General features: G+C 44.2%; 5 protein-coding genes and 2 long non-coding RNA genes across 8 annotated transcripts; 3 read left to right on the top strand and 4 right to left on the bottom strand.

Annotated features, from left to right (window-relative positions):
• Positions 1-5,156: 5,156 nt before the first annotated feature.
• LOC309702159 lies at positions 5,157-5,804 on the bottom strand. The gene is made up of 3 exons (XR_014275393.1): positions 5,704-5,804; positions 5,325-5,490; positions 5,157-5,239 (listed from the first exon to the last, which is right to left on the bottom strand). It is a non-coding gene; the product is annotated as an uncharacterized lncRNA (long non-coding RNA).
• A 1,335-nt stretch (positions 5,805-7,139) lies between these two features.
• Positions 7,140-7,775, bottom strand: LOC309703343. Its single transcript, XR_014275865.1, has 3 exons — positions 7,714-7,775; positions 7,549-7,629; positions 7,140-7,221 (listed from the first exon to the last, which is right to left on the bottom strand). It is a non-coding gene; the product is annotated as an uncharacterized lncRNA (long non-coding RNA).
• Positions 7,776-13,937: 6,162 nt separating this feature from the next.
• On the bottom strand, positions 13,938-17,654 carry LOC309702347 (uncharacterized protein). Its single transcript, XM_082527039.1, has 2 exons — positions 16,573-17,654; positions 13,938-14,820 (listed from the first exon to the last, which is right to left on the bottom strand). The coding sequence occupies exons 1-2, from the start codon at positions 16,868-16,870 to the stop codon at positions 14,408-14,410; spliced, it is 711 nt and encodes a 236-aa protein (XP_082383165.1). The 5' UTR covers positions 16,871-17,654; the 3' UTR covers positions 13,938-14,407.
• A 135-nt stretch (positions 17,655-17,789) lies between these two features.
• frem1a (Fras1 related extracellular matrix 1a) lies at positions 17,790-41,843 on the top strand. 2 transcript variants are annotated; one of them, XM_082526601.1, is made up of 37 exons: positions 17,790-17,882; positions 21,520-21,955; positions 22,886-22,980; positions 23,144-23,454; positions 23,893-24,089; positions 24,171-24,494; positions 24,577-24,685; positions 24,904-25,035; positions 26,000-26,344; positions 26,439-26,581; positions 26,995-27,191; positions 27,279-27,369; positions 27,453-27,620; positions 27,708-27,916; positions 28,570-28,663; positions 28,740-28,992; positions 30,529-30,732; positions 30,817-30,999; positions 31,067-31,263; positions 31,344-31,548; positions 31,949-32,093; positions 32,181-32,322; positions 32,739-32,934; positions 34,613-34,877; positions 35,417-35,834; positions 36,081-36,282; positions 36,352-36,496; positions 36,560-36,689; positions 36,928-37,000; positions 37,907-38,056; positions 38,131-38,333; positions 38,447-38,494; positions 38,567-38,728; positions 39,708-39,839; positions 39,944-40,059; positions 40,142-40,227; positions 41,213-41,843. In XM_082526601.1, the coding sequence occupies exons 2-37, from the start codon at positions 21,713-21,715 to the stop codon at positions 41,413-41,415; spliced, it is 6,516 nt and encodes a 2,171-aa protein (XP_082382727.1). In that variant the 5' UTR covers positions 17,790-17,882; positions 21,520-21,712; the 3' UTR covers positions 41,416-41,843. The 2 variants fall into 2 exon arrangements, with proteins under 2 accessions (XP_082382727.1, XP_082382726.1); XM_082526600.1 differs by having other exon boundaries at positions 30,814-30,999.
• Positions 41,844-41,959: 116 nt separating this feature from the next.
• On the top strand, positions 41,960-46,086 carry LOC309702350 (leucine-rich melanocyte differentiation-associated protein). Its single transcript, XM_082527042.1, has 5 exons — positions 41,960-42,053; positions 42,738-42,926; positions 43,408-43,589; positions 43,669-43,746; positions 45,535-46,086. The coding sequence occupies exons 2-5, from the start codon at positions 42,771-42,773 to the stop codon at positions 45,722-45,724; spliced, it is 606 nt and encodes a 201-aa protein (XP_082383168.1). The 5' UTR covers positions 41,960-42,053; positions 42,738-42,770; the 3' UTR covers positions 45,725-46,086.
• A 2,856-nt stretch (positions 46,087-48,942) lies between these two features.
• On the top strand, positions 48,943-53,529 carry paqr9 (progestin and adipoQ receptor family member 9). The gene has a single exon (XM_082511888.1). It carries the CDS (start codon positions 50,116-50,118, stop codon positions 51,259-51,261), a length of 1,146 nt encoding a protein of 381 aa, XP_082368014.1. The 5' UTR covers positions 48,943-50,115; the 3' UTR covers positions 51,262-53,529.
• A 3,966-nt stretch (positions 53,530-57,495) lies between these two features.
• On the bottom strand, positions 57,496-68,745 carry aco1 (aconitase 1, soluble). The gene is made up of 21 exons (XM_082528200.1): positions 68,515-68,745; positions 67,329-67,443; positions 67,071-67,239; positions 66,520-66,657; positions 66,364-66,433; positions 66,110-66,293; positions 64,579-64,718; positions 64,326-64,497; positions 64,132-64,232; positions 63,824-63,940; positions 63,401-63,560; positions 63,193-63,328; positions 62,436-62,520; positions 62,129-62,285; positions 61,682-61,806; positions 61,484-61,588; positions 60,729-60,871; positions 60,440-60,587; positions 59,345-59,467; positions 59,087-59,272; positions 57,496-59,013 (listed from the first exon to the last, which is right to left on the bottom strand). The coding sequence occupies exons 2-21, from the start codon at positions 67,435-67,437 to the stop codon at positions 58,897-58,899; spliced, it is 2,685 nt and encodes an 894-aa protein (XP_082384326.1). The 5' UTR covers positions 67,438-67,443; positions 68,515-68,745; the 3' UTR covers positions 57,496-58,896.
• Positions 68,746-70,083: the final 1,338 nt, after the last annotated feature.

The following is a 70,083-nucleotide window of genomic DNA, read 5'->3' as shown; positions in this document are numbered from 1 at the left end:
GTTTCCACAGGGTAATTCCACTTTAGATCAACAGTATACAACCCCACAGTGATACCATATCAATATCAAGTCATTCTGATTTTGCTTTTCATAGTAATGACCCTTTGAAATTGCGGATATTTGACTTAATCTCCTAACGATTCAAAATGCTCTAAAATGGAAAATTCTTGTTTCCACAGGGTAATTCCACTCCAGATCAACAGTATACAGCCCCACAGTGACACCATATCAATATCAAGTCATTCTGATTTTATTTATTAAAATTTACTGAAGTGGATTTCTTTTCTTTACATATTAATGACACAATCTTTTCTTTGTATTTGTAATGTTATGAAATATAACTATTTTCATAAAAGTAACATAGGTAAATCTGTTTATCTTGGAAAACAAAACCCAGAAAAAGGGAACAGCTCGATACAAGGAGAATAAATTGTAAATTACAAAAGGTGCAGTCATGATAACATTAAATGTGCTTTAAATGTAAATGACAACATCACGGAAATGTGAATGAAATATGTATGAAAACGTTTCACCGTATTATGTTGCTCAAATTATCACTTTGGTGGAGACAACAGAGTACGTCTTCAAATATTTTGACACAAGCATCCAATAAGTCTGTGGTTTAACAGCACAGGAGACAATTCCACGCTTCTTCCTTTGCTTTTTGAAAGTCATTGTTGGTCATGTCAAGGCACTGTTCATGGTACCATCTTTGACAGGCGTCACATTGTATCTATTTAAAGTTAAACAGACAAAGCAAAAAAAGCCCATTTATAGTCAAAGTCTTTTACACATTTTTGAGAAATTCAAATACCCTCCAACTCACCCAGTTCATCATTGAAGGTCCTGATCCAGGTGGCTTGGTCAGCGAACACATGGCACAGTTGCTGTTAGTGTCAAAAACTAAAATACAGGATCAAAACACATTATATAGACATTCGTTTGAAGGCCAATTTATGCATATGTTAAACAGTGTACTTAAAAATTTCTATCGATTAGACCACAGCATAAAGTGCCATTGTGCACTATAATAATACTACTAACAGAATAATACATTTCAATCTACACACACACACACATATACATTCAAATACATATATATATACACACACACATTTTCTCTCTTATTCACCCCCAAACCAACCTGATGCTTGTAGTATCTCCACAGCCATCAATTTTCTTTCCTCTGCCATTTTCTCTTTTGATGTTTTAAATTTCATGACGGGCAAATCTGGAAATACTTTCATCACTGCCCGTGCCATCTACCGAGAAATACTCAAAATTTTAATTGTGAAAAAAAACCCCACAATTCTGCTCAATATAAAATTTCTGATGTTTATAATCTTGCATAAACAGTATGAAAAACAAAGAGCAATAAATAGATTTAAGTCTTTATGAACACCAGGTAACTTCTAACACTCAGTTGTTGAAATGGACATCGTGGATGAATAACTATGTGATATACCTTGTAAACATAGAGAACAAAATGGACAGGGTTAAAAATAACACTCCACTCTACAGTAAGGGCCAGAGGGCCAGTATATTCTTAGATGCTGATGAATAACTGAAATAGGGAACATCTCTAGTTACTAGTTATTAGATATAGTCTGCTTCCAATGTGTGGGCAGCTGACTTCTTTTAACATCTGTTGGGCAATACTCAGTATATTCTATAAAAATGGTGTGGAGAGTCGCAACCTGTGTTATGCTAGTGCCACAGAGACTCAATAAAGTGAGTCCACAGGGTGTCCCATAAGTCTCGTAAGGTGCTGTCAGAGATGTGGATGTTTTCCAAGTTAACCACAATGCTGGACAATACATACCACCTGCATCATGATGTGCTAGCCATTCACCAGAGCGTGCTCAGCGAGAGAATGAGATTACTGATAATGCACCATTATGACACAGGAAATAATTCCAGACGGTGACTTGCTCTCTTTAAAGTATAAGTACTATCTGCAATCGCTGTGCAGCCTTAATATTTGCAAATCCTAAAAAGAGTATGTCCCAAAATCTGCATGACTTAGGGCACCAAAGTATTAACCATATACTTAATTTGTGCAGTATCATGTGAAATTTAGAATTAGATGTATTCATATATATTACAGCTACTGTTATGGATGTGGATATTCTTCTGAACATGGCATGATGGTATGGCAAACAAGTAAGAAATTATATACAAATGTATATTATCATCACTTACCATCACCACCAATACTCCACAGCTGAAGCCATCCTTCTGCACTGGATGGGTCAAGACACCTCCCTTCCATTTAATGTCCACCCATTCTGTTTTTGCGTGGCAGGTTCTCCTCATTTTTAAGTAATCACTGCACATTATTACAAAGCATTATACAATTTGGTATATGTCATATTTCCTAATTTTAAAAAAAACATATTTTACAGAATTAAAGAGAATTTTATTTATTTTTTATTGATTTATTTTTTGGCCTGTCTCTTTTGGCTCTTTTGCCATCAGAATTATTGTCTTAATAATTTGTTCACCTGATAATTTTTATTTAACCGTACTGATTTATTTTGCAAATGAGACCTGGCCAAGAGGATGCCAACAGAGAAACACGCATTGTGGGGCCAGGTACAAAAAGCTTCTACAAAAATGCAGTTGTAGTAAACTAACTTGTAAAGCCTATTTGCATATAACAAAATGTGTTGAAGCCTAAGTACCTGAATTTACGTGCAGCGAGTTTAGAGTCTTCCTCCTCTGATGAACTTGGGGAAGGATCAAGGAGATAAACAGTGTGATTCACTGCATTGATGAACTGTAGCAAAGATAAATCATTAAAACAATATTAATATATCGTCATTAAAAAAATACACAGACTTTAAAGTTATAATATTGTTGCTTACCAGAAACTTCCAGTGTACATTTTTAATGTTAACAAACGTGACAATGGCCTGGTACTGATCGAAGTTTACCTGTCAGAAAACATTTATGTATTTCTTACAGTTTGTGGAATTCTATTAGCATTCAATCAGTAATTCTTTCTAAATGTATTTGGACATAATTATATGGACATTGGACAGTCATCTTACGTTCCGCAAGCTTTGGCGAGAAAGCTGTGTCCGATCACCAAACAGAATCAATCCCGCTGTGTAATGGTTCATAATGTAGATCCCCTTTTGCTCCTTTTTTGCCAGACAATGAAAAAGCCCTTCAATTACCTACGTAAAGAATTTTCATAAACACAAAGCTATGTAATTTATATACTTTAAATTGTGTTAATGATAAATAATTACATGATAATGTCCTTTTAATTTAATTACATTACACAGTCGAATTATTGTGGTTATGAGTGCTTAAATTAATCATTGATATACCTCGCCTGTTAGCCACAGGTGTGGTCGAAGGGTTCGCAGATCACTGTGGCGGATAATTATGGACGTACCATGGTTTGTTGAGGGAAGCACAGAAACCACAACCTCTGTGTCTCTTTTCTTCCACAAAGACAGGACCTCCTCATTCAAGAAAAACACACTTAACATACGATCTTACCAGCTATTGAACATGATTTTGTTATTTCTAACAAAAGTTTATGGACTGTTATTAACAATATGTCTTTGTAAAATTCATTCAAAATGTATCACTCCAAGTCTTGAATGGTAAATGAACTGGTTCTTATAAAGCACTTTTCTACTCTTCTGAGCATTCAAAGCGATTTACACAACTTGTGCATTCACCCAAGCAGATTTTTCTAAGTGTGTTCTAAGTAACATTCACACACAATCGATGGATGCACTGGAGAGCAATTTATGGTTAGTATCTTGGATTTTTGGTATGCAGACTAGGAGAAGCCAGTAATCAAACCAACAAACTTCAAATCAGTAGATGACCTGCTCTACCACCTGAGCTACAGCCACCCTTGAGCATTGGTAACTATATAAACTCAAAGCTGTAATGGCAACACTTGCAAAGTTAATTTTCCCATACTCTAACTATGTTCCCGAATGCTTTTTCCCATTCAGTTTCTACTGAGGAAAAAATATTTATTTATTTAGTTATTCCCAAAATTTACCATGTGATCACTGCATTCATTTTGAATTTTGGTGCCTCCCACTTAAGTTAAGGTTACAACTAGTCAACCAAAATCCTGGATATTCACATCGAATGAGTTGAACATGAATATCAACATGTAACTAAATAAGATTTGACCTTCATACACGTGTCCATGACTGATTACTGTGTCATGGAAAGGATCTTCTATGGAAAAAGAAGGCATAACTATTACTTTGATGAATCCTTTATGTTAGCAGTTGTCAATCCTACCTGTAATTCTGGATTTTCTAAGGTAACATCCTCAACTTTAGCAGTCTGCACAGGGGAACTCGGGGCCATAGAGGAAGCAACCTATATAAATATTGTGTACAAGAAATACAAAAAATGTTATGCAAAATATTGGTCTTTATATATGAACGATAAATTTGCGCAACATTTTATACCATCTTTGAAGATCTCTTGAAAGGAAATGGCTTGCGGAGTACTGTTACATATCTCCCCTTCTTTTTTTGGCGACGTTCCTTCCATTTTTCTTCGTCCACTCTAAATTTCTGAACCAAAAATATGAGTCATTGAACATTGTTTAGGAATTACAAGTGAAATGCTGTGACAACATTTTCCTTAATTTACAATAAACCAAAACACACAAAAATGTCCAGTAAGACACACAGGTGCAAACAAGCTATAACATCACAATGTGGGGCACCTCAATATCCCACCACATCAAGAACACTTTTTTGTAATGTTCCATTTTGAAACGGCAAAGCATTGATGGACATCAGCCAGTCATTTTGCAAACCTTTCTTTGAAGCATTCTTTTTGAGTCTTCGTACTCCTTCAGCAGCGCTGTGTGACTGATTTGATACTGGACAACAAAGTCATCCAGCCTGGTGAGCCTTCCCGAACGTAGACGGATATGTTTCAGATCCCACTGGCTCTTCTCCATTATCCCCTGCGTTTTATTATTCTCAGTGATATTCTGAAAAATCAAATTAAGAAATCATTAATTGTGATTTTTTTTAAAGATACACATTGTTGTGTGCAATGTTGTATGATCTGCAATACAGATGACTCCTCTGGACCCGCTGTTTCTCAATCACACCACACAAATATGTATATATACTAAAAATCAGGTGTCTTACTTGTCTCTTGATCTTTCTTAAGGCATTGTATTTGTTGTGGTACTGCTCATACATTTTCCCAGTGCCATGTCTTCCAAGGTCACCTTTGGATTTTGAAGATTCGAATAATATTGATGTGTGTAATTTCATTTTATAAACTAATTACTTTTTTACTTTAAAATGGCTTACCTAACATTATTGCAGACCATAATCCAGAAAAAGGAAGAAGATATTTGCTGATGTGCTCCATGAGCCCCTTGCTGTAGTAAGGGTTTGCCTCACCATCCATCTCCAATGATGTGTTGGAAATGAGCTTCTTAAAATGTCTCCCAAAGAGGTTGTTTCCCTTGACTCCCTAGCCAACAGACAAAACAGAATAATTATGTGATTTGAACATTGTGTACACTCATCTTTCATATCTATAATCTAAAAACCCAACATTATGTTGTATAAAACATTTAAAATTACTTGTGACTTGTGATTATTATGCTATTCCAAAGTATTTAAAAAGATATATAAGAGGCAAAAGTTTAGCCTTTAGTTTTAATAAAAATTGACTTTGGTTTACCTTCAGGTCCTCATCAGCTTTTGAGTTTCTGTCATTGCCATCAACATCAACATTGGCTTTCTGCATCAACAACTGAAGGTTGTGAAAATGTTTTTCGACATTCTCACCACTACATGGACTCCCAAAAACAACTGCAGCACTTTGCACCATGTCAGTGAGGTCTTTTAATGAAGTTGCAGTAGTGAAGACTCCAAAAGTGTGCATTGCAAGATGGTAGTTCTTTGGTGCACTGCAGTTAAAGAAAAAATTGTCTTTAAGTGTTTCCAAAACAGTAATAATGTTTTCCCAAATTGAAAAATGAAATGCCATGTCACATGTCATAATAAAAAAACAAACAAGTGAATACCGTATTAAAAGGACTACACTTACTACTTTTTACAGATCTCCTTAGCATTCTTCATAACATGACTAAGGCATCTGTGAAGAATTGGAACCTCGAAGTCTTCCTTGTTTCCTTTCCCCGAAGCGATGTTATAATAATGATTCATTGTGTCAGAGAGATTTTTTTTTTGCAAAAGCTAAACAGATAGCTTGCATTAGGACCATAGATCCATCACACATAAGCATTAAAGGTGAACGCATGGCTTTGCGCCCAAAGGCCCTTGCAACATCAGTCAGAAATGCTTCCAAAAAATATTTGACTGAGGCAGTGGTATGGTCACAGGTTAAATATGTAGCCACTGGTAGGGGGGAGGATGTTTTCCGTGGATTTCTTACTATAAGTTCGTAAACATAGAAAGGAGGCGAACCCTTTCTTTTTTTCATGATACTTCCTGTAGCATCCAAATAAACGATGTCCTCCCGACAGCGGCTCTGGAAGATCTCAATACTCCTGGAAGACCATAAAAAAACACCTTTTGGATGTAACATTACTTTCTGCAATACATCCTCTGGGTTGTTCTTCTTGTTTGCCACCATTAACTGGAGACTCATAATCTCATTATGATGAAGACGACTTTTCTTTCTGATTTCCAAGGCTATGTTTCTCAACACTTGAGGAGTTGGAACTTCATCTCTACACCCCGATTGCACAACATCATCATCCATTTTGCTCATTGTTTCCAGATACATGGCTCTAGGTAATTGTTTTTCCAATTCATGGCCAATTTTATCTCTCTTATGAGCTCTTACAGGTCTTCTTCTTAGTTCATAGTGGTTGTGCACACACTCGAAACCTTGAAAATTGACTTTTGCCTTTAGATTGTCTTCATTATCTACAGTGACAGTGACAGTGACTGGACAATCCTCAAAACTGCAGTAACCCAGACACCAGAAGAAAGGGCCCTTTCTTACTGAGTCCAAAGCCTTGACTCTGTGCCTTTTGAAGGCAAAGGAACAATATGGAAACACAGTCCGTATTCCGTCTGAAATCAGATTTGTCCACTGTAGTCCCTTGTATCCTCTTTGGGATCTCTTATTTTTTATATTAGTTCATTCTTTCCTTTTCAGGAAAAAAAAATTTGTTGCAAGTGGGACCCTGATTCTTATGAATCCATCATCAGATGAGTTGCTGTTAGGCTAAAAAAGAGGAAAAAATTATTTTGTGAGAAAACATTTTGTCCATGTTACATAACTACTGTAATATCAGTAAATATACTTGAAATACTTGTGTATTTTAAGTATATTAACAACCAGTGTTTGTAATGTCATAATATATAGCAAAAATTAATGTTGAGAAGTGTCATGAAATATAAATTTCATTCAATGTTACAACATTTGATAAAATTCTTTATTTAATTGTTTATTTTTTTTAAAAAAATATTTTTTATGTAATATAAAGTGGTCATTTAAACAATGATCCTAGTACCAATCATAACTTATGTGAAAGCATTTTTAATGACTTACCTGCTCAGGAGACAGCTGTCCATCCTCCTGCAAGGAGATGTCCGGTGACAGAGAAGCGGCAGCTGATAGTTCTTCTGGTTGCTATTACATGAGTGGAGAGGTGTAACTTTAGTGTAATTACATGGAAGCGTTGAAGAGAATTTATGATAGTACAGACAGACTGACCTGCTCAGGAGACAGCTGTCCATCCTCCTGCAAGGAGATGTCCGGTGACAGAGAAGCGGCAGCTGATAGTTCTTCCTGTTGAAAATGACATTACCCGTAACAATATTAATTTTAGGGATAATTTCAACAGTAACACATTGACTAAAATTTGGTATACCAACATATTTGATATCAAACACATAGAATTTTATTTATGGAACCTGCTCTGGTGGCTTTTGTCCATTATCTGAATCCCCTTCGACTGGTATAGACAAGTTCTGTAGAGAACAGGCATACATTTTTAATAAATTTGATTTTAACTAAATAATATATATATATAATAATATAGAATATATAATATATACAATATATTTTTTTTTAAAAATAAGTGAAAAGAACTAACCTGACGAAATGCATCACAAATTCTGTAGCGGTTATTTTTATTATTCTGAATACCAAGTGTCAGGCAAACTTGACCCCAGGGGCCTTCTTTATGAAGTGCATGGTCCTCCAGTTGCATGCCATGTTTTTTCAGCTGTTCCACAGTTTCAATAATTTCATTGATTGTGATCAGTTTATTTTTGTTCTAAAACAGAAGATATAGCATTTTCAGTTTTATTTTTCATGGAAAATGTATATGAAAGTAAAGAAGAAAAAAACACATACCCCAAATAAGCTGAAGCGGTAGACTCTAAGTGTAAAAAAGAAAACATTACATTGTCATTTATATCATTGATGAATATGAAATCATAACATTTTATAAATAATATGTATGATATTCTCAATGAATTGAGAACAATTTTAAATCAGTGCCACTAATTACAAAACTATCAACTTTGTTTCTATTCAAGTACTATTTGAACATGTTTTTGTGAAATGCAATGCCCCTGAAGAAAATGTGCAGCACTTGATGTTAAAAAATTCCCTCCTGCCTTCTTTTAATTCAATTCACACCCTTCACCCTGGGGACCGTTTAGTGCCACACCCCAAAAAATGCTATAAAAAATTTATATATTCATATATAATGTGAAACGTCAAATGTGAAACAAGGGCGCCACTTGGTGGACAAATAAAAAATTTACAACTCAAGGCCCCTAGTCCCAAACGAAACCTAAAATGAAATCATGACGATCACTTGAACGGTAATTATTTTGCCGTGAAAAATAGCGTTTATAATGGAAGTAAATTGGCACAAAACGGTCCCTAGGAAGGAGGGTGTGGGGATTTTTGCTGCTCAGCCATTTTAGATTGATTTAAGATATTCACCCTGAAATATTAAAATTGACAGTAAAAAACTATCTTTTGGCAAGTTCGGTTATATTCCACTGAACACAGTGGAAATGGCAGCCATTTAAAACATAAAAGTGGCACAAAAAGGTCCCAAGAAGGCAGGGTTTTTTATAAGCCATAGCCTGTTAGCAACAGATGTGCCTGTTATAGAACACGTGTTAATTAATTTCTGCGGTATGCTACAACTTTCCCTGAGTCCTGTGCGCAAATCTTTTTTTGTTTTTGCTCATAGCGAAGCCTGTTATCGAAAAAAACCCCAGTAATAATATGGTGAAATAAATGTAATATTAAGTGTTACACATAAGAAAAAAGACATTTTTACAATCAGAAATAAACTAGCTAATATCTTAGGCTAGGCTACAAGACTTGATCACTCAATTACATGTAATTGGAGATGAACTACTTAGTTAGCAAATTTTAAAAGTTAATATTTAAAGTTTATACGTAAAAAACGAACTCACCCCTTCTCCTTCTTCGGCATTTTTTCTGCACAAGACTGTTATGTTCAAAATGACATGTTTTCACCTCTAGTTTTTGGAATGTCGACAGAGTCAGACACTCAAAGCTCGCATGTCCAGTAGTGTGCGGTATAGGCTCTCCAACAGATTTTGTTTTTTTTCAAGTGGACCATTATGGCTTTGCAATATTGCTCCACTTGATTAAAAATTTAAAATATCTCTATTTAATCAATCATTTTATTGTAAAATTTAAATTTGCAGTAAAAATCAAAGGAATACAGATAATTGGTTGATAGGAAATATTAAGAGTTAGACAAGAGACGTTCAAAAGACGGGAAAAAACAGAGGGGATGTGGGACGGTGACACAAGACAGTAAATTCCATTGGATTACCTACTGGAAGAAAAATGCAGAAAAGAAAACAAGCAAAAATATAACACAGTACACAACAGCAAGTATCACATCCACAACCTAGATAAGTATAAGTAACAGTAGATAATAAATATTGGTGTCAGCACAGCCCCTGCCAACAAACATTACCATCTACATGTATTTAAAATTGAGACGTGGGCACCGGCAACTTAGGAGAGGTTGAATACACAGACCATCCCTTGGACGCCATTCAGCATGCCCAGCACAAGTGATGTTGATGTATAGATTGTGGAATAAAATTGAGGTACAGGTGGTCAGAAGGGGACACAGCAGGAATGTCTCACACCCACCTCAGTGAAACAACTGTACGCCAAAGCCCTGCATGTGTGACGGTGTGATGGAGTGGGGATGAGGAGGGGAGGAAAGTGAAGGCAAAGTACTCTCTCGTGGGGCCAGGTCCCCCGCTTACCCAAGTAGTCACCCCTGGAAGCCACAAAGGCCCATCCGGACGGGGGCCTACATTAGCACCACCACCAAGCCCCACGGAGCCTTGGGTGGTGGGCGCACATCGTAACCCACCACAGAGGAAACTACATCCACCCAAACATTCAATAATCTCTCTGACTGCATAAGACAAAAGACACCACGGCTGAGTTTATTGTCCACCTCTGTACTAATTTTAAAGTTAACTATTGGCTTTTTTTTGTGTGTTTTAAATGTGGTTAATACTTGACAAACAAAGTAAAAAGAAAAAACCAAAAAGAGAATTATAAATTAAAGGGCCTTGGAGATGTCATTCAAACTAACACCATTGCACATCAAAACATACATGTGAGTAACAGAAAGAATAAAAAAAACCCATTTCAGAATAATTATAAGGTGGAATTACCCTTTGGAAACAGGAATTTTCCATTTTACAGCATTTTGAAATCACTGAAAGTTGGGTCAATTATGGACAATTTGAAAAGGCTTTTATTTTTGAAAGCAAAATCAGAATGACTTGATATTGATATGGTATCACTGTGGGGTTGTATACTGTTGATCTAAAGTGGAATTACCCTGTGGAAACAGGAATTTTCCATTTTAGAGCATTTTGAAATCACTGAAAGTTGGGTCAATTATGGACAATTTAAAAAGGCTTTTATTTTGGAAGGCAAAATCAGAATGACTTGATATTGATATTGTATCACCGTGGGGCTGTATACTGTTGATCTAAAGTGAAATTATCCTGTGGAAACAGGATTTTTTCTATTTAGAGCATTTCAAAATCGTTACAAAAGTAAGTCATATATGGGCAATTTCAATGGGCCATTACTTTGGAAAGTAAAATCAGACTGACTTGATATTGACATGGTATCACTGTGGGGCTTTATACTGTAAATACAGAGTGGAATTATCCTGTGGAAACAGGAATTTTCCATTTTAGAGCATTTTGAAATCACTGAAAGTTAGGTCAATTATGGACAATTTGAAAGGGCTTTTATTTTTGAAAGCAAAATCAGAATGACTTGATATTGATATGGTATCACTGCGGGGTTGTATACTGTTGATCTAAAGTGGAATTACCCTGTGGAAACAGGAATTTTCCATTTTAGAGCATTTTGAAATCACTGAAAGTTAGGTCAATTATGGACAATTTGAAAAGGCTTTTATTTTTGAAAGCAAAATCAGAATGACTTGATATTGATATGGTATCACTGCGGGGTTGTATACTGTTGATCTAAAGTGGAATTACCCTGTGGAAACAAGAATTTTTCATTTTAGAGCATTTTGAATCGTTAGGAGATTAAGTCAAATATCGGCAATTTCAAAGGGCCATTACTATGAAAAGCAAAATCAGAATGACTTGATACTGATATGGTATCACTGTGAGGTTGTATACTGTTGATCTAAAGTGGAATTACCCTGTGGAAACAGGAATTTTCCATTTTAGAGCATTTTGAAATCACTGAAAGTTAGGTCAATTATGGACAATTTGAAAGGGCTTTTATTTTTGAAAGCAAAATCAGAATGACTTGATATTGATATGGTATCACTGCGGGGTTGTATACTGTTGATCTAAAGTGGAATTACCCTGTGGAAACAAGAATTTTTCATTTTAGAGCATTTTGAATCGTTAGGAGATTAAGTCAAATATCGGCAATTTCAAAGGGCCATTACTATGAAAAGCAAAATCAGAAAGAATTTATTTGATGTGGTATCACTGTGAAAAAGACTGCGGTTGGAAAGTGTTGATACAAAGTTCAAATAGTATTTGGAAATACGACTTTTGCTTTTAAGAGCATTATGAAGTCACTGAAAGAGTAGTTCAAAAATGAAGATTCACAGGGCTTTTACTTTGAAATCCAAAATAAGATGGCCTTGATAGGGCACAATTAGGGTACAAGGCTGTGTCATGTAGATGTAACATTAGAGTTTGTAAAAAAAAAAAAAAGCCTAAATTATATGTTATTATGTTCTTAACATATCTGTTAATTCACTCGAAGTTGGCTTTTATTTTGAAATCTGGTTTCCACATCCATTCCCGTAATACTTTGAATACACAGGGAACGTAAAACAAACTGGAGGCTGGCTTGACTGCAAGTCTCGAATTGGAGGCTGGCTTGACACAAGTCAGTCGTGTCAGACCCACGGAACCAGATCAAGACCAAAGCTTATGACATTCATGTTTGGAGAGAAACGACACACACATTCATACACAGTAGAAATCTCAATGCTGCAGCTTCTTTCTTTCTCTCCAGGAGCCCACAGCGGCTCATACGCTGCAGCAAAACTATAATCATAGTTAAATGAATGTTTTGCTACAGTCACTGAGTCTGTGGAGGAAACACGGGGCCTCGCTCTGTTCCGCGTGGTCCAGTTAAAACAGCTGGTGAATAAATAAAAACATGTTTCTGGTTGATTTTCAGATTCATGTGAAGTTATTGGATCATCCGATGCTGGCATTGATACACGTGTTCTTTATGCCAGCACATATTGATACATTCAGTTCAATTCAACTTTATTTATATAGCACCAAATCACAACATCAGTCATCTCAAGGTGCTTCATATTGCACAGTAGACCCTACAATAATACATACAGAGAAAAACCCAACAATCATATGACCCCCTATGAACAAGCATTTTGGCGACAGCGGGAAGGAAAAACTTCCTTTAAACAGGAAGAAACCTCCAGCAGAACCAGGCTCAGGGAGGGGCGGGGCCATCTGCTGTGATTGGTTGGTTGCAAAGACATGCTGTGAAAGAGAGACAGAGGTTAATAACAGATATGATTCAATGCAGAGAGGTCTGTTAACACATAGTGTGTGAGAAAGCTGACTGGAAAGGAAAAACTCAATGCATCATGGGAATCCCCCGGCAGCCTACGTCTATTGCAGCATAACTAAGGGAGGATTCAGGGTCACCTGGTCCAGCCCTAACTATATGCTTTAGCAAAAAGGAAAGTTTTAAGCCTAATCTTAAAAGTAGAGATGATGTCTGTCTCCTGAATCCAAACTGGAAGCTGGTTCCACAGAAGAGGGGCCTGAAAACTGAAGGCTCTGCCTCCCATTCTACTTTTAAATACTCTAGGAACAACAAGTAGGCCTGCAGAGCGAGAGCGAAGTGCTCTAATAGGGTGATATGGTACTACAAGGTCATTAAGATTAGATGGGGCCTGATTATTTAAGACCTTGTATGTGAGGAGCAGGATTTTGAATTCTGGATTTAACAGGAAGCCAATGAAGGGAGTTCTGTTTGTCGCTGTGTATTTACCACCTCCATTAATGAAGCTTCCTCACATCAGAGGAGCCACACAGCTCCTCCTACGAGCCGGGACAATGCTGGCACATCTCTCTCTGTTCCCTATGTGTTGTTTCTGTTCCGTTAAAGTGAGTTTCAAATCTCTCCAAGGATCTGTCGTCAGCCTTAAAATGTTTCATTTCCTTTTGTGTATATCCAGGAAGGATGTGTGCACATATTGTTTCCTCACCAACTCATTTTCCCTTTGACTAGTTCCTTTAACATGTTGACTAGTTTTCCATCACGGTAACCACAGTCAGCAGAAACCAAGCACAGCCACAGTCCGTTCTTTATGCTGAGGGTTTATTTCAGTTCAGTTTTCAAGAGAGGTTAAAGGTCAAAGCAACAGTGGATAGAAGTGATGTAATAGGCAGAAGAACATTTAGGAACAGTCGTTTCATGTGAGGCGTGAGCGGCAGAGGATCTGTGCGAGTGTAAAGACAGCTGACATGAAGAAGACAGTAACAGCTTTACACCACAGAGCTCCACCTGCTGACGTAGCAGCTCCGCTGACACAGAACAGAGCCGCCTGCAGACGCTGCTGATGTTTACATCATCCTCTGATGCAGGCGACAGTGTCAGCTCCCTAATACTGACTCAGCACACGAGCTGTTCCCCGGGGAATAATTACATGTGCATTATTAATATTAAGCAGTCTTACAAAAACAAAATGCAAATGTTACCTAAAAATCTTTGAGCACAATTTAACCTCAAAATGTTCCAGAGCTCCCGCCTCAGTGCTGCCGTGCTCCTATGTGACTGTCTGTGACGTGTAAAGTAGCTTTAAAGCCATAGGTGGGCGGCTCCACCTACATTAGACTGATGTTAGCGAGCGAGGGTGTGCCTGGTAGAGCACCAGTAAGGGTTCGCTCAGAGAGCCTCTGTGGAGACAGTACAGACTCTGTGTCAGGGCTTCATGGAGCACCAGACTCCCGCTCTCGTCCGTGTAGCGCAGCTGGAAGCCCAGAGCCTCCACGGGCTTCGCAGTCAGCACAGCAGACACATCGAAGACGTCGTAGCCAGACGGCGGCCGCTGGTCCAGGGCCAGCTGTCTCTCCTCCAGGACGGGACGTTCGTCCAGGCGTCCTCGTGAAGCAATGACACTGTGCAGAGTGACAGACACGCTGAGCGGCTGAGGGTGGAGGGCTTTCCTGAACAGGACCAGCTCTGCACCCATCATGAAGGGGCTCAAGCTGGTGATGTTGAACCAGATCCATCCCTGCGGGCCTGCAAAGCATCAAATACAGAGTGTTAGAAGGACTCACACAGCTCCGCCCGTGTAAAGGCTCAGAATCAATGAAGTCCAATGTATTCTTCAAAGATGATTGTAAATATGCACCAAAGGTTCATTCATTTGAAGAATTAAAAACAAAATAGAAAAATCAGCACTGCATCAGGTGAGTCAGCACTGCATGTCGTCTTTTTTCTCTTGGTGGTGAGAAACTTTACAGCAGCAGCGATGAGCAGATTTCAGTGGAAACATCTGAAGATCGTTCTGTCTGCATGTGAAGACATTTGAAAGCAGAGAAACTAAAGGAAACACTATCAGAGGGAGCACATGACAGTGACGAGAGGGACCATACAGGAAGTCCAAACTCAAGGCCAAACATGCAACGTCAGGGTTTCTCGTGAACAATAAGACGTTTGTTGCTGCAGCAGAAAGAAGATGCAGCGGTTACTTCATGTCACACGTCAGTGATGCAAATTTAAAACACACCTTAAGTGAAATACAGCAAAGTTCAAGCTGTTCTGATAACGCAGGGATGTTGCTGTGAACTACAAAGTGTCAGCTTAGTTTTATTTGTCCTCTAAATAGCATCAAAAACATCGACATCGAAAATCACTGCAGATGATAAAAGATCCGCTCGTCTGCTCGTTACCAGCCAAGGAGCTGATGCGCTTTATTATTGTAGTTTGTTAAAACATTTCTGTTCCTGTTCTGGCCCAGTTGGACTTCAGATCCAGATGTTACCTGTCTATGTGCAGCTGTGTTCAGCTGGAGCACAGCTATAAGCTAATGTTCACGCCTACACTTAAAGTGACCAAAGCTACAAAGCTGTCCTGTAGCCACGCTGATGATGATGAGTTCACATAACTATACTGAGCAGTGGGCTGTACTGTTGTTATTAGTGGAGTGAGGAGGATGAAGAGGAGGGGGAGGATGGTACAGAACAGTTTGCTGGAAAAAGTTATTTTATGCAGGCTTTGTGCGGCCTCCAGCAGCACGCATGGATATGAACAGCATGGCTGCCACTACGCTCCTCTCCACTCATGAAACAGGGATACATGAAGCTCTGTGGTGAGTCTGCACGACAAAGGGGGGATTCAAAAAACAGCTATAGCACCAGTTTGTTGTGCTACAGGTCTGTGGAGCAGCAGTGGGACTTTCCAGTGTCTGTGCTGAATGATGCTACTTCAGCTGATTCGCTGAACTGTCTCTGTGACATTAACAGACTGAAATAATGTGCATGTTTCTCACTTTAGCTGCTTTGGCACAAATGGTGCTTTAACCTGTTGATAACTAAAGATTCCACCTTAAAACTGCAGGATTGGATCTGTGATTATTCTTAAACGCTACAATATCCAACTAATTAAGCTGCTTTTGAAGGCAACATTTTAATGTTGACTTGAGGTTTGCACATGTGAAAGGGACTGACTGCATTTCATTAATATTAATTACAAGGCACTGCAAGCATGACACTGTGATTGGCAGCAGAACCCTTACAGTTCATGTGCTGTCAGATGGCCGTGCAGGACCTTGAAGCCCTGCACGGCCATGTTTGTGGCCACAGTCGCTCTGCAAGTGCTCCAGTGAAACATATGAGCCCTTACATGACACCATGCTCCAGTTCCTCATCCACACACGGGGAACTTGCTGTTTTCTTGCTTTACTGCAGATCACGGTCTTTGATCACATCGTTATTGTCAAAGCAACATGTAAAGGATTACTGTGTTAAAGGAAGACTTTGAAATCCTTACCGCTGACACTCCGAAACCCCTGCACCAGCGTCCCGTCTGATTTCCCCAAATCCTGCACCTCCAGCGAGTCCAGCTTCTGGTAAACCTTCCTCATGTAAGGATGTGGTTTAGCATGGTGGCTTGCTGACACTTTGTTGATATGCAGCATTTCCAGAATAGCTTTGTCGAGCTCCTGCTCATCCTCGGCGTTTCTCTGCTGATCCATCAACAACAAGCCCGTTACAGAGCACAGCAGGAGGAAACCCAGCGCCACATCCGAAACCTCCAAACGTGTTCGTCCAGCCATTCTCACTTTCATTGTTTCCACCTTTATATCAGATATCAGCACTTCTGCTGCGCTGCTGCAGACAGTCCACCCGGCAGCGTAACAGTGTGTGCAGGAACCCCAGGAGCTGTCAGAGCTTAGTGAACCTGAGGAATGCTACTTCCCCTCGAAAATGGAGTTTAATGAAGCACAGTGCTGCACTCTCTGAACAACCAACCACTGGGCCGATGCACTGGAAACCATGGCCATGTGACTCACCCCACATACTCTCCATTAATCAGTCTTGATACATTTATGCAGAAATACATGCAATGAAAGCATCTTTATGAATATGTGGCTGCTTTAGAAGAGAGTTTATTAGTTACAGATCAAACATCAGTCTCTACTCCCCTGATGATGGTAAGAAGGCAGGACTGCATTGTAACAGAAGAGGCCTCCAGCTTGTGGGAGCACACCTGGACTGCTACATGGACCCACATTCCCCTTCAGTGTTTACACCTCACTGCTTAAGTGGCTGAAGTGGTGGTTGTTGGCTGTCGTGGTGTCTTGTTTGACATCCCTTTACAGCATCAAGTTTGGGACGGTGCCTCTAGATTAGCCCAGCCTCTTGAAAGCTGGGCTCAAACTTCAAGCAGATCCTCAGCTTCCCTGGGAAGTGCTGGAGAGGAGGATCCATCAGCTATGTGATCCTTGGAAACAAAACACCAGCTGCTTTTCCTGCTGGAGTTGTGTGGCTTTGCATGTATGATATTATACAACTGGAACATGGTGCTGCCCCCTGCAGGTAAGCAGCAGCTACTATCCAGGTCATGTATTACCCAGAGGCACTTCTTTCCATTAGTGCCCTGTGAAGCCTTTAATCTGTGCTTTCGTTCAGTAATTACAAACTACTACACACTGGCTGTCAGAGTGTTTCCACTCTGGCTGCAAGAGGAGGAAGGCGTCTCTACTTGTCTCTCGGGGGCGGAGTTTGTTACCCAGAAAGGAGCCAGATTCTTTCAATGAGGCAGTTGAAGGGAGAAGGAAGGAAGTGCCAGCTGTTCAGGTAAGAACATGTTTAAGTGGTGATCTTTGTTGGAGGACCTTGTGTTGTTTCCTTGCACGTCTTCTTCATCTCTTTTTGTTCTTGTGTGTTTTTTAGCTTCATACATCTGTCTTCATGTGTGCATGCTATTGTGCTGACATTCACCTTAAATCTGAGGACTGCACTGAGCTTGAATACAGCAGGATACGTGCTCCATATAAAACTTATTAAAACTTGTAATTATTACTAACTGTGCATTTAAGGAGGATGATGAGCTTCAGACAACAAAACATGCTCGTGCTGTGTCCTGCATGATGTTCAGCTGTGCACAGATTCATCACTCTGAGCTCCTCTTTCTTCCTTCACTTATATGCAGTCTCTTGGACATTTTGCTGTACTCTACTCAATGGCAGTGACATGTTAGCAGCCTGTGATTTCAACAGCGTTACCTTTTCCCCCTCGTGGCTTTAAAAAGCGCTGGCTGCTGAAGGTCCCGTCATTATGTCGATGAGACGATGAGACGAAGGAATGGAGCAGTTACACATCAGCGTTGTGTGCTGGGCTTGGAAAAGAAACGAGGGAGGTCCTCATCTTATTTAAGGGAGGGATTATGAAATGCTGTTTGACCTTAAGAATATTTTATGACCTTATCGGAGACGCACCACATGTCAGCTTGTTGTGTGTCCCCCACCAGCATCCCACAGGATCACCACAGCCTGTGGTTCAGGAGTGGACAGCAGACAGAACATGTCTTGCTGATGTATTGTGTAAGGACTGTAACACAAGAGCCAAAACAGGAAGAGGATCAACCCAAAGTGCTGCAGGCAGCGTAACATTTGGACCTTTCCCAGGACTCCTGCCTCCACACTGATGCACATCAGGCACAGAGACATCCAGCTCTGTGAGAGTTCGACACACAGACATCAGCATCATGCAGTGCCATGTAGTCCTGGACAGTTATCTGACCTGCCATGCTTTGTTTGTCCGCTCCATCTCATCCACAACACTGATGCTGAGTGATGAGCTCTGGCTGTCCAAAGGTGTTGGATAAGGTCCGTGTCCAGACTCTGTCCAGGCTGGTTCTGTAGTTTCATTATAGAGACTCTGTGCATCCACACAGAGCAAACTGCTGTCATCACGCTCCATTAGCTACTGTACCCTAACACACAGTATCTGTCTGCAGGTACAGATGTGTGCTGCATATTTACAGCTGTGTACTTGACATGCAAACACATCTTGTAGCGGCTGTCGTCGTTTTGAAAAACATTTGGAGCACAGCAGCATTTTTCCACTCCAGCACCTTTGACCTGAGCTGTGTCTGAGGAAGTCTGATCGCACGACTGCAGCCAACAAATACATCTTTTAAAAATAAACAAAAGTTCTGAACAACAGCTGTTATATACTCTGCAAAGCATTGTTCAAACTAAATGAAAACTGGGAGCTCAAAGCATGTCAGTCAGTTTGTGAAGCTCATCAATAGTTATTGTGTGCACCAGATTATAAATCGTTATGAGAGGAATTCATTACATCAGTGTGGTGAATAAAACCACAGAGAGAAGATCTCTGACCGACAGCCAGGAATGACAGAGGGGCGCACTGCATCTCTAATAACAATCAATTTAACTTTATTTACACAGCGCCAAGTCACAACACAGTCGCCTCAAGGTGCTTTATATTGTAAGGTAATAATACATACAGAGAAAAGCCAACAATCATGTGACCCCCTGTGAGCAAGACCTTTGGCGACAGTGGGAAGGAAAAACTCCCTTTGAACAGGAAGAAACCTCCAGCAGGCTCAGGAGGATACTTGGGTTTCACTGAAGTTTCAGAATAAAGGACCATCATTTACTCAACTGCTCTGTGTTGTTATACATCTGATCAGCATCATTGGAAATCTATGCTGACTGTACATGGAGCATATTTACACAGGAGGACAGAAAGCACACACTGTAACTTCACACGCTTTTGCAAAACAAATGTTTCATTTTTACCTGGACCAGCGCACTTTGGGGAGCTTTTCCTCTTAAATGCGTAGTACTACATCGAGAGGTTGAGGATGAACAATCAGAAAAGCTTTCTTGAGACACACTAAAGCTCTGACCAGTGGAAATCCAGTTTTCCCACACAGCTCCCACACATGCGGGACAAGCTGCAGCATGTTCTCTGCACAGAGGGTGATTATAAGGTGCTTCGTGTGTGAGGTCTGGGACAGCTGTCCTACCTGAGGAACACGCTGAAAGAATGTGGAGGGTTGAGATCAGCTTTCAGATACTGAACAGCTCTGATCTGCATCCTCAGCCTGATCGACAGTCAGACAGGACTAAGCTGTTTTGATTACTGTGGAAAAGTAACGGCTCCAGAAATGAGACGGTCTGTGTAAGCTGAAGTGGGCAGCATGTGAAAACGTTTAAAGCATCCTGTAGGAATTTATTTAGCAGTTGGGTTAATGAAGCCTTTCCCACTGGAGCTGTCCTAAAGAAGTTTGGCAGGAGCAGGCGTATGTGTCCCAAACATGTCTGGAGCTGTCTCGTTGCTGTTCCCTCACTTATAATTACCAAAACCACAAACAGCTTTGTGTCGCTGGTTTCAGAAAGCGCCGGTGTGTTTACTCCAGCTTCATGCTCTTTGTTTCTGGTGCCACTGATGGAGCTACAAAGGAGTGACAGAGATAACATTCATACTGAAACATGTCCAAGGTGAAAGCTTCTATTACACCTGTTTCATTTGGAGCTGCTTGTTTGGTTTGACATGTTCATTTAGACCCAATAGTGTAAGTTTATATCAGCATCATGTTTCCAATCGTTTTCATTTGTAGAGCACATAATTACTCAGTGCAACACACTGGGTGGGTGGGGGGTCTTTCTCGCAGTCTTATTCAGGATGTGTGACCAGCAGCTTGGGGGAAATGATTATTTCAACCCTTTATAAATTAGAAAGAAATGAACAATCACTCATTTGCATCTTTAGTTTTAATGGAGAGAACATCACCCACAAATCCAAAAACACGTCATATAAAAGTTCCAATGATTTGCAGGCTGTGATTGGCTCCATTACAGATACTCCTGATGTCCACCCAGCAGCTGGAGAAAGCACATCTGTCCACAGAATGATGGTGTTTTCCCCCCCAGCCTCTCCACCACCATGGACCTGACCAAAGACTGGTCAAAGGATGTCAGGGTTGTAGATCTTGTTGGAAAGGTGACAACTGTTGGTGCAGTCATTCAGAAACAGAAGAAATGTAAATGAACCATTAATCACTCTGGTCTGGAGCTCCTGGGAACATCTGGCCTCATGGGGTGTGGATGATCATCAGAAAGATCCTCACTGAAAGAGCTTGATGCTCTGGAGGCGTCTGGGACCAGAGTCCCCAGGAACAGCACTGATAACACATAAAGGCAAACGTTTCCATCATCAGTGGCTGATGCCTGGTTTGGGAATCAAACTGTCTTGAAGCAACTCGCTGGAGACTCTGCAAATATTTTGGTGACTAGCTAGCCATTATATGCTCACAGCATCATGAGTGTCATCATATCCTGTTCACTTTATTTCCCATTACCATCCCACCTACACTCTGATGGTGCCACAGAGGTCAGGGGTCATACTGACACTCTTCATGTATGAAATGCTTTGAACTGAAATCTTTTCACTTCCTTTGCAGTTCCTGACTCATCCTCCCGCCTGGCACAAGCTCAAAGCCAGGAAGCTGAATCAGCATGCAGCCAGAGTAAAGTCCAGCAGGGATCCTTTCATTGGCTGAAGAGTTGAACTGAAGCGTTTTCCTGAAGGTGATCGTGCTCTTGTTTGCTGCAGGCCTGAAGGATCCTCGAGACGTTGGCTTGTGACTGACAGCAATGGGTTCAGCTGTTCGACTCCTGGCCTGGATGTGCCTTCCTCTGCTTTTGGTTGAAATAACCTGTGCATTGCATGGTTCCCTTGTAAAAGTCAACAAGGGGTTAAAAGTGAAACGAGGCCAATCGGCCTACCTTCATGTGGAGGACTTGCAGTTCCACATTCCCCATCAGAAGGATTCGTGCAAGTTGGAGGTGGTAGTGAATGAGCCCATAACTCAGCGAGTAGGAAAACTGGTGCCTCAGGTAATAAAAGCAAAGCTGTTATTGGACGTCATGTTTCACACTAAACTTCTTATTGACCACTGAACACCCAGTTGTAGTATTTCACGTCAAAAGTGGATTTGATCCATTAGTATTTCTTTTAATTGTATAAAACAGTAATTATGACATGATGAGTGACGGAGCAGCTACTTAAAGCACATCGTGCGCTGTCCGTGTTGTGTGCTGCTCAATAACATTCAATATTTAGTATTTACTGTTACTTACACCTGTGCAGGTTGTTGCTCTCATCTCTGTGTTGTTCTCTTTGTTCTTCTTTTAACAGGTGATCCAACAGGTTTTCTCAGTGTTCTCTTACTGTCCCCTCTGTTTCTCTTCCTCCCTTTCTCTGTGATTGTCCAATTTGTAATAATTTAAAATAAAGTAAATAAATGAACAATAATAATATAGCATTGCCATATTGTTCCTATTGAAAAAATAAATCTTTCCTGGTTGCCAAAGTATAGAAGAGAAAAAACTGAATGGACAGTGTTTTGATGTTATTCAGGTGTTGTTCAGACTACCAGAGGCTGATCTCTGTTGATCTCAGACAAGTTTCACCTCCAACCGCTCAGTGTGGTTTTCTTACACTGCAAATGTCCAGTTATAGGTCAGGTCTTAGAAAACCCACGTTTCTATTTATTTTCTGTTTAATTAGAGATATATACTCTTTTGCCTTTGTTGAATAGTGTAAAGTTAGACAGGACACTGTGGGGAAGTAGAGGGGGAAGACCCACAGCAGTGATCTGCAGCTCAGACATGTGACAGCTAAAGCAGCACCCAGGAAACATTTCTGAAAAGAGCCAAAAATGCTGCAAATAAACTTACTGTGAAAAACTTGAGCTGTATGATGAAACATGTTTGTTCAGTGACGATGGCTTTGACTCGTTGTGCTTGGTGGTTTTCACCTCACAGGTGTTTGATTGTGATTATCTGGCTGATGAAGTAAAGTACGTCCACAACGGCTGCCCATTGTTGACAGAAGACACTGTCAAGCTTCGCCTGTACAGGTAAACATCTGCTGAAGTCCTTCATGCAGGCTTTTAAAGAGACTGTATATTTCACACATGAAGAAAAACATTTCTGAATCATTTCCTTTTTACAAGACTCTTTACTGGGACACAGTTTGTTATTTATCTGTGAAGGTCAATGTCTGTTTTTCTTTGACATCAGATTCACAGAGACAGAGACATACATGGAGGTATTTGCCATCCATGTAGAAATTATGGAACCTGAGTGCACCATCATTAGGTTGGGGCCAAAATCCCTGGAGGTTCCCGAGTTCTACAGCCTCTCGAATGCTGTGGATGGAAATGTGGTCTCCTTCCACTATGAAAGCAGGTCAAGCTTGGATTGTAGCATCCATCTGAATAGTCACGACACCCATCTGCCAACCCACGGTCAGCTGGTCACAGGGGAACCAGAGAAAGCCACAAGGAGAGGGGATGAGCCGGAGACTTTCATCCATTTGCGTCAGCAGCTGGGTAATCCATGACACTGGTTGAATATTAGATCCTAAAATCAAAATAAAATAACAAGGAAAAGTCATTTTTATGCTTCACTGAGAGCAGCTAGCAGTGCACGAGGCATTTCATGGACGCCCGGCCTTCATGTTCTTGTGAATACATCTAAAACATGAAGTGAACATTGACCTGGACTCCAGGATGACCTGATCAGATGTTGGTGTGACTGAAGCTCACAGAATGTCGAACACACTGAATTATGTAAATGCAAAGTCATCTTCACTGTGATGTCAAATCAGTTTTAGATATACCAATTTGGAGCACCGTCACGCAATAACAATATTTTCATTATATTTACCTTTGGCATGGCAGTTACTTGAGGTGTCACACTGAATATAACCAAAATCCAGATGGTGATGTTATGGTTTGGTCATGGTTACGTGCCGTGTCATCATGTAGACAACAAAGCCAGAGCAACGTGTCGATCTGAAGACTGCCTGAAGGGTCTGAAGCTGGTGAAGCTCACCAAAGTTTCCTGTGAGGACTTCCTGGTGATGGGGCTGAGGTATCAACATACAGACCCTCCATCTCCACATGTGGATTACATTGCAGTCAGACTGGATCTGAAGGACACCAGGAGTGGCAGCATATATCAGGTAATTATACACTTTATATGTACTTTAAGTTTCCATGAATTACACATTTGATACAAAATTCTTCTCCTGGTGTGTTTTAAGTCTGAACAGGCCTGGATCCCAGTGCAGATCACTGGTGCAATGCCCAACCAGCCTCCTACACCAGCCTACATGTCCACGTTTGTTCTGGAAGTCGATCAGTTCATCCTTACTCCGCTGTCCACTGCTACACTGGATGCTGACGACGAAGAAACTCCCAAACAGCTTTTAGTGTTTAACGTCACGACACCTCCTCAGGACGGCTTTATCACACATCTGTCTGACCACACTCGCCCAGTCTCCTCCTTCACGTGGCTTGATCTCAATGACATGCTCATTGGATATCAGCCTGCTAACTTCTCTCATAACCAACGCAGGAATTATGAGGTCAGCACATCCAGCTTTACTGTTCTTTTTTCATGCATTATGTCTTTGTGTCCTGGTGTGTAAAGCTTCTGTTTAATTACAGGTGGAGTTTGAAGTTCATGACTTTTATTTTGAGAAGAGCCCACCACTTACTGTTCACATGTCTGTAAGGACTGCAGACACAAACGCTCCCAGGGTGTCCTGGAACATGGGTACGTCATCACTGTCACATGACCTGAGCATTCTGGTTGGTTAGAACTAAAAATATAGACTGACAGGTTATTGTTTTGGTGTTCAAGAAAACAAAGTGATGTTTGTAATTTGCTGTAAACATATAGAAAGACATTTCATCTTTCCATCTTTGGTGCTGCTGGTGTCCTCCAGAATGACCAGTTACGTGAATTTTAACCATTAACACTTTGGTTTGTAGGTCTCAGCCTGTTAGAGGGTCAGTCTCGTCCAATAACGTGGGAACAGCTTCAGATTGTGGACAACGACAACCTGGATGCCGTTCGTATCATAACTGTGGACGGCCTGCAGCATGGACGGCTAACAGTCAGAGGTGCTAACACAATTTATTTATATGGTGCCAAATCACAACAACAGTCACCTCAAGGAGCTTTACACTGTAAGATAAAGACCCTACAATAATAGAGAGAAAACAGAGAAAACTCAACCATGAACAAACGTTTTGATACCAGTGGGAGGGAAAAACAGGAAGAACCAGGCTCATGGAGGGGCGGGGCCATCTGCTGCGACGGGTTGGGGCTGAGGTGAGGAAGACGGGACAAAGACACGCTGTGGAAGAGAGCCAGAGATTAATAATAACTAACAATTAAATACAGAGATTTGTATAAACACACAGATTGTGAAAAACAGCTGCAGTGCAGTACCTGTAATACCTACAGCATGTTCTAATCGCTCTAATAGGATATTATGGTCGACAGTATCGAACGCTGCACTGAGGTCTAGCAGGACAAGCACAGAGATGAGTCCACTGTCAGAGGCCATAAGAAGGTCATTTGTAACCTTCACTAAAGCTGTTTCTGTGCTGAGCTCTGAAACCTGACTGAAACTCTTCAAATAAACCATTCCTCTGCAGACGATCAGAAACAGACTTATTTCCATGACAGAAAGTGTTGCAATGCTAACAAACGAATGGTGTCATTGTGTAGTCGCAGCTGAATCTAAATGAGAGACCTGTTCACATTTCCTATGAGCCTTTGAGCTCCTCCATCACTTAAGCCGGAGAAAGTTGGTGTTCAAAAATTGTTTGATGTCATCTTTTTGTCCATTTTGTTGAAAAAATGAAATTATGGAAACATTGTTGCATTTCTTGCTTAGTCTGTCTGGAGCTGTCTGTGGGAACAGTGTTATCACCCAGCCAGTGGTTTGACCCCCACAGTGGGATCTGTCCCGTGCACAGTTTCACACGTCACCATTTGGTCATATTTGCACTGACGTCTTGGTTCGGATGCTGCCTGTATCTGTATCTGTTTGACTGTAATTGTTTGATATGATTCCAGGTGGAAAGGGCTTCATGTTTACTGTCAATGACATAAAAGGGGGAGTGGTCTGCTATCACCATGACGACAGTGACTCCACCAAAGACTTCATAATCTTTCGCATCACTGACGGTCATCATCAGACCCGGCACAAGTTCCCCATCAAGATCCTCCCCAAGGATGACACGCCTCCTTTTCTTATCACCAACATGCTGCTGGAGGTCCCTGAGGGCCACACAGCTCTGCTGAGAGGCTCCATCCTTCAGGCCTCTGACATGGACTCCAGTGATGACTACATCCTCTTTAACATTACCCGCCCCCCTCAGTCAGGAGAGGTTATGAAAATTCCTGGACCAGGGAAAACAGGTCGGAAAATTAATCATGTGTTTATACTTGTATCGTACCGAGCGTCTCTTTGTGTTCTAACCACGTCGTATCGTACGTACTGGTTTTAATCCAGGTTACCCTGTCAGCCACTTTTTGCAGAAGGACCTGTCTCAGTCAAAGGTTTACTATCGTCATCTTGGACATGAGGTGTCCGATGATTGGTTTGAGGTGGTACTGTCTGATTTCCATGACCCACCCAACCTATCAGAGGCTCAGGTGTGTAGCACTGTCTCACCGTAAAGATACTGTAATTTAGTTTGGATGAGGATGTACTATTGAGCGAAGCACCAGGCTGCTCTGACACAGCTCAGTCACATTTATCTGTATTCCCCAAATACTAAATACTCCTCATTCTTAAGCTAACCTTTAAATGTAGCAGCAGAGAGCTTCACATCTATGGATACGTTTTTAAACGGCTCTTGGCTAAACAGGTGAACACAGTGAAATCTCGTTTCCTTGTAAAGTTCATGAAAAAAGAAGCTGAAACTCTTCCCTTTGTCTTTGATTTCACATGATGTCCAGGAACACAGCCCAGAGTGCCCCACACAACGTGCACTGGCAGCACATGGGGCGCATACATAACCTATCTCGTCAGATTCTTTGTTGTTTATTTGCTTGTTTGTTTGGAGGTGGTGATGGTGCACGTGGAGCCGGTTCCCAACAAACCTCCTAAAGAGGTTCCAGGTTCCAGTCGGAGTCTTGTGCTCAAAGAAACGGACGTAGTCCACATCACACGGCAGCAGCTCCACTTTGTAGACCAGCAGTCAGCTGACAGAGAGCTCACGTTTACTGTGACTACTCCACCTTTTTACGCTCGTCCCCACAGGTGAGTCGCCTCAGCTTCACAAACCTGCTGTGGGGAAATGTTCGGTCTGAATTTTTGCTGTCTTTGTGTTGTCGTCTTACTGAGCAGCAATCCGGACGCGGGGAGGCTGTTTCTGGTCGACAGCATACCCAAATTTACCAAAGACGCCAACGCGCCAATGCTGAGGGTCTTCACTCAGGTAAACCTTTATTTCTTAGTCAGGTAGATGTTGTAAGCACATATGTGGTCTGGCTCAAAACTCTGGTTCCTTCCTGTTTTCAGCATGCAGTAAACTTCATGAAAGTAGCCTACATGCCTCCTATCATGGACATCGGCCCGCACCCCCAGCAAATCCAGTTTGTTCTCTCTGTAACCAACCATCGAGGTAAAACAGTCACTGGGATCTGCTTTAACATCACTGTAGAGCCGGTGGACAACCAGCCGCCACAGGTGGAAAAGAAAATGATCACATTCATATCTTTTATCACATGCAGCAATGTGAATGCATAAAATAAACGTGATTACATTCTCCTTCAGGTTGTTTCCAAGCCTCTGACCGTAGATGAGGGAGGGGAGTGCAGGCTTGGCCCTGAACACTTGCTGCTGTCGGATGAAGACTCTTCAGAAGAAGCTCTGCGGGTGGAGCTGCAGAGGGAACCCCAGCATGGGACTCTGCATCTCAGTGGCCTCCTGATGAAACCAGGGCAAAGCTTCACTCTGCAAGATCTGCAAAGCCACAACGTTCGGTCAGACGATCTTAGTTCTGTTTGCCGCTGACGATTTAAAATGCTTTGCATGTCTCTTGCATGTATAGGAACGATTGGGATTACGTCTTCCTACACTGCGTTCTGGATCTTGCACATATAATCTTCTTTTACAGCCGATCACCTCTGTCTGCAGTTTTTCATTTGCACTGCCAGCTTTTGCAGAAACTGTTTATTCCTTTCTCAGGATCATGCGGTCATGTGCTTGTCTTAATGGAGCATCCATGCAGCATCCCAGTATCTGGAGTTTCCAATTTTATCTTGCTACCATAGAAACATCTAAAGTAACCTGGTGTAGCTGCTGCTGGATAGTGACAACAGGAGCCTCTGTGAGCACAAGGTGTCCGTTTAAGGTGCTGGTGCTCAGGACTCTGCATGATTAATGAAATGTTCCATCATTTCCTCAACAAACACAATCAATACAAACCAGGCTTATTGTATAATAGCAGTATTTGTACTTGCTGTTGACTCATTGGTTCATTTTTAGGATCTTAAATTGTCTTCGCTTCTGTTTTTACTGTTGTTCTTCCTCAGTCACCGTCCTCTTCACCCTCTCTGTAGGTGATTACTTTAAACATCTGATTCCATGTTAAGATGACACATCCATGTCATATCTGTGTTCATCTGTCATGTAGGTACAGTCATGACAGCTCAGAAACTACACAGGACAACATTGAATTCACTGCAACAGACGGGACCAGCTCAGTCATTTTTGTCTTGCAAGTGATGGTAATTAAAGAAATGCCCAACATCCAACAGAAAACAGAGAATTTGCACTTGCTTCACCCTCTTTGTCCATTTCCAGGTGAAGCCCATCAATGATGAGGTCCCAGTAGTCGGTGCAGGTTTGAAAGCAGGTCTCAGCTGTGCAGAGGGGCAGGAAGTAGTCCTCACCGCAGAGTACATCTATGCCACTGATAGAGACAGCGACAACAGCAGCCTGTCCTTCCTAATTGTGCAGCAGCCGCATCACGGTGTGGTGCTGAGAGAAGGTGCAGCGGTGGATCGCTTCATCCAGGCAGACATCACTGCAGGGATCGTCACATATAAACACACAGGTGCAAACAGAGAAAGAGTCGTATACCTATTATAGATATATGCAAGTCATTAATGTGATGGCTGATGCTGTTGGATGGATGGTAACAGTAACATCAGGAATTTCATGTGACTGATGGTCTTAGAAGCATATTTTAAGACCAGTTTCTCTCATTGAACGCTTGGTAACATCAACGTTTTCTGTGATTGGATATGACCTGGTCTCATTCTGCTCCTTTTAGAAACCACAGTCATGGGTAACAAACATGTAACCTCAGGATGTGCCTGTCAGCCATCGGTACTCACAGTCTGGAAATTTCAGTAGCACACATGTCACCTCGTGTCATCCGGTTCACCTGCCTCTCAAACACTGTCATAATGATGTAAGGCCCCGACAAAAGCCGGGACGCTGAATAAGACACAAGTAAAATATTGCAATGATATGTAAATCAGACAAACACACATTTATTTCAAATATATGAAACACATTGAAAATATGAGAAATGTATTTAATTCAATGAAAGAAATGAATCTTTCCTTGTAGCAGCAGTTGATGCACGTCTGGAGACCCGGTGCTGAACTCTTGTTGTTCTCATGTCGAGGACAGTCCAGAGCTCTTCTTTGTCATGTTTGTTTCAGCATTGATCAGAGCTGGTTTTGGTCTCGTCTTTGGATCACAAATTTCTTCAGATTTTCAAAATCTTTTGACGACATCCTCCTGAGACCCAGACTGTTAGTTTATGTTCCCTGTCTGTGTCTTTTGACCTATGTGAGCTACCTGCTAAAACAATGATGTTTCACGTGGCCTCCAAAGAGGCAGAAATCACAAAAAAGTTCACCTGAAAGAGACTTTTTCCTTTCTCAGAAGGATATTATGCAGATGATGGTGGTGAGGAGGACCCGACGTGCAGACACTCAGAGGCGGAAAGTAAACTTAGATTTATTGTTAGTATTAAATCCGGTTCTTTGTATTCTTTACGGAAAAGACAGACACGGCTCAAAGTGGCAAAACTGAGAACACAAACAAACTAAGCAGACAGAACACACAGTGTGGACATCACAACACTGAGGAAAACACAGGGCTTAAATACACAGCAAATCAGGGCTAACGAGACAGGGGAAGCAAAACCTGATACAATAACCTGAGACACAGAAAGTAAAACAGGAAACATAACGGAGACGCGGACTTGACAAGGGGATACAGCAGAAAGCAGAAACCAAAAGGCCAGAAAAGATCAGTAATATCAAAATCAACATGAATAATGTAAAAACTCTGGGTGGCATCCCCAGGTCTGCTCACATCAGGGGCTATTACAATAAACAGGAAGCATGCAGACTGAGACGTGGACACAGAACAGGAAACCAGAAACTATCACTAACAAAGAATAATCCAAAGAGTCTCAGTGGAAGCAGAAAATACTGCGTCACCCTCGACTGATTCCCGTCTGTGGTCTCCCACCAAGCTGTCAAATTATCAGTTCACATGATATAAATGTTACTGAGGTGTGACAGAGACGCAGCTGCTTCTCTAAAGGTTCTTATCACGTTTGTGGTTTTAGAAGTAGAGATCGGACTCGCTCCTCGCCATGACACCGTCACCTTTGTCATTTCTGACGGAGAGACGGAGACGCTGGCTTTATGCTGCAGTGGAGGGAGTCCTGTCAGGACCAGCAGCACCGCTCACCTGAGGCAGACGCTACCCGTGTACGACCTGCAGATCACCGTGTTTCCTGTTGACAGCCAACCACCTACGCTAGAAACACGTGAGCGTCTCACCTTTAGTCACTCGGGGAAAAAGCAAAATGTACTTTGTTGATATCGACGCCCTGTTTGCTTGTTTGTAGCAGACATCTTTAAAGTGAATGAAGGTGGGACGGCCCCCATTACTGCGGCTCACCTGAAAGCCTCCGACGTGGACACAGTGCTGGACGAGCTGGTCATCAGCCTGACCTCCCCACCTCAGTTTGGCTACATTGAAAATGTCCTCCCCAGTCCTGGATTTGAGAAAAGCAACACAGGAGTGAGCACAGGTGAGCATCTCGCTGTACGTGACCACAGAGTCAGTATTTGATGTTTATTTCAACCTCTTTCTCTCAGCTTCTTTTTCATACAAGGACATCACTGAGGGTCATGTCAACTATGTGCAGTCCAGACATCAGAGGGTGGAGCCAACAGCTGACCACCTGATGCTCAGTGTATCAGACGGCAAACACAGCTCCGCCCACGTCTCTTTCTACATCATTATAAACCCCACAAATGATGAAGTGCCAGAGCTGGTGGCTCACAACATCACGGTAAGTTTTTATCAACTCTTATTGATCATAGTACTCATGACTGTTCGTTGAACATGGTCATTACGTCCGTTTATGTAAAGGTACACGAAGGACAAATGAAGCGGCTAGACTCGTCTGTCTTGCATGCGACGGATCTGGACATCCCCAAGAACGTGTTGCTCTTTAGCGTGGCCACACCCCCTCGACACGGCAGCATCGTCGCCCACAGCAGTGGAGAGCGAGAGAAACGAGAGGCCCAGCATCAGCTTCCTGTGGTTGCCTTTACTGTGGAGGATCTTATAAATGGTATTGTTTACATGTTAAAGCTTCAGTTATGACTGAAATAGTTTACAAATGTTTTAAATTACTACAGATGATCCAAACAAGCCATATCTAACCAGCTGCACATCAACATGTTGTCTTCTGTTGTGCATTCAAACAAACAATAACAGTTTTATTAGTTTGCCTTGATGCAGCGATGAGTGGAGAGTAAATAGGAATATTAATATAGGCCAAGTTACAAAAAGATTCAAGACTTGAAAATCTGGAACCTTTAAATCAGAACAAAAGTTAAAACTACATGAAAGATATTTAAATAAACTCATGTTACCGAATACAAACCCCACTAATGTGCACATTTGATCAAAAATGAATAATTTAAATAAATGAACTGAGTCAAAACAACGTGCTCGTCACTGTCCAACAGCTGTGGGTGTGGTGTACGTGCACGACGACTCTGAGAGTGTGGAGGATAGTTTCACCATCCAGCTGACTGACGGACAGCACCACGTCCTGAAACAGGTGACGGTTAAAGTGCTGCAGGTGAACGACGAGAAGCCCCAGCTTACCAGGTTGGACCAACATTTCCCCGTTTAAAGTCGGTGCAGCATCGATTGTGCAAAATAAAGTGAACGTTGTACCGATCTTGTGTCCTTCAGGAACGCCGGCCTAGACGTGGATCCAGGTGAAAGCAGACTGATATCCAGCGCGTCACTGTTCGCACAGGACCGTGATACCCCTCCTTCAGAGCTCATGTACATGTTTGAAAGTGTTCCAACCCAAGGACTGCTTCAGCTTAAAGTTAGTGCAATATCATTTTATTATATATAAAATATATCAGTTTGTTTGGTGGAAGAAGAGATTAAATGTTACATTTATACACAATAAGTCTGAAGCAACTTAAACATCGAGAGCCTCTGATGTGGAGCACCATCCACGTGCAGCACGTTTTAATTTAACAGAGCTGCTTTTGTCTCTGAGACACAAACGATGGTGATGTTAAAAGTCTGCAGCACTTATTATACTGCTGTAAATCACAAGGATAAGGGCACCTGGGATGTTGTTCTCCTTGCCAACTCTGTTTTTGCACTTTTATTCTTTTCCTTTAAGTCCATGTTGTTTCTTTACATCTGCATCTTAAGACTCAAGGGTGACCGACCATTACTCCCTTACCAAGGAATTTGCTGTGTTCCTAACTATGTCTCATCTGATCTCAGGAGAATCAGGGCTGGGTCACACTGGCTGCTGGGAAGAACTGCACCCAAGAAATGGTCGACATGAACCTTCTACGTTATGTAAACACAGGCCGTCGGGCTGCTCAAAGTCAGGATTTCTTTGTCTTCCATTTGCTGGATGGAGAGAATCAGTCACCCTCACAGCACTTCCAGATCTCCATCAAAGACCTAGACAAAGGTATCGCAGCTTCATTTAACTTGTGTAGGTTCTTGATCAATGACGAACGTTCATCCTGCTCAGTGTCGGTAAGCAGAAGTCATACCAACTATAATATTTTAAAACACTGATGTGGGAGATAAGAGTCAGCAAGTCTACTGACAACTGGAAAGATCTGAGAGACACAGACTGAATCATTTTGAACAAATAACAAAAATGTTCTAAAATAGCAGGAATCTTGGAATATTCTAGTCAACTACACACACACACACACACACACACACACACACACACACACACACACACACACACACACACACACACACACTTTATGTGCTGGACACACCCTACACCTGGGGTCTTGCCCGGTGTGATGGACCCCAGCCTCTATGGATCTTGTACTCAGAGCTTGTTCTTGTGCTGCCGTGATTAGTGCCTCTGTGCTTGCTTCAGTCCAGCTTTGTCCAGCCACTGGGATCCAAACACAGGACAGAGGGGGCAAAGAGAAACACGAGGGCCAAGGAAGCCAAACCCAGGAACCATAGAAATAAATCACAAATGAATTGAAAACGCTGGGTCGAAATGACCCAGACCTGTGACAGTCTATATGTCAGCATCTCCTCCTTTGGCCAGCTTATTATGCCAGCAGGGTATGTGGTCACGGGCAGGGCGTAGGTGTTGATAGCCTGTGCAGAACAGCAGTGGGGACAGAGCTTCTCCCTGGTACAACACTTGATGGTTTCACATTCCCACTGAGTTCCTGATGAAGCCTCTGAGGGTCCTGTTGATCTTGTAGAGCTTTGGGATCCCAGGATCCAGGTGTGAGTCATAGACTTTATTTCAGTCAAATCAGCAGTGCACAGGCTGGTCAGGCTGCTCACTCCTCAGGTATTCTTGCCCCTTTCTGTGCCCCACTCATGTGCCTGTTCATCTTAGCCGCTATGATGCCTGACAGGAGCTTCCACCTGGTGCTGAGGCAGGTTATCGGCCAATAGGATGTCTGCCACGGTGATGGTTACGGGACCCTGCATAGGAAGGTTGCTGTGGTCTGCTATTAGATCCATTAGCCACTGAGCATTGCTGTTGTGTCTTCTCCTGTTTGTTTTTCCGGTATTGCTCTGTCTCCAGGCTTGGTGTTCTCATCTTCCTCCCCTGCCACTGAGGTTATACCATGGATGGATGTTTCCTTGGAGTGTAGCTGGTTCATTCTCCTGCCTTCTATCTCTCTGGTATACCTCTTCAAATGGCAGACTTCAATGTCTCGATGCTGGCAGCTTGCTGTGCTTCTTAGGCACCCCTTTCTTCATCACACCTTTTAGTAGTTGGCTAACGTCCCTCCGTGCTACCTTCACCTTAGCTGATGGCCTGTAGTCTCCATGGAGGACACTGCTCCTTGTTGCTGTTCATCTTGCAGCCAAGCATCACCGTGGTCTCTGCTGCTGGTGTAGATCAGCTGGTTGGTTTCAGTGATGGTCACAGCAGGGATTGTAAGTGATGCTGCATTCATATCGTCTAGTAAACCTGCTGAGAGTACTTGATGTAGTCTTGGTGACCGGCAACGATACCTAATACACCCATAGCATACAGCCACCTAATCTCAGTCCAACAAAACAATATTTTAGTCATTGATGTAATAAATGCAAATCTGAAGAGAGGAAGTGTCTGCAGTGAAGTCACACCGTGTACTTTGTCTTTTTAGGAAACATCGTCATCTTTGTGAAACCAGCGAACGTCAGCCGTGGAGATCGCATCGTTCTCACCACCCATGTGCTGCAGGCCACAGATGGCACAGACCAGCCAGAGGAGCTTCTGTACGTCATCACCAGCCCACCTGCTCATGGACACATAGAGTACATGAAACATCCTGGCATCATCATTTCTACCTTCAGCCAGATGGACATAGCAGCCAACCTGGTGGCTTATGTTCACGATAACAGAGCCAGCACGCCCAAAGAAACTTTCCAGTGAGTCTGAAACGCTGTCTGAGATCAAGGAAAGCTCTTTCAAACGATGCTTCGTATTTAACTTTGACCTGCAGCTTTTCTTAATGAGACAGACCTTTCAAGATCCCATTTCAGTGGGATTCACTCAGTTATTGGTTGTTAGACTAATAACCCAAACTGGTGGAGAATCAAACAGCACATGGGTCACCTCCACCCCCACCCTTAAACCTGGTTCTGTTGGAGGTTTCTTCCTGCTAAAAGGGAGTTTTTCCTTCTCACTGTTGCCAAAGCACTTGCTCATAGGGGCTCATATGATTGTTGGTGTTTCCACTGCTTTCACTATATTATTGTAGGGTCTTGGCGTTACAATATAAAGCTCCCCGAGGGAACTGTTATTGTGATTAGGCACCATATAAATAATCTTACATTGATTTGAGCTGAATCGAATTAAACTGTCTGGTGAAAGCTAACCTCAAAAGTAAATTAGCGACTGATGTACTGTAGTCATCACTTTGATCACATTACACCTAACACCCAGTCCTTTGCATTTCTTTTGACAGGTTTATTGTGAGCAATGGTAAAACTAGCGTAAATGGCAGCTTTGAGATCGGGGTGGAAACGGTGGATCGTATCTTACCATCTCTGTCCTCCAACAAAGTCCTCACGGTGCCCCAGGGATCGTCCATTATCCTGGGTCCAGACTACCTGTCTCTGTCAGACCCCGACACTCCTCCCAGCACCCTGACATTTGTCCTTTCACAGCCTCCACAGTATGGCAGACTAGTTTTAGCTGGTGAACCACTGAGCACAGGCTCTAATTTCACCCAGAGAGACATAGAGGAGCTGGAGGTGGCATATCAACATGACGGGGGGCCGTCACAGATAGACCGATTCTCCTTCACTGGCTCAGACAGCACTAATCGAGGGTTCCTGCTGGATGGGCAGTTACACAGAGAGCCTGTTTTCTTCATATTTCAGGTAGGTTATAAGGGCTGGCTTTACCTGTGACAGATACTGTGGTTGTGCCATAATTGTGTTGGAAACATGTGCACTAGTTAAGGCAAACAAACACTGGTTAGCTGTTTTATCCACACAGTGCTAAACCACTTTTGTGGTCATTATTGAAAGCTGTGCACAGAAGGAGAGGGACATGGAAACTGCACAGTAGAAATGTACTAACGCTGTGCCATCTCTAGTACAACATCAAGCTGTGTGTAATTTCAGATCAGGCCTTTGGATAAGTCGCCTCCTGAGATTGTGAAAGTGCTTCCCCTTTGGAAAGCAGAGCCTTTAGCTGATGGCCGATACGGCATCTTCCTGTCATCCCAAGAACTGAAGGCTCGAGACAGCAACAGCAGAGAAGAAGAGCTCATATTCTGCATAGTTCGTCCACCACACTTTGGTTTCCTAGAAAACATTACCACAGGTAAGGACGATGTTTACACTTTAACTTTGAACCAGAAACCTGTAGCCTCATCCTTCTTACTTTGTGCAGGGGGTTTTGTGCCACAGCGCTTCTTGCAGATGGAGCTAAAGAAGAGATCTATTGTGTACATCATCAGTCTGGACACGGAGTCTGTCTCAGACAGCCTGGAGTTCACAGTGTCCGACCTGCTGGGGAACACAGGGCCTCGTCACCTGTAAGAACAATACTTTAAATAAACAGTGCAGAGTTTGTCCTGTATTAACTTCGTTCTTTGCAGACTCGAGTTCAGGTGGTCCAGGGTGGAGCTGCTGCAGACCGAGACGTCAGCCTGTGAGGAGCAGGGAACGATCTCACTGGACATCGTTCGTCGGGGGAATTTGGCCGTATCGTCATATATTTCTGTCAAGGTTTGCACGTCATTTGGTTACTGAAACTGAGGCGTAGTTATGATTTCTCTTATTCTAACAATGGTTAACTAAGACATGTTATACGTATAGTTTCCACTATGAGGTGACTGTTGTTGTGAACTGGCTCTACACAAATATGACTGAGGTGAAAAGAGATTTGTGATAACTCAGCTACAGGACATTTAGCTTGTATGCAGATTGATGAACATGTGGTTCTGCGACTTGTGTCTTTATTTAGGTAAATGAGGTCACTGCAACAGCTGGAAAGGACTTCCTCACAAACCCATCTGCACTCGTCCAGTTTGATCCAGGTATGTGTTTGATAATAGAGACAGAAGGTCTGTCTGTCTGCAGGGTCAGGCCAAAAGTCCCCGTTTATGGAGCAGAGTTTGAGTCCAGGCAATGAAAGAAGGTCATTAAAGTTCAGTGAGGATCTGTGTCAGTGTCTTTCACACTGGAAGTTTGATGATAAGTGGCTGGAGGCAGCATGTGTGGGCTACCTCCGGATATACCGTCTTTCACCCACAGTCTAAAGACGAGCTTGGATCCAGTCACGTGAAAAGAACCAGTTAAACAAACATGAAAAACAAGAAATATAAATACTGAAAACTGAAAACACAGAAGTGGAAGATGAGTCACGCTAATGGTCCAAAGAAAAGGACAAACCTCAGGTCCCTACAGACACACCCTGATGATGACGTTCTTCTAATTGTGTTGTGACTGAATTTCTTATTATTACAGCAACAGCTTAGTGCGACGTGTTAACGGTCCTCCTCAGAGTTTTGAATGAAAGCCTCGTAGAGAAGCGGTTCCCAGTAGTTTCATGTTCCTCTGGCTGCCTGTTTGTTCCCCTTATTAGTTCCACTTGTGCTACAATCAGCTGATTTCAGTTTATGTGCTGGAGGAAGAAAACAGTGACGCAGTTTGTGGATTGTGTTAAAGCATAATGCAGATGTTTCCTCTTTCCTGGATGCACTTTAACATCGTGCGTTCATCCTTTTGAGCAATAAAACAAATAAAATGTCTGTAACAATGTTTCTAAATCCTTCACACAAAACAGTTTAGGAAGCTTAGGAAGTGCAGCTTCTACACTCAGTCCCTGGTTACGTTTTCTACTGTGAATGAATGATTAAATGTCTCTGTGTAAACACTGTGATGGACTGCTGACCTGTGCGCACACACACACACACACACACACACACAAACACTGTGTGTAGGAGTGTCAAAGCGAAGGTGGCAAACTGAGATTATCCAAGATCACCTCGAGGAGGCTGACGAGACTTTTGAAGTGCTGCTGGTCTCTCCTGAAAGCACCGTCATTGGCAGCACCAACAAAGCTACGCTCACCATCAGAGACTCAGCAGGAGGTAAAAATGATTATTTTGCCACACATGATGGCATTTGAGGATAGACTTATCTTACCCCCGAACTAAAACCACAGGGCAGTGCAGGCTAGACCAGAATCAGGAGGCTCCTGTTCTTGGAGGACAGGAGATTCAGGCCAACATGTACCCTCAGCATGGATCCATACACCTCGAGAAACTTCCTCTTGGGACAGACTCGATCATCTGGACCCGTGGAGACAGCATCTCCAGGCCAGGAGTCCCCAAAAAGAAACTCAGAGTCAGAGGCAATGCAAAGTCAGTAAGTACATCCTGTAAGCTCTGCTGTTTGAATGTATTATATATGAAATCGCTGCAGTTGAATCTTTCTGCAGTGGCGCGTGGGTAAACTGCTGCTCTGGGTTTTTCTTTCAGATTGCACCGTCATCAGTTTTTCACAATGGAACAGACACCGTTTACACAGTAGGTAGCACTCCCCACTCCTACCAATGAGACTTCTGAAAGTTTTCACTTCTATTGCTTCTTCAATTTCAGTATCACGGCATCATCCAAATGCAAGTAGAAGACGACACCTCACCATCCAGGAAGGGCAGAAAGGCAAACATCCAGGTGGTTAGCAGGGGGGCACAACAGCATCGGTCCCACCCTCACAGAAACATCTTAAAACCTCAGAAAGCTGGCGTGGCGAAGGGACATGTGAGTACCAGCGGGTTTTCTTCCCCCTCGAACTCCATCAGCTCGGCTTTTAGGAACGCTGAATCGTTTTGTTTTGCTTGTATATCTGTTTAAAAGAAAAGGAAAGAATCTGCTCATGCTGCTGCAAATTCACACTTCAATCTCCACCAAGCACTTCAGCTGGAGAACAGCTGCTCACACTCACATGTTGTTACGGCCGCTGGACCTGAAAGCACACACAGAAGTGTAACACAGAGCGAGTCGTTTATTAGGCTGAATACACGAACGCAAAACAAGGCAAAGCAACTTTGAAAACATCCTGAAACTGGACGTAACATGAAGCGAGATGGACAGACGATGTGAAATACACAGGAGGGTAATGAGGGAAGTGGAAACGCTGGGGAAACACAGCTGACACAAACCTGACGCCACACAGGAAGCAAAACTAAACACACTGAACAGGGAAACACAAGACTTTCAAAATAAAAAAGGAAACCTGGAGAGACGACACCACGAGCTTGACAAACATGAAACACGCAGACAGTCTGTCATGAAACACATGACAGACTGGAGAGAAACATGAGAAGAGACAAGGGAGACACAAGCACAAACAGGAAAAGAAAACAAGGAAACATAGAAGAAACAAAATAGATTAAAACTCAACGAACCCAAACTAAAAATAACACAACAAGGTAACATTATTCCAATGATAAGAAATCAAAATCCAAAATAAACTCAAAATGCTGGGTCACAGACGCAGACATATATGCTCTATAAAGTCCAGGCAAGCTGCAGCACTGAGTCATGTAGAGCACAGTAGAGTTTACGTTCTTGTCGTTCAGGTGTGTGCACCTTTGGGGTAGCATGATGTGCTAGCAACACGGTGGTAGCTCTGTTGCTAGTGCACATACTGGACCTTCTGTTGCTCCACACACTGTGAAGTACATTGCAATTATTGTGGAGCAGCACTATAATCTGTGTGAATGTTTGTGGGTCACAGACTACAGCTGGCAACCCCGTCCACAAACCCTGTGTGCCAGGACTTAGAGGCCTCCTTCATTTTCACCAAGCTACCAACGAGCTCTTTCACTGCAACGGTGTCTCCTGGAAAGCCTGGGCACCAACTGATCAGGTACTACAGCTTCACAACACCAACACAAGCCAAGCACATTAACCTGTGACAACACGTGGAAACTGAAAAGCTGCAGATCTAAAATCATCTTTCCTGTTGAATAGATGGTGAGTGCTCAGATGTGTCCTCAGGGCTCCACCTTTCATGGTGGTTATTGCTACACCCTCAGTACTGAACGCAAGCTGACATGGAGTGAAGCAAACAGGGCCTGCAGGGAAAGGTACAGTTGTGTGTTCCCACAAACACTTTGTGCATTACAAACACGATGAGCATGAGGCGCTTCTTTTTCTTCCTAACGGCAGGTTTAGAGGAACACTGGCCAGTGTTGCGTCTCAAGCTGACATGGACTGGCTGTGGGACTTTGGTGGAAGGAAGCCTTTCTGGATCGGTAGGTGTCGTGTTTTTACATGTGTGAGTAAATGTAACGGTGTCAATGGTGCCGGCTCCTCATTTGCTTGTAATGCATTCTAAATAAAAAATCACTCACTGTGTAAAAATGGACTTTCAGTTTAGTTTAATATGTAAAGTTTAAAGTGCACTGGACACAAAGTAACTACAACCTCCACCTCATCTGACTGGAACATTCGTTAAGTTTAACGAAACATTTTTGTATCCAGTGCAAAGAATTCTAATGTGTTTAAAAAATATAATCATAGTATGTAAATAAGTTAGTAAAGTGAATTCAATAACAACAGCGTTGCTAGAACATTATTTTCTAACATCTGGTCCCCAAAGTGAAAGTATTGATTCGTTTTATTGAGGCAGAAGGTTTTGATTTTGCTCCCTGCCTGTTCTCTCCATCCTTACATGGACGATCGTGGCTCAAGAGTTGGGAGTTCGCCTTGTAATCGGAAGGTTGCCGGTTCGAGCCCCGGCTTGGACAGTCTCGGTCGTTGTGTCCTTGGGCAAGACACTTCACCCGTTGCCTACTGGTGGTGGTCAGAGGGCCCGGTGGCGCCAGTGTTCGGCAGCCTCGCCTCTGTCAGTGCGCCCCAGGGTGGCTGTGGCTACAATGTAGCTGCCATCATCAGTGTGTGATTGTGTGTGTGAATGGGTGGATGACTGGATATGTAAAGCGCTTTGGGGTCCTTAGGGACTAGTAAAGCGCTATATAAATACAGGCCATTTACCATTTACATGGATTCAATCCCGGTACTCCTGCTTTAGTCGTCCAGAGACGGGGTGCTGGTTTAGTTCAGTGGGCTGAGCGATCCACCGTGTGCAGCTGCTCACCCACCGAGCTAAACCCGACGCTGCACATCTGTATGTTGTGTTTGCAGGGAGCCGTATAGCCCAGGGCCAAAGCCCCACACGTTTCTGTCCGTGCATTTTTTATGCAGAATGTAACGAGCTCATCTTCTCTGTTGCGCCAGGTCTGAACGACAGGGAGGGCCGAGGACGCTGGGAGTGGGCCGGAGGCGAGCCGGTCGGCTACACCAACTGGAGAAAAATGCCTCTTCAGCCAAAAAAGAAAGAAAGCAGAAAGTGTGTTCTGGTTTGGAGGAGGGCAAAGTGGCAAATCAGGGAGTGTAAGACGAGCAGAGGTCATCGCTTTGTCTGCTCGGTTAAAATCTGAGTTCAGCACCGTCCAGTCCAGCGCGGTCCGGCAGCAGTGAGCTGTCACTGTGCGTGACAGAAATTCACAACCTGTTTACAATTAACACGTGAAAAGAGAGCTTGGTGTCCAAACACAGTTCATGTTGGACTCATATTTACAGTGCAAGTGTTGCAAGTGTTACAGTGAAGATGTCCTTGGGGCCTTAATCAGCTCCTCAGCCTCTGTTTGAACCACAGTTATTAAACATTCATGCGTTTTGTTCATAAGTATGTAAACGTGGGAAGATGAAGCTGAATCCGTTCATTTATTTTCCTTATTAAAAGACTGAATCATGTAAATGTGCTGATATTGTATTTGTGTGCAATTATAAGTGACAGCCAGCTGCTGCTGCATTATCGACTTTATTAAACGCATATTAACAGAGTTAATGTTATTGCACCAATAAAAACAGGCTTTGTTTGTCACGAGCTGCTGCTGCTGTCGTTTTTCTCTTTTCAACATTATCTCTGCTGCTCCGACCCGAGCCAGCGCTGCTGTTATTGTGATTATCCGCATCATGTGATCAGCAGGCCGGGCATGAAAGGAGGCCTTTTATACGAGCTGTAAGCAGTTCTCAGAGGCTGGTATGCAGGCTACATCTGATCCTCTTCAGCTCGGTGAGTCCTGATCAAACTGAATATCTGTGCGTGCTGCTTTCACACTAACAGGCTGCTCCATCTACACCAATCAAGGCATTTAGACACATTTTGGCGTTTTTTTAGTGATTGCTGGTTCATCACATGCTGAACAGTGTTGCAACAGACCAACTGAAATCATTGTTTCATGAGCTCCACATTAAATCCATGGTAGCGTTGAAATAAAGTCTGCAGCAGTTTGATGTTTCGGGTCCTGTTGCTGACATCGTTGCTGTACATTTTGTTCCCATATTGTTTACTAGGTTTTTTCCTGTTTCCTTTCAAACAGTAAAACGTGCTGTTGGTAGCCTACCATCTGTTTAATCTGCTTCAGTTTGACTTGATTTGTGTCTCCAGCTGTAAAATGTGTCGACTCTTCACACGTTCTGTCTTCATGCTGCGTTGCTGATTGAAGCACAAGCATGTTTTCCTTGAATCCTGCCTTCTGTAACAGCACACACGTATGAATATGCTCTTCACACACTGACACGCTGTCTGTACGTTAGCTTTGTGTGAGTGTGTAATTTCCCGACTGTCCTGAGAGTCGATAATGTTCGAGGGAAAAACAACATTTCTTCCAGAAGCATCCAGACTGCTCTGCGTCACTGCTAACCAGCTGTTGCTTTGCTGTTTGATCATCTGACTTCTAATCTTGATCACTGCCAGCTGGAGGAACAGAAGACACTTCACTGCTGGGTCATGGATCATCATGCATCAGGCCAACAAAGCCATGCAGCACATTTCCAGTGGCTTTCCTTTGCGTACCAGAGCCTCACAGAGATCCCTTATGAAACCATCCTGACACAGACAGACAGCCTGCAGGTGCTGGACCTGAGCTACAACCTGCTGGATGAGTATCCTTTTGTAAAGAGCACAGCAGCGTGCCGACCCTTTGCTAAGCTGTGTGTGCTTAAAAATGCTGAATAATATCTGTGTATTGACAATAACGCTAACTGTTTCCAACTCTAACTTTAACCTGACGGCTTCTGTTCTTTAGCAAACATCTTCATATAGATGATGATCCTGCTTTGGTTTTGTAAGTGATGCACATAGTCAATAAAAAGCCATCGAGTGTTGATCCGAGTTTCAGTGTAAGAGGAAACATTGGACGCTGATAAACAGTCTGCGTAGCAATCCGCCTGACAACAGTTCATTCGTATTAATGAAGTTTTTCATGTAATCTCAGTTTGACTGTGGGCAGCAAACAGAAGGATGTCAGTTATTATTTACCCACTCCTGGACATGAGGGTCCTGTGGATCGGTGGGATGCTGTGGGGGCGTCAGAGCTTTCTTCACTGACGTACAAGCCTAGTGTCCTTCACTCAGTCCTTATTGGAACCCGGCTCTGCTGGGCCGCCTGGAGAAGCTCAGCACTCTGATCCTGGACTGCAACAACTACACGTCTCATGTCAAGTTCCCCTACATGCCAAGCGTCACCACAGTGTGCATCAACAAGAACAAGATCAACAACCTGCCTGTGTTTGTGGAGGAGATCTGGAGAAAGTTCCCCAACATCAAGTGAGCTTTTTCTCTCTGATGAAGCGTCTGTGTTTGCTGTTACTGCTGCCTCATGTGTTTCTGTTCCTTCTAACCGCAGGATCCTTAGCATGATGAACAACGAGGCAGCACCCAGCTACTTCAATGGAGGCAGTCTGACCCAGTACACAGACTACAGGTGAGCGTGCAGGTTGCTTTCACAGCGAGAGCTTTCTCCTGAATTTACACACAGTGTGCAAACGTCATATTATCAGTATGAGCAGGGATAGCTCAGTAGGTAGAGTGGTGGCCCCATGATCGGAAGGTCGGGGGTTCGACTCCACTGAACGGCTACCCTGAGGTACCCCTGAGCAAGGTACCGTCCCTACACACTGCTCCCCGGGCGCTGCACTGGTGGCTGCCCACTGCTTCACTGGGTGAATGGGTTAAATGCAGAGGAACTATTTCCCTATGGGGACTAACACGCACACTCTCTAAAGAAAGATACATACAAACATGTGCTCCACACAGCATAATGACCTGTGTCCCTCTGTTACCACCGTTACCACATGATGTTTATAGAAACACTACGTGCAAAATCTAGTCACGCTGTCTGTTGTGTACAGCGCCCCCATCTGAGTCATCAGTGCAAGAACACAAGGCCAAGATGTCCTGTGTTAGAATAAACATTTTGTTTTCATGGCCACGGTCGGCTGCACGGACACTTTGAACAGACGAGCACAGAACTACAGGAGGTCAGTTTAGCCGTAACACAAGCCTGTGAAATCATTAGCATGCTGTGTGTGCCTGTGTGTGTGCCGTGACACCTGCAGAGGATCAGCTGCTGTGGGCACCTCGCTAACTTCAGCTTTTAGAAACAGCTATGGTTTGAAATATTCCTCTACGGGCCAACATGTGCAGACAGACGGAAGTGCATGAAACACATGTTTTCACAGTAAAACAGAAAAACATACAGTTTTAAGATAAACAGTAAACACGTGGTATCCAAGGAAACCAGACGAACGCTGTCTGATGGCTGACCACAGAACAGCTTCCTGCTCCGTGTTAATGATGCCTGAAGAACACAGCAATAACTCTGCATGTTCACATAAACAGCAGAGCCTTCTTTGCACCACGATCTTCAGTCTGCATCTGTCGGCTGTTCCTGTGTCTCACAGTCGTGCATCAGTGTTGGCTGTTGGCCCTCGTGCACAGATTTTTCCATGTCCTTGAAATCTTTTCATACTGTGTGCTGTAGATTTTACCTCTTCCATCATGTTGTGCTACTGTTGTCAGTGAACCACAACAGCTGCACACTGCTTGTCCAGCTGTTTCTTCTTACTATCACTTCTCAGCCACCTGCTGCCCTGTTCCAACTGTTGAAAACCAAACAGAGAAAAACAGTAAAATGTAGTTTGAACTGTTTTCTGATGTGTTTATGAGATTTGCAAACCACTGTCTTTGTGTTTATACGTAAGCCCATCTTTGGAATGACTCAAACCAAAACAGTCCGAACATGTAAATGTTTTGTGGACATTACAAAGACATTGTGCCTGTAACAGTGCTCAGCATGTGTATTATAATACCAGTGCTGTTCAAATGGTTTTTATGGGAACACCACCCACTTGTGTGGAGGCATATCTATGATCATCCACACACAGATGTCTAACTGCCTGGTAGGTGTTGGCATGAGTTTCTTGGAGTCATTGTCAGACTGGTGCAGTGGGCCCTGGATACTTCCTGATGCACAGCAGCACCTGTCATCACGTGTCAAAAGTATGCAGGTAGTTCCTGGAGATTGAAGGAAGTGATCTGACCGGCCACCTGACCTCCATCCAGTGGAACATCTCCCATTTAAGAAACTTTAAACTTGTAAGCTGTGATGATTTAAAAGGTTATGAATCAACACAGTCGGTGTGCTTTTTCTCTACGAGTCTATCCGCGGTGCATTCACCCATCTGGCCCTGTTCTTGCTTTGCCTCTTCAGACTCTATGTGATCAGTCAGCTTCCAGGTCTGGAGATCCTGGATGACACGGAGGTCCTGGAGAAGGAGAGAGCCCAGGCTCGGAAAACCTACCGGCTACAGCAGAGCGGTCACAGCAGCAGAAAACGGAGAAAGGACTCATCCAAGAAGCACACTCGCATTCAGAAAAAGCCCAGCAGCATTATGAAATAAAGCCTGTGTCGCCCGTGTTAATGTTATAATTGTGCGTTCTTTGTCTGCTTGTATTAACATTCATCTAAAGCTGTGGTTTGTGGTCATGTATGGGCATGTGTGTCTGCTGGGCTTCATCTGAAAAACAATCAATAATTAACAGGAAGTGCAGCGAGTAGCTCTTAATGCAGAGCACCTGTTTTACTGAATGAATAATAAAGCAGCCAGAGGATTCTTCCTCTTATCGCCTGTAATGTTTCCATCATCAGCTTTCACACAGGTGCTCTCACATGTTCCTGCATCTGCTGACAGAAACGTGTTCCTTTTGTTTTTGAGCAGTGCATCAAAATCACTGTGTGCAATAAAACGCATCATAATTTTAATGACGTGCATTTTTTTAACAACACTAAATCGACTGTTTGTCTGCTCGGTCACCAGCGTCAGAGCTGCAACAGGCAGGACTCCGAATGACTCCAATCATGATATTTGTGATTGTGGAGATATCAGAACACTCTCAGATTAATGTTGTTCTGCATACTGATCTCAGTCTCTTTGCATCAGCTACAGGAAGAGGGAGTGAAGTTGTGTCTGCATGTGTTACAGTCGGTATTTTCAGCAGGAGGCACCACTGTCAAACTCACACATCTGGTAGTTTCCCAGAGAAAAGAACGACATCAAACGTTAATTGAATCAACAAACCTTGAACTTTTCTTCGCTGTGTGAAGCACAGCCTGTGTTTCTTTAGAAAATCGAACCATCTGATTGGCTCACCCTGCACTCACACACGCCGGCCTCCTACTGCGAGCTCTGTTTGGTCAGAAACCCGACTCTTCATGTTCGATGCTTTGCAGTGAGACCTTTGTTTCACATGACTTCTCGTTTCTCTGTTCTGTGTTTTGCTCTCTCGGTTCCTTCCTGTGCTTCAGCTGACACCCTCAGTGTGCTTCTGCAGCTCTCAGTATGAGACGTTCTCTCAGTCTCCCAGCATGTGGTCCTGCATGCTTATACTGAAGGAGCCGTGAGCTCTCACATTTGTGTCACAACATGCTAGCAGTTACAGACATGTTATTTGTTACCACGTTTCAAAGATCAAAGTGTTGTTAGAACGTCTCACGTCTGTGTGAAACAGACAGTGCAGGTAACCTGACAGCGCACGCTAGCATTAATGATGCCCACAGACCACATATGATAGCAAGTCAGGAGTGTATGTGATGTGTTAGCTTCCATATCTAGTTCACTTACGTCAGCTGCACAGGCTCGGCTAAGGTTGGGACACTGCGACTAAGCCCTGTGGATACGTCTTCACATATGCGCTGACAGAACCTCTGGGCAGATGTGCAGCCCCACTGAGCATGCTATAGTTCTGAGCAGCGTTTGGAACAGGTGCAGATATCTGTGCTCTGTGCGCAATGTTGTATAAGTTGTGGCTTTTAGTCATTTTGAAGGCATTCAGAATCCAATTATTCCTGTATGATCGATTTGTGTTGCTGTCAGAGTTTCCCCTGATACTGATGAACAGAAGCTCACTCAGGAACGAGGTCACACAGAGCTCAGGTTTTCACTCGTGAGGGGAAGCAGTTGATCTCCAAACCACTTCAGCTTGCTTTCCCCCTGCAGGCTGTTTTTATTGGTTACACACATGAACATTCATAAAGCTTGATGCTGTATTACCTATGAGAAATTCCTATAACTGCTTACAAAGTGTGATTGTGCGAGCATGGTTATACAATGTGTGGTTACATGATGGGAGTGCAGCTCTCCCAGATTGTTGTCGGTAGAATCTGTTCGTCTCAAGGCTGCTTGTTGCCCTTATCGAGGTCGTGCACGCAGTCATGTGTGTGGTTACCTAGCAAACAGAAGCACTCTAGCGTTCTACCTACAACACATGCATCAAACCTAACATTCACCTTTGCTGACTCTATCTTTTCATATAAACTTTCCGTCTTATACAACATGTTCTAGATTTCTTTTGTCTGGATCTAATGCTGATGTGTTTAAAAATATAGACATAAATACTCGTAAAAAGGGGAACTGGGCTGGTTGCTGACTGTGTCATCTTTATATCCTTTATTTCCATGATGTTCTTCTTGCTATCAGTGTCACGTTTGGGCTTCGTCTACACGACATGATTGTTTATTCCCTGAACAAACTGTAAAGGTCATATTTGAACCCTTCACTCATTACAACAGGAGGACGTTTTGACATTAAGACCACTTGTCCTGTATTCAGATGACTGTGCTGAGGTTTGAGGTCAGATAGTCACCAAATGTGAAATATGAACCAAATATCTTTAAATGGTAAAAGTTTCCTGTTCTTGTGGAACACAATACTTCACTCTGAGAGCGACTTCTCTACACTAGCTTTCTGTTCTCAAGTACATGTTTTTGTTTGTATTTTGTGTAACTTTTGTTAGTCTCTACCTCTGCATTTATCTTTGCACTTGTCTAAATAAGGAGGACACGAGATGAATAAAGATTATTTAAATAAATAATTCAGTGTACAGGAATTCATCACACTGGTTGCAGGAATGAGGTTTTTCTCACACAGGATGTTGCTGGCTGCCTTTGTGATTAATAGCTGTCTAACTAGCTGGTCAGAGAACTAACTAGCTGGTTAGGATATTGAAAAACTGAGTTGTTATGTTGGTAGTGGACAGGAAGCAGACTTCGTCCTCTGCACTGAAGATTATTCCCTTTGTTTTTCCCTGTCTTGTCAGACATGCAGTGGTGTAGCATGGTGCCCCTAACAGTGCAGTCCTCATCTGTCCCCAGTGTCACTACAGCAAACCTCAACCACACGACACGGACACACGCACACTCAAGATTTCTGTATCAGCTGCACGAGTCGTAACTGTACCGGAAACTGAGTGAATCCCCTTCAAAATAAGGCTCTTGGAAGATTTCACTTCGATTCCGTTTTATTTAATTTTGTTTGTAACGCCAAATCACAACAGCAGTGACGTCATGTTGCTTCCCATTATAAAGACCAATAACAGGCCGCATTAGAGTGATCTCTCTGCGTTTGTCTGCCTGCTCGGACCCCTGTTCAACACACCGCACTGCTACATCACAACAGTCCCGATCAGGTGTCAAACACGAAGCCTGCCTCAGGATCAAATTCAGCAGTAACAAGGACGCGGGCGCATCTTTCCAGAGCAGTTTGTGGTCGTAGTTAAACGTAAATGATGAATTCAGAGACGCACGTCCTGCCACACTGATAGTGCTGCCAGCTCTGCTCTGCTGCCCTCTGCACCCAGTGCAGCTGCTCAGTTGTTCCTTATAATGAATAATAATGAACCTCGGCTCAAATAACAGTTTCACCTCACACGTCCTGTATTTGGTGCTGCCTTGTGTTGTAGTTAGAGACTGCGCTTTGGCAGTGCGGCGGCGGTTCAAATGGTGGACACAATGACCTCTTAGAAGTGTTACGTCACAGCCTCGGTGTTCCCGTTTGAAAGCGCTGACCGGAAACTCGCTGTGACTGCGCGTAACTTGACGCAGGTGCCTGTCAAAGCGCCGTTCCGCTCGGTGTTTCGCAGAAACGCCGGCTGCCGTCGCCCTCCTCGGGCATCGCGCTCTCCTGCCTCATCGACCCTTTACGCGTGGAACATATGAAGGCGCGCTCTCGGCTCTAAAATGCTATTTTTAAACGTGACCTTGCGTCGAAGGACTGAACGCCGGCTCGTGTCAGTCCTGAAGGATTTCTTCGTGCCCGCAGCGCACTGCAACACACCGGCAGCTGAATGAATAGAAGCCGGGCCGTGGAGACTCGCTGCAGCAAACAGGACAGTGCTGATGAACAACACGGCCTACATGCCACGGAGTCTCCAGGACACCAGCTGTACGGACTCCTTCACTGACGCGCTGTTCCACCTTGTAACACAGTAATAACTGAGCTCCATTTTATTCGCTGCTGCAGAACTAAGCATCACAAGACAGGTGTGTGTGTGTGTGTGTGTGTGTGTGTGTGTGTGTGTGTGTGTGTGTGTGTGTGTGTGTGTGTGTGTGATCCACTATGCAAAAGAAGGAACGACCAACAGGCAGATGGACTTTGCATGCTGGATGTTTCTGCTGACCTTGGAAACCAAAATGAAAAATTAACCAGTGGCCTAAGCTTTTTGGATATTGCATAACTCTTCTTTGCTCTTGGTTCACTCCTGGGCTTTGTAGTAGCTGCTCACTGGATTAGTGTGCAGCTCACGAGGCCTGGAGGTGCACAGAGGGTGCTGAATGGTCTTTTAGAGCTGGGCCCGTCTGTAGATGCCTTATCCACCCAGAAGCAACGGATTGAATCGCAAACCACGATGTGATCAGCAATAAAGTCAACAGCCAAGCAATAAAAGTGAAGAACTTATGCAAACAGAGATCCCAGCGGAGGTTTTTGTCCATCGGCAGCATAAATAAACTCTAACTATGCTTCTGAACTGCGGTCAGCCATTGCCTCTCCTGAGGCATACAGACGTGCCGCCTCGAGTCATAGAAAACTTTATCCTGACGGGCTACCGCTTCCCAAACTACAGCCTGTGGGACTGCTTACTGTCAGCGTTCAGGCCTACCAATGAAACGGGCAATTTCTGGACGCACTTTCTTCCTGTTTTCATCTTTTTCTACTATTTTGTGGAGGTTTTTGGTTGGGAAGGTGCGCCTGATAGCGGTGAGCCTTTCTTCTATCCGCTGTGGAATTACTTTATTGGGGTGTCCTGTTTACTGATGGCCAGCAGCATGGCTCACCTGCTTAACTCAATGTCTCTTGTGGTACGAGAGGTTTGCTTCTTCGTGGATTACGGCACCATCAGTGCGTACACGGTCGGCTCATCGTTGGCATACTACTACTACATCCACCCTCAGGCAGGAATAGCAGAGACAGGGAGCAGCTCCCGGGTGGAGTTGAACCGTGAGGCTGCACCCTCAGCCTATGCAATCCCAGAGTGCAACGTGTTCTTTGAGACCTACTACATCCCGTGTGCATGTGTTGTAGCAATCATCTGTGTTTTATCCTGCTGCAATACTCGGCAGAGGTGGAGGCAGCATCGATATATCATCCGGACGCTGGTTTTTCTCCTTCCGTTTCTCATCTCCTCCACACCAATCTTCTACCGCCTCCTCACCCGATCGCCTTACTCCACCTCCTCCTCCTCCTTCACCGCTTCCACCCCCATGGCCCGCTTCTTCTATCGCCACTGCCTCTGGTTGCTGGTGTCAGCCATCTTCAACATTAGCAAGTTCCCCGAACGCCTTGCGCCAGGACGCTTTGACATCTGGGGGCACAGCCACCAGTGGTTCCACTGTTGCACGTTTTTGTCCATCCTGGATGAACTTCACATGATCAAGGCTGAGATTAAGGCCATCTTGCTGAGCCCAGCGTTGCTGCTGCCCCCCACCTCCCTCTCCCACCTCCCTGGACCCACCGTTGCGTCCACCTACGGAGTGATGCTCCTCCTCCAGACCACCATTGTCTCCATCATCGTATGGTTCTCCTGGCGGGCCAACTGTATCTATGGATCCCAGAGAGAACAGCTGGAAAAGGAGCACCCCAAGAAGCACCTGAAATGTCACTGATCACGGAGAAGTCACCGCCATCATTAGACCCGCCGTATGTTCCCGCCCCCTTTGGATTATAAGGATTATATGTAGAGCTCACACGTGTGGTTGAGTGCATATCTTTGCCAGTTCTTTCCCCAGAGCTGCTCCAGCACCTCCTAACAGGACGTCTGAGCGCTGGGACAACAACTACCTCTCAGGGCTCTGCAATTATGGTTGCTGCCCAGGAGAACTAATGTTCCACTTTACGACTGGTTAACATGTTAGACGTTAGTGGGACCATTAAGAACATTTGCTGATGAGCTGTCTGCTGTTAGGTCCTTTTTGTTCTTCCTCCTCCCTTTGTTATTTCGAGCTAAAACGGTGTGTTGCTGCGGCCTGTGCCGAGCCCATTGTTTCATGTCCAATGATTCCTTTGATAACATACCTTTTCTTCCTCTTACTTGCACAAACATTCGCACACGAATCTCATTTCCTGTCTGTTTTGCAAGTGACCCTTGCAGCAGGAAGTGTGCGTTGCACACGACGACAGAAATAGCTGAGAGCTCTTCTCAGTCTTACAGTGAAGCACTTTCAGGGGCCGCACATACTCGCCCCGTCATTAAGAAGCCATGCTTAACTTTCTGTAAGGACACAACACTTCAAAGCAAATAACCGTGTCCTTCTGACACCGCAGTTTTTGACAGGTGAAATGTGTTTGTGTGACTGTTTCTGCTGTTTGTGTGGTTTTCCCCTTAGGCTCTGCTGCTCACTGCAGACTTTATATCTTTATGATGAGAGCAAAGTCTGCAGAGCACTGTTCCACTTTAAAGGTTTGCTTTGTTAGCGTGAGCACAGTGACTGCAGCAGTGGGCTCTGTGTCCGAGACCCTTCATGTGCTGAGCAGCCTTCAGAGTCAAAGCCATAGTTTGAAAAGTGTTGAGCTAACATCACAATTTCAGTTCCTACGAGCTGATATGACCACGTGTGTTATCGTCAGCCATACGCTCAGTGTGTCCATTTTTTAAATACAGGCTGAAACCAGCGACGTTCAGTGAGTCCAACATGAACAGCCTGAGGCTGTACGGTCGAGTTAAATGTTAACTTTACCACCAAGTCTTGATTGAGCAAAGTTAAGCTTTGTGGCGTTGCTTGATCACACCTCCTCAGCCGTGAGACTTGGACCCTGTAGGGTTTGGTTTAGACACCATCCATGTACATCGTGTTATTTAGATGTGGGTTGTCCAGAGAAGCATTAGTAGTGGATGAAGTGGACATATAACCTCTCATATGCTGAGAACTCGAACATGGAGGTGGAGCAGGTCAGCTTGGTGGCTTCATTGCTGGATGTCAAAGTATACTGGGCGAGACACTCGAAGCACCAGTCGCTGCAGATGTGTTTGAGTGTGAAAGATGTAGAAAAGATGCTCGTATGAATCTACGGGTGAAAGAGACCTGCTGTATAAAGTGCTTGAGCAGATTAGAAAAGCTGCATAAGAGCCAGATTTTACCATACAGTGACTAATGTCCCCAAATCTGTACTGCTGAACACAAACGTAAGTGTGTAATAATGATGATGATGATTTTAGTTAAACAGAAATATTCTTCTGATCATTTAGTTTCATGTCTTCCACAAAAAGAAGCGAGACATCGGTGTGGTCCGGTCCTCCACCCCGCCGGGTTTGCGCTCTTCAAACGAACAGTGACCATCGGTGGTTTTTTTTCTCTTTGACCTGTTTGTTAATCTCACGTGGTGACGTTGTGATCATGTACTAAAATCTGCACATATACCTGCTTATACTTGCACACCAGAAATTAATTCTCATGGATCAGAGTTGTTTATTACACGTGACACTGGAATATGTACGGAGGGAACATAGAGGTTGAAATCATGCTGCACTTTCTTCAGGCTCCTCGTGTGGCTCCTTTGAGGGTCTGTGGTGCTGTGATATTTCATTTCAGGTTAAAGTATTGCTGTCTGATGAACGGCCTGAGAGACTCGTCTGTGTTGAAGCAATGTGTTTACCTCAATTCAGCATTCGAATCGTTGTGTTGCTGAGAAAAACCATCGCTGGAACCGATCGTGTCCGGTTGAGTCTGGAATCTGTTAAGCTGTGTTCAGTATGAGGATGTTAGACTCACTGACTACTCATCTTACCTAGTGAAGTACTCAGGGTGAAGAAAACTCTAATAGATTATTTACACATGCATTTAATTATGAATGACTTCAGGAGGGTAATTCTAGCACTCAGTGTACAAATCCTAATCAAATAGTGTATCTTTGAGTTTTCAATAAATTACACAGAGAACTTCTGTCATTGTGGGTCTTTATTTTCTTTACTGCTTTCATAATCAATGCCACTTGAATGCTGTCCTTAGCTTCAGCTGCACAAACAGCACTGCTGGTTTCGTTGTAATGAGTGCAACACAAACACTTCCTGTAAGCTGGTGTGGGTCAGAGACCAGCCTCTACAAAGTGACAACAGCGTGCGACGACAAGCCGAACACAGCAGGCTGAAGAACAGTCATGTGGGCTGTGGGCAGCAACTGAACACAAAGCAGACATCACAAAATAATGTTTGGTTCATGTGCAGAACAGAAAGTTTGTTTTTCACTTCAAGCGTCGTTTTGAAACTGCAAACTCTGAAGCTGACGTAACAAACACTGGGAAGTCCTGCTGCTGCTTCCTGTGTCGTGGCGTTAACGTGTGCAGCTGAGCTCCTCCGGTGTTTCCCAGCTTTTCTTTTGCGTCGTTTGGATTAAAGAAGTGAGATCAAACATATTAACTGCACCCTTATCTGTGTCCATGCAGATGCTAGCAGGTGCATTTTTAACCTTTGAACGAATGGATTTGTTATTAATCTTCTAACTGACAGACGAAAGCAAATGAAAGTGTGACGTGTTCAGTTTCAGCCATCGCACACAGTCCTGGTTCCTGGCCCCACACAGCTGCAAACATGTCTATAGGTGTTTAGACTCGCTAAGTCAGGGGATCTCAGAGGTTTGAATAATTCAAATGTTTTCAAAGAAGTTCCCTGTCCTGCCCTGATTTGCAAGTCTAGCACTTCCTCCTCTCAGCCTGCTGCATGCTGTGTGTGCTGTAGGTCTGCAGGACCCTACGCTCTGCCACGTGCACGTACCTGCACGCACAGCTGGCTTTTCCACTTCTACCCCACTGCATCACTTTGTCTCATTTGACTTTAACATCCACAGCTGCAGGAAAGACATGAACATCAGAGTGGAGATCATCCTCAAGCAGAGCTGCTGCTAAATCAGGGAGCCTTTAAACAGTCAAGAAGGTGGTGAAAGCAAAGGGGAGAGTGATGGAGGCAAAGGCTAATGTAAATGAATTCAATTCATCTTTATTTACACAGCGCCAAATCACAACAACAGTCGCCTCAAGGTGCTTTATATTGTAAGGTAGACCCTACAATGATACATACAGAGAAAAACCCAACAATCATATGAGCCCCTATGAGCAGCACTTTGGCGACAGTGGGAAGGAAAAACTGCCTTTTAACAGGAAGAAACCTCCGGCAAAAACAGGCTCAGGGAGGGGCGGGGCCATCTGCTGCGACCGAAATGAAGAGTGAGAAATAACTGTCACAGCATCAGATGCAGGCAAAGAGATTTGTTTTATAATCTGACTTCTTTAATGGTTTTATCTGTTTTACGAGGATTTACCAAAGCAAAAGGAAAAAGCGCGAGTGAGGGAGTTAGAGGAACGAGCGAACAGCAAGAGCCTGTTTGCAAACAGCCCCACAGCAGCTCTCTGAACGTCAGATCCACTTCATGATCAGTCCAGCTCAAGTCTCGGCACCCCGACACGTCTTTCGGTTGGTTGTTGCTGAAAAACGTTTCCGCAGCACGCAAACGCTGCTGCCACCATGCTTCATGCCAGGTGATGACCGCTGCCTGATTTCTTCCTGACATGACGTTTGGCATCAGACCAGGTTCTGATCAGACTCCTGTGCTTTTAACTGAGGCGTGGCTCCTGTCTTTCTCCAAGGAGCGGTGATGGAGCTTTGTCAGGGTGAACATTGGCTTCGTGGTCACCTTGAGTTCCTTTCTAAGAGTTCTGGTTGTTCCAAACTGCTTCAATTTCTGGAGGATGGCTTCGATACCCTTTCCCAGATCTGTGCCTAAATACAGTCCTGTCTCAGAAGTCCTTGGACTTCATGGCTTAGTGCTCCAACATGCACTGTCAACACATGTCCTATCAGCCGGTGGACTCCAGTCAGCTTGTTTTGATAGCTGATGATGAGTGTCATGGCAAAGGCTGTATGGGTACATACAGTTTTTACATGTATGCAACCTCTTCAGGCTTGATATCTTACATATAGATTGATGAGCTTCTTCAATTGGTGATGCAAATTACTACAAGTATGCAAAACATTTCATATGGGCTCAGTGTGTGGGCTTCAAACCTGTGCAAAGTCCAGTTTTAAGGGAGGAACTTTAACAACATGAGAAGCTGAAGTCAGACTATTCAAATATCAGGTGGAACATCGTTTGCAAATGTCCGTACTTTCACAACAAAGAGGGTTTGTTTGTTTCATCTACTCATTCAGTTCTGACAGCTGTGAGCTGAGATAAGCTTCGTGGTCTGAACTGGGGAGGGGCAGTGTGGTATTCACCGCTGATAGGCTGAAGGGAAAACACGACCCTATCACGTTTGGTTATTGAGCTTTCATACAGGACGATGCGCTCTCTGTTATTTTCACATGAAACTGACACAGTGATCCCTGAAAAGCAGCAGGTCGGTGAAACAGTGTGAAATAATCAGACTGTGCTGGATTTATTTTGTCTGGTAAGATAATCACGAGTCTGAACACAGCTGCAGCTTCATCCATCGCCACTGTCAGTTACATGACGTGCAACGTTTTAAGCTTCTTGTCCTCGATCATGCAGTGAGGGAAGCACCCAGCAGGGAAACGCTTTGCTGTCTGAGTACCAAACAGAAGCAGAAGAGAGAGAGTATCCCAGGATGATGACAGGTGGTGGGAGGAGCTGGTCGCTGTGCAGGACTCTGAAACATGTCGGAGAGTGGGGACCAGTGGAGGGTGCTGAGTGGACCCAGAAGGAAGCAGCTGTTGTGTGTGAACTGTGGTTTTGCTGTTTGTGTGGGAGACAGAAAGGCTTCCTCTGCTGTGTTCAGTCTGGACCTGCTCTGCAGGACTCTGTGGAAATGTAGCACAGCTTTTACTTGAGTAATGTCACTAAACTCTCCACACTTCTTTTCTCCCACCTGGCTGGGGCTGATCAGCTCGTCCCCACCCACACAGCCCCAGTCTCATGCATGCAAGTCTCAGCAGCTCCCTGAATGTTTCTGTGCTCTAAACAATCTCACAGACGCCTCTGGGTCAGCCTGGCTGGCTCACTGCTGAGGACTGCTGAGACCTGAAGCAGGCACTGGCCTCTGGTGTCAGTCTGCCAGGCGTACTGGTGGATCTCTAGATCCAGTAGGTGGTATTCCACAGAGGGGAAGCTCCACTTCTTTCTCCAGGTGAGCTCATAACCCACAGCAGCTGTCTGCTGGTGGCTGTGGAAGCAACACACGCACAGCATGGGGAGGAGGGAGCTGAGTTTGCTAGCTGCTCTTTGTGCCGTCCTCACCTGTGGTCCTGAACCAGTACAAGCTGAAATCTGTTTCCACGTGTATGGGCTTTTTCTCTCTGCACACTGGGAGTAACTGGGAGTAAACCTGCTGCTGCACACTGAGAGGAGCGAGCTGCTTTGGTTGAGGTGCTTCAGGCCCTCTGGTCACCTGGCTTTTGCATCAGGTAGACCTCAGGGATGGGACCATGGCTTCAGAGGAGGTGCTGGAGAAAACTGCTGGCAGACAGGAAGCGTGTGCATCTTTGCCTCGTTTGTTGGTGTTCCAGAAATCAGTGCTGTGTGAAAGCAGAACTTTAAACAATGGAGAGCTGCTTTCATGCTGCCGCCTGTGCCTTTCTGAGAAGCAGGAAGCTTCGTCTGCCAGTAAACTTCCTGTTCTGCAGCTCTGTTCACCCTCTAGTGTCAGAAAGGAGCAGATCGTGAGGCACGTCAGAGGAACCCAGCGAACCACAAAGCTCTCACTTCCTGTCAGAAAGATATTTGAAGCCGTTTCAGACCTACTTTTCCCTTCAGTCAGCTGGCAGCCTGTTTATGCAGTTGAAGGCCGTCCAGTGACTCTTTTAAGGCTCCGTCTGAGAACCAACAAAGGGTGCACACTAATGTAAGCTACACAAGTGAACATGATGAAAAGTATAAAGACGACAGGACAGCGGAGCCAGAAACCAGCTTTTATTTCTGAGACTTCATCGGACATGTGAGAGCTACAAAAACTGTGATTCTCAGAACCATGAAAAGCAGGACAACAGCAACATGTGTGAAGAAAGGATTCACGCAGACAAAGCCTGAAGGTTTTAATCCCAGCAGGAAACGTTCAGTTTCCAGTTAAGACACTGGCTGTGAGTCTGAGAGCAGCTTTGTCCATTTAAAACTGCCTGCTGAACGACTACATCACCTAACGAGGTTGTTTTCATTGTCACCATATTTATGCTGTCATCGGTGCATGTAGGGCTGCGCGATATGACCACAATCTCATATCGCGATATAAGACATTTATCGTCCTGGCAACGATATAAATCACAAACATGTGATATTTCCTGTGAATCTCGTGCAGCTCGACTGGCGTTTAGTTTTTCCAGCTGGGCGTCCTGTAGCTGGAGTCGAGTGTTTCAACCGATGCATGAAATGATACATTTTTAGACATCAGTTGTAACAGATGCAGTTTTCTCTCAAAGTTTCAGGCTGAGGTTTATTTTTAGCACCTGACGGCTCTTCTTTGCTTCTCCTCCGTAAATACTCTGCATCTTTCACGTGATTCAGTTTTTTTTTTAAAAGTCTCAACAGGATCTTAAGCTTTATTGTGAAAGGCTTACGTGGAAAACCAACAAGCGGACAGCGGAGCCACGTGATGGTGTTACCGTCGTTGTTGCTAACAACAACATGTAAAAACAGGCGCTTGTCCGTCTGTAGTGTGGTTATATTATATATAAGAGAAAGAGAGAACTTAAGAAATTAATACTACAGTGACATCAAAACCATGAACAAATATTGCAGTAAACAGTTTATTTTGCGACACCACGAAACAAACGATAGCGTGATAGGAATCGACAGACGTTTTTACATCGTCATATACATGGTTACATCGAACAGCCCAAGGTGCAGGTCTGGCTGCTGCTGACATGTGTGTGATACTAACTGTGGTCCACGAGGTCAACAACAAGAAGTCTTAAAATGAAGAAGCACTTGGTCTTATGGCACAGGGGGACGTCTTTGCTTTAAGGACCAACAGCAGAGAGCCACGTCTGTCTGTGACATGTACACAGCTGATGGTTCATAAAGCAGGATGGTTACAGGACGGTGGGCCAGGCAAACCTGACTGAACGGGTCACCTTCATGTGCACAATAAAAGCAGTAAAGCTGCTGAGGCTGAGCCCTGGACTGAGGCGGATGCTGTTTCCCATGTTTGAATCAAGCTTCATCTTATCTTTAGTACGGTTAATAAATACTCATCATCATCACCAGTCTGCTTTGCCATTCAAACACAGCTGCTGGCACCAGTAGTAAAACCAGAATCACACACACTACAGTTATGCTGTGTAGCCCACAGTGACACATCAGTTAGGACTCAGACATCTTGCGGATCATGTAGTTGAGGATGCCTCCATGCCGGAAATATGCCAGCTCCACATCCGTGTCAAATCTCAGGCGCACTTGGAATGTTTTCCCCGTGTCGAGCTGTGGGAGCAGGGAGAGAGCAGGTCAGCGTCACATCCCAACACGCCTGCAGCAGCGTACCGTCTGTCCGTACCTTGATGTCTACGACCATCCTGGGTGTGAGCAGCTCAGGGATGACCACGGTGTAGCGCTCTCTGCCGGTCAGACCCAGGCTGTCGGCCGTGTCTCCTGGTAGATACTCCAGAGGAATCACTCCCATCCCCACCAGGTTACTGCGGTGGATCCGCTCATAGCTCTCTGCCAGGACAGCCTTGATCCCCTGCAAACACAAAAAACACCTGAGACCTGCAAACAACTATGTGAGCATACAAACAAAGTAGTTTGAGTTTACCAGCAGAAAGGGGCCCTTTGCAGCCCAGTCCCTGGAGCTCCCAGAGCCGTACTCCTTCCCTGCGAGAACGAGCAAAGGGATTCTGGACTGCTGGTACCTGTCTGCAGCATCGAACACATCCAGCTGAAACAAGAACACAGATGCTCCAATCATAAGATACGCCCGGCAACAGCACTGCATCTGTTACCATGGTCAGCAATGCCACACATCTGACATGGTCTACACTGATGCTTTTACACAACAGTGATAATTAACCCTGTGAGGTCTGAACCCTGCCCTACTTTAGATTACTGCTGCATTTTATTTCACAACTTCATTTTCAAGAACAAACCTAAGAGCACCGTTAGAGCTACTGAATCTACATGCAGCTTGTAGTTCCTGATGTCAACCAAGAACCAGAACGCACACTTCCTCATAGCTCACTTATTATCGAGATAAAGAGTCACGGCACAAAGCTCTGATTTTTCTCTTTCAGGCATAACCGTTGATATAAATATGGGAAACATATAGATGTGTCTAACATTTGCTATGTGCAGTTATTATCTATTATTATCAGCTGGGTGTTGGTGGTGTTCCTGAAACAGCTGCAGGTTACTGTTAGGGTTAGGTAGGTACTGTTAGGTACATGCTGCCCTCTGGTGGACAAACTATGCAACCTCAAAACTCGTAAACAAGAGTGTCCGCAGGCTCTCCTTCAGTTTATTAATATCACAACATTGACTCAAGATCATCAGAAAACCTTACATTTATGATCTGCTCTCCACACTCCTTTAGATGCACTGACGGTCATGTATATATAGCTATAATAATATTAGCTGGTTTGTAATTTAAATAAAGAAAATGTGCTCGAGGCATAAATTAAATGTAATTTAACATCACAGTTTAAACAGCTTGTGTCTGACTTCTGTTGAGAAGTTGAAGTTGCATAGTTTGTCCACCAGAGGGCAGCATGCAGCCCTGACTGTGCTGGCTCTGATATTTCAGCATGTGGGTTCAGTCTGAGCTGACACAGCCGTGCCCCTTCTTCTTATAAACAAGTGCTGCACAACGATGCAGCGTGAGGCTTCCTGTAGCTCAGTGGTAACGAGCTCCTACCGTTTCTCCTGTCGGCAGGTGGATGGTTTGTGGCGCCTGCTTGTTGAGAAACTTATTGAAGAGACGGATGTTGGCAAACGTCCCTCTGGCCATAACGGCGTCGTTACCTCGCCGAGAGCCGTACGAGTTGTAGTCTCGGGAGTTCAAACTGCCAAAAGAGCAGCAGCAGAAAATGTTGATGGCTTCACACCGACAAGTGTTTTTCATCAAGAGATGAAGTCATATGAAAACTGTCTGTGACGTGGGCTAAGTACCATTATTATTCAGTAACACGTGTGCGCTGACTCACCCCCTGCTGGTCAGGTAGCGTGCTGCGGGGCTGTTCCTGGCGATGTTCCCCGCAGGTGAAATGTGGTCGGTTGTGACCGAGTCTCCCAAGTTCAGAAGCACACAGGCATCTGTGATGGAGGCAGGAGGCTGCAGCTTCCTGGTCTGAGTTAATACAACACAGTCAAGACACGTCAGGTCAGACAACAGGGTTTCCTGTGTGCAGCGGGGACACGCTCGCCAAACCACACGGCTCAAAATGTCTCACTGTCTTAACTAAATGATGTGCAAGACTAGTCAACGAGCTGTCACTTTGTTTTAACTGAAGCCGGGACATTACTGTGTCATAAATGTTATGCACCCGTCTTCCACCAGATGGCGTCGTTAGTGAGAAACGGCACAAATCAATTGTTAATGGTGGAAATGAGCTTTCTCTGAAAGGTGGATGGGCTCCAGACAGGGGGCGGAGGTCATTCGGAAGGGCTTTAGAGTAGGCCCACCTCTCTGGCTAAGGTCACCTGGGTCAGGTGTTGGAACCGGGCGTGTCCTACTGCAGGGAGGCCCAACCAATAACACGACAGCCTCCTTGTGACAGACTGTGGAGCTGTGGTGGAGCACAGTTCACCACCACAGTCACCTCCAGGCACTGTAAGCTACACCCTACACTAGTGGGGCCAATTGCTTTATGGAGGCAAGTCCACTCTTCTTCTCAATGAAGGCAAAACATAACCTTTGAATAAGTCTGCAGACGAACGTTCGTGTACGGCATGTACTTACCAAACCATCAAAGAAGGGCGGAGACTTGATGTAGGTTGATTTGGGGTCCCAGGTGTAGAGTTTATCAGAGGGAGCAGCCAGCGAGTTCCAGCGTTCATTCACGTGCTGCAGCGAAACCACAAACACAGCACGAGGCTTTCTGTCAACGAGACATATCAGCAGTGCACGATCTCCCCAACAAACGTAAGATCACACTACCTCGATCTTCTCATAAACCTCTTTGAACATGGATGGGATGACGAACATTCTCTCCACAGCCTGGATTTCCTCTCGAGTGGGCCAGATGTCCCTGAGGAAAACGTCTTTGCCTTCAGAGCTCATCCCTACAGGGGATAGAGAAAGAAAGAGGACAGCAGTCAAACGTCTTTTCAGCTGATTGTGATAATAACCTAAACCATATACAGACGCTTCAGCTTAAAGCTCATCAACACACTTAGAGCTGCTGGAAGTGAGCTGCAGGTTTAAACCCAGAGCGCAGGTTGTCTCGTCTCTTTCTTTCAAATATCACTCCTATTTATTTAGACCTGGACCTGTTTCCACCAGCCATCTATAACTAAAAGGCTTCAGCTTAGTATCTCAAATGTTTTGGGTTAGTAAGTGAAAGCTTGGAGATCCAACTCAAACCTGTTTCAATCAGTGACTTACCAATGGGCTCATTGTCAAAGTCTATTCTCACTGTGCCAGCCAGTGCATAGGCGATGACGAGCGGTGGGGAAGCCAGGTAGTTGGCTCTGGTGTTGGGATGCACTCGTCCTTCAAAGTTTCTGTTGCCTGAAAGGACGCCTGCAGCGATCAGATCCCCCTGAGGCACAAAAACACCTCAGTCACATGACACACAGAAGGCTCATGGTGACTGAACACGGAGCTGCTTCAAGTCAACAAAGAGTGTGTTAGGAATGAATAAACGTCACAGAAGGAAGGAGGAGGAGCCTCCGATGTAAGCCGTTAGTACCTGGGTTATGGCCTCCACCACCGGCTCTGGGAGCGGCCCACTGTTGCCTATACACGTCATGCAACCATAGCCAACAACCTCAAAGCTGGCAGAAGACACAAAGGGATTATTAGACATCTGCACGTCACACACTCTGTCACTCTGTCACTTCCTCAGATGTAAACACAGGAGTACCAGTTCTAGGGGCGCCACAAACGTGCAGCACACAGGGGCGCCACAAACGTGCAGCACACAGGGGCGCCACACGGGGGCGCCACAAACGTGCAACACACAGGGGCGCCACAAACGTGCAGCACACAGGGGCGCCACACGGGGGCGCCACAAACGTGCAGCACACAGGGGCGCCACACGGGGGCGCCACAAACGTGCAGCACACAGGGGCGCCACACGGGGGCGCCACAAACGTGCAACACACAGGGGCGCCACAAACGTGCAACACACAGGGGCGCCACAAACGTGCAGCACACAGGGGCGCTTCAGAATCAAACAGCAGTTATGACGAGACATTAACGCAGTGATGCTGAGCGCTCAGAAATAACTCTAACCCTAACTCTGTGTTGTTAAAACACCTCAAGTCTTCTGAACGTAAACAACATTAAAAACAATCATTGAAACGTTCACTGATCACTGTGCTGATGTCCTGCTTTTAAACACTGGTTACACTGGATCCTACCAGGTCTCTAGCAGGTGAGAGGTGTGAGTGAAATAACAGTCAGTCAACACAAACGTGGGATCGTTTCAACAACAAGCAGCTTACCCGAGCTGAGACAGGTAGTCCATGACGCCGCTCTCTCTCAGGTAGTAGGTCACCACTCCGCTGCCAGGGGACAGGCTGGTTTTTATGTACGGCTTCACACTCAAACCACACTCGACTGCTTTCTTTGCCAGGAGTCCTGAGATACGAGAGACTCTCATTCAGTCACTGTGTCAGAAAACTGTGTGACAGTGAGGCGCAGCACACCCACCTGCTCCCAGCATGACGGATGGGTTGCTAGTGTTGGTGCAGCTCGTGATGGCAGCGATAACCACCGAGCCGTGACTCAGCGCGTACTCCTTTCCGTTGAACTGGAAGGGGGCTGTAGCGTTGTGGCGCTGCGGAGCCACCTGGAAGCCCTTGAAGCCTTGCTGAGGCGAGAATTATAGAAAAGAACGATTTCAGAGCATCTTATGTGACAGACGTGTCGGTTAGCAACAAGCCTGTACCAGCACACGAGTGACTCCTGGTAAGACTGAAGTGAACGGCCTGCACTAATGAGCCCCCCTACAGCAGCTAGACACCTGTGCACCTGTGCTAGAGGCAGGTATCACCTCATGCTACAAGCAGTGATACTGACCAGAGCTAATGCTGAGTGTCAGCAGCCTCCACCTGTAAATGTGTAGGAACGCACCTTTGCTTCCAGACAAACTTCAAAATCTTTCTTCATGTCAGACACGGGAACTCTGTCCTGAGGTCTTTTGGGACCACTGCAGCAGGGAACCACCGTGCTCAGATCCAGCTCTACAACCTGAGGAAGACAGACACATCCAGCTTTATTCTTATTACATTTGCATCATGTCACAATTTTCATTAAAATCTATAAAAGACAAAACAGACAATGACCTGTGATCCCTGAAAATAGACTTCCTCATGAACACATGGAGTGTTTTGTGGGTTCAGCAAACATGTGCACAAACATAAAGGAAGTCAGAGGCTGACCTGAGTGAACTCTGGATCCTGGGAAACATCATTGTAGTCTCTGAAGATGGCCACCGCCTTCAGGTACTTGGTAATGTATGCTAACTTCTCTGGTTCCCGTCCTGATTTTAGACAAACGAGTCGCATAAACAAAAAGAATCGCCTGCAATGAATGAATGCAACCTTTGTGCTGACGTCAAACGCCACCAGCTCACCGGTTTGTTCCAGATACTGAAGGCTGACATCGTCCACGGGGAAGAAGGCTGCCGTGGCGCCGTACTCTGGACACATGTTGGCGATGGTGGCTCTGTCAGCGATCGACAGCTGAGCCACACCTGGGCCGAAGAACTCCACGAATTTTCCTACCACGCCCACCTGACGGAGGTGCTGCGGGCGCATGCAGAAAGCACAGCTGTGACGTCAGAGCGCTGACTGCTGTTGGAACAGCTGCATCAAACGCCCTCCTACCTTGGTAACAGTCAGGACGATGTCGGTGGACGTGATGAACTTATCCGCAGCGCCGTGCACCTTGTAGCCCACCACCTCGGGGAGCACCATGCTGATTGGCTGACCCAACATAACAGCTTCTGCTTCAATCCCACCCACACCTGAAGGGGCAAGGTCAACTTTTATTTAGGACACCAAGCTCACACCTGATTTTTCACTTTCACACCATTACAAGCAGCTAATGCAAATGTTTCTGAGTGATCTTACTGCAAATCAAACAATCTGCACTTATGTGTGGATGCATAACTAAAAACAACACTATTACTACTAATTATGTTAACAAAGTGTTGAACTGTCAGAGGTTAAACAACATAATGCACATTCACAATGATACAAAAAGGCAACAACATGGGCTAACAGTGCAGACGCTGCTGCTGCTCCTACAGGTGTGACCTCCAGCCCCCCGTCTGCATGAAGCAGTGCTGGACACACTGTGGCACAAACCCTCGTCAGCATCAGCTGAACAGACAGAGTGATGAGAGACGGACCATCACAACACTTCTAGATGCAGGTCTGTGCTGCAGAGAGATGCAGACAGAGTCGAGGTGTCAGTGAGTCCAGTTTCCTTCAGCATCAAATGCAACCTGTGACAGGCAGAGGTCTGCAGAGCCAAAGACACGACTGAGTCAAGTTTCTGAGAGTTAACAGCTGTGTGACGGCGGCTCACAGGACAACAGCTTCAAGCAGCTTCATAGTGGTCGTAGTAAGAAAGTCTCAGTTTCTACTGTTTGACAGGACGAGCTGCAGAAAGAAAGCCAGACGTCAGAATAGGACAAAGTTCCACAGTGTGTGGCATCAACATGGAGGAGGAAGTGTGATGGTCTGGGGCTGTTTGCTGGATCCAGGGTTGCTGACTGAACCAAAACAGCTACCACAGCGTTCTGCAGCACCATGCAGCACCCTGCGCTCCGTCAGGGCTTCATCCTACAGCAGGATAACGACCCACACATCAGTCCAAGCTGCGCCAGAACGAGTGTCCAGCACAGCCTCCAGACTGAAAGCCCATCGAGCTGGTTTGAACTGAAAGCAAAGCAGCTACAAAGGTCCACATTTATGGAACTTCTGCTCCAGATGTGGGAGAAGATTTGATTTCTGTTGTAGACAGAAGCCACGACTGCGTTCAGCTGCTACATCTGCCAAAGGAGGCGACTGACGAGTCAAAGGTTAGAATATGTTTGGGTCTAAAACTGACTCCAATTACTTTGTGCTGTGCTTTGATTTCAGAGTGCAACGAGACATTAATCATTTTCAATGGAAAAATGTGTGTATTCTAAAACCTCTGACTAGTAGTGTGTATTTCATGAGGTGAGGATCCTGCACAGAGCAAAAGAAATCAAACAATAAACACGGCAAAAACAAACTATGAGAGAATCTAGTTAATGATGGAACAGAGAAGCTGCATTCATACTGGGACCAGCAGCAGCCTACAGCAGCATAACTGCTGTAAAAGAGAGTGAGACAAACAGCTGCTCCTAAATATTCAACGTCTTACCCCAGCCCAGGACGCCCAGACCATCGATCATGGTGGTGTGAGAGTCGGTGCCCACCAGACTGTCCGGATACAAGAGCCCATTCTGGTTAAACACCACGCGGGCCAAGTACTCCAGGTTGACCTGGTGAACGATTCCTGAACCAGGAGGAATAATTCGCATGTTTCTGAAGGCTTTGGAGCCCCACTGCAAAGACCAGAGATCATATTTACGGACCGAACCATCAGACTTACATGGACACACGACAGTTTCATACCTTTAGAAACTGAAATCTTTCTTTGTTGCGGTCAAACTCCAGATCCTGATTTTTCTGAAGGCTGTCAGACCTGCGTGAAGAACAACAAGTGAAATGAAGCAGTGAATGAAACACCTATGAGCTGACACACGGTGGGAGAAAGGCGAGAGATCTTACTTCCTGTTGAAGTCCACTTGGATGGAATGATCAATGACGAGGTCAGCGGGACAAACTGGATTAATCTTTTCTGGGTCGCCACCGAGTTTCATCACTGCATCACGCATGGCAGCGAAGTCGACCACAGCAGGAACACCGCTGCGTGACACAGCACAGGCTGATCAGGGACCGCTCAGAATGTGATGTCACCTTTTTAAACATCACTAATAAGACCCCAAAAGCATGTGTTTGGAGTCTATGTTACCGTAGAAACCTGTTGCTTACACAGGGAATAACTTTGTTGTTGTTAAAGTCCAGACTGCTTTTAGCAGATGCTGCTGCAAACTGCACTTAAATCCTGAGCTGGTTATTTCACTCAAAGGTTCTTTTTGCACCTGAGATGATGTAAACAGGGATTTCACAACACCTGCAAACACCTCGTGACACAACGTTCTTCTTACAGACCAGCGTTACTCTGATGACATCACTGACACACCAGGTGCATTAAACGTATTAAATGTGTGAAAGTTAAAACAAGACACTGACACTCAAATTGTGAGGAAAAGACATACGTGAAGTCCTGGAGGATGACCCGCGCCGGCCTGAACGGCACCTCCACAGTCTGGAACTGCGTCTGCTTCCAGTTCAGGATGCTTTCCACATCCGAACGCTTCACTAGAAACTCATCACAGTTCCTGACGGCAGATTCCAGGAGGACCCGGATGGAGAACGGCAGACGGTCTAAGGAGCGCACGTGCAAGTCAATACTTCTCGGTTGTGTGCACCGACGAGATGCTTCATGTTAGCATTCAGTGTAGATGTGCTCCTACCATATCTGGGATCTCCAAGCTTGGATAGATTGAAAAACTGCTGCTCTGGGTGTTTGGGGTCCAGAGGCTCAACTATGTGCTCAAAAGGATTTTTCACAGTTGCCGACATCTTTTCCTAAAAGAAGATCAAAAGCCTGACTTACATGATGCAGACTAAAGAAGCACCTTTCAAATACGTCAACAACATACAAACCAAATGAAGACTGACAGGAAGGCAGAGCTCGGGCCTGTTACTCGTTCCCTGACGGCAGGTGGATCTGCTTGGATTCAGGGTTAGTGGTGGAGGGTCGTTGACCTCGTTCTATGAACATTGCGTAACTCAATTCCTTTAACAAAAATGTGACGCTGACTGTGTGTCAGTCACTTGCAGCTCAAACACACATTAAGTGAAATTCAGGTTCTGGGGCCTGTTAGAAAGAGGCGTTATCTGTGTGAAAGGTGAAAACAGCGCATGCCTGCACACCTTACATGACCACAGACTTGGCTGGTTAGCTGAAGTTCAGGCTAAACCTCTGCTGTCAAGTGCAAAGTCAAACTGCCACGACAGTGACAAAGACATCAATATCCGGACAGCTTTACTTCTAATGGTTTAGTCCTGTGTAACAACTACTGTCACTCCTGCCGATATAAAACGTGACGCTGACCTTTAGGTCACATTTGTAGCCTCGGTTATGCCATTTTTACCAGAATGGTCCCAGAATGGTCCCAGAATGGTCCCAGTTTCAATCAGAAAGTTTTACACTTGAAGCCTGATTAAAGTACAGCTTTGTCTCCACATCCGTCACGTTGATATATTATCAGTAAAAACGTGCGAAGAAAACCTGACCTGCTAACGATCACGGTTAACTGCACCCATTTACGAATTCTACCAAAACTTGCTAAATTTGATGCTACGTGTTCAGTTAGCATAGCTCATGGGTCAAAGTTCAGCATTTATGAAGACAGGTATCAGGCTTTTATTCAAAGATGAACATTTAAATTGAACACTAAAACGAAGGAAAGAAGCATAACATTAGCTAATAATTCAGACATGATATCTTATTAGTGTGAGTTGGTATAAAGCATAATGTGACAGTTGGATAAATTAGCTTTCGTAGCGACACAACGAGAATTTCAGTTCAGACGTTCTTCTGGAAAATCGTTAATAAGCCAAGAAACTGAATGTGGTCGGATGGTTATTGCTTACTTTAGATGCAGTGTTGAAGTATCACCAGATCACAGCAGTTAGGTCACAACCAGCTAGTCGCCACAAAACCTGCTGCTTGTTCCGCCCAGGTTCCGCCTCCACTGGGGACACTTCCGGTTAGGTTTTTATTCAGAATAAAAGCTGAACCCACGCCGGGCTTTGCAGCTTCATATCCACGTATATCTGACAACTATGGAAAGGAACTGGAACGGGAAATGGATTATTTATTTATTCATTTATTTATTTATTTTCGGTGGCATAATACAAAACAATTATTTGGCATTTATATATTTTATCTTATATTTTAAGAGGGAGAGAAATGCTGAGTATGACAGAAAGACCCCTAGAACCACAGTCAAGCATGGACTGTTATGCTTTGGAGCTACTGAGGGTACAGGATGACTTCACCACATTGAGGGCCAGACGGGTCTTGCACCATAAAATGTGAACCTTCCTTCAGCCAGAACACGGGGTGGTGATGGGTCGTGGGCTTCCAGCATACCACTGAGTGAAAACACACTGCCAAGGCAACAAAGCCGTGACTAAAGAAGGAGAACATTAAGGGCATGGAGTGGGCTAGCCAGTCTCTAAACTTCAGTCCCATAGAAAACCAGTGGAAGCTTAAAAAACAAACAAACTAGGTGATTAAGAGAATATCACGAAGTCTCGCCATTTAGCAGTGTTGGGGAGTAACGGAATACATGTACCGCCGTTACGTATTTAAAATACAAAATATGAGTAACTGTATTCCGTTACAGTTACCGTTTAAAAAGGTGGTATTCAGAATACAGTTACTTTGTTGAAATAAATGGATTACACTGCGGTACTTTCCTGTTTCATTTTGTCGCGGGTCAGGACTGTTTGGGTTTTGTTTGACAGCTACGTTCTGTTGTTCCAGGCGGCAGCGTTACGGTTGCCATGGTTACAGGGCGACGCTCTCTCTCTCTCTCTTTCTGCGACTGTGTGTTTCCTGGGTGAGAGAGCGCCTTTTCGTTGTTGTTGTTGTGCTAAGCTAACAGGCAGAATGCTACAAGCATAGCTCTAAAGAATGCAGCATCATGGGCAGTGTAGTCCGTGCTGCTGGGAGAATGGACTGCCATACACGTTATGTGTCTGTGAGCGCGAGGAGGGAGAAAAAGGGGAGTGGAAAGGTATGAGCTGTCGTCGAGGAAAAACGGGAGCTGGAAGCATGTAAATATAATAATAACCACTGCAGCCAAGAAGAGTGCCTGACGAGCCCAGTTGTAAGTAAGCTATTAAGACTCGACTGTACACCGTGTTCCTGTTTTCCTCCGAAAACAATAAGTTCCGTTGGAGCAGCCTTTCAACGCTTCTCTCTGTCTCTCGCAAGAAAAGTTGACCCACACAACAAAGTAAAGCTATTTTTCGGCTACGAGCCGACAGGGACCCCGCCGTATTAGTCAGAGGTCCCTTTACTACATGTCGCGGACCTTCAGTAATAGTAATAAATCACACAGCAATAGTACATTCACGTTGTTGTAAAAAGCATGATAATATATTAAGTAATCCAAAGTATTCAGAATACGTTACTCTCATTGAGTAACGTAA

The sequence above is a fragment of the Aulonocara stuartgranti genome, assembly GCF_965226115.1.
Source record: "Aulonocara stuartgranti genome assembly, chromosome: 3".
In the NCBI taxonomy this organism is placed as follows: Eukaryota; Metazoa; Chordata; class Actinopteri; order Cichliformes; family Cichlidae; genus Aulonocara; species Aulonocara stuartgranti.
Note: the sequence above shows the minus strand (reverse complement) of the source record. Positions and strands in the feature narration are given on the sequence as shown.

What these genes read in the sequence shown, in the direction of transcription:
- LOC309702347 (XM_082527039.1), bottom strand. Translation starts at nt 16,870, where the DNA reads ATGAAAGTGAGAATGGCTGGACGAACACGTTTGGAGGTTTCGGATGTG. An exon ending in GGGGTTTCGGAGTGTCAGCG is followed by an intron (nt 14,821 to 16,572) that starts GTAAGGATTTCA and finishes GATGCTTTGCAG; the next exon opens with GCCCGCAGGGATGGATCTGG.
- frem1a (XM_082526600.1), top strand. Translation starts at nt 21,713, where the DNA reads ATGGGTTCAGCTGTTCGACTCCTGGCCTGGATGTGCCTTCCTCTGCTT. An exon ending in TTTTACGCTCGTCCCCACAG is followed by an intron (nt 27,192 to 27,278) that starts GTGAGTCGCCTC and finishes CTTACTGAGCAG; the next exon opens with CAATCCGGACGCGGGGAGGC. An exon ending in ACGCCCAAAGAAACTTTCCA is followed by an intron (nt 34,878 to 35,416) that starts GTGAGTCTGAAA and finishes TTCTTTTGACAG; the next exon opens with GTTTATTGTGAGCAATGGTA.
- LOC309702350 (XM_082527042.1), top strand. Translation starts at nt 42,771, where the DNA reads ATGGATCATCATGCATCAGGCCAACAAAGCCATGCAGCACATTTCCAG. An exon ending in GCTACAACCTGCTGGATGAG is followed by an intron (nt 42,927 to 43,407) that starts TATCCTTTTGTA and finishes AGTCCTTATTGG; the next exon opens with AACCCGGCTCTGCTGGGCCG. An exon ending in AGAAAGTTCCCCAACATCAA is followed by an intron (nt 43,590 to 43,668) that starts GTGAGCTTTTTC and finishes TTCTAACCGCAG; the next exon opens with GATCCTTAGCATGATGAACA.
- paqr9 (XM_082511888.1), top strand. Translation starts at nt 50,116, where the DNA reads ATGCTTCTGAACTGCGGTCAGCCATTGCCTCTCCTGAGGCATACAGAC.
- aco1 (XM_082528200.1), bottom strand. Translation starts at nt 67,437, where the DNA reads ATGTCGGCAACTGTGAAAAATCCTTTTGAGCACATAGTTGAGCCTCTG. An exon ending in TCGTCCTGACTGTTACCAAG is followed by an intron (nt 64,498 to 64,578) that starts GTAGGAGGGCGT and finishes ATGCGCCCGCAG; the next exon opens with CACCTCCGTCAGGTGGGCGT. An exon ending in CAAAGGGCCCCTTTCTGCTG is followed by an intron (nt 59,273 to 59,344) that starts GTAAACTCAAAC and finishes TTGTGTTTGCAG; the next exon opens with GGGATCAAGGCTGTCCTGGC.